The 67,055-nt window shown below is 37.0% G+C and overlaps 1 protein-coding gene across 2 annotated transcripts; it reads right to left on the reverse strand.

Annotated features, from left to right (window-relative positions):
- Window positions 1–1,843: 1,843 nt before the first annotated feature.
- Window positions 1,844–59,461, reverse strand: LOC111923285 (hepatocyte growth factor). Of its 2 annotated transcripts, none has more exons than XM_086874542.1 (18): window positions 59,165–59,461; window positions 46,959–47,124; window positions 42,207–42,319; window positions 41,469–41,583; window positions 37,227–37,354; window positions 35,378–35,498; window positions 30,614–30,732; window positions 21,851–22,025; window positions 20,285–20,412; window positions 18,782–18,884; window positions 16,867–17,006; window positions 14,819–14,857; window positions 14,253–14,349; window positions 11,492–11,566; window positions 10,759–10,905; window positions 9,978–10,084; window positions 7,954–8,099; window positions 1,844–5,925 (listed from the first exon to the last, which is right to left on the reverse strand). In XM_086874542.1, the coding sequence occupies exons 1-18, from the start codon at window positions 59,238–59,240 to the stop codon at window positions 5,755–5,757; spliced, it is 2,166 nt and encodes a 721-aa protein (XP_086730668.1). In that variant the 5' UTR covers window positions 59,241–59,461; the 3' UTR covers window positions 1,844–5,754. The 2 variants fall into 2 exon arrangements, with proteins under 2 accessions (XP_086730668.1, XP_086730667.1); XM_086874541.1 differs by having other exon boundaries at window positions 37,227–37,369.
- Between the last annotated feature and the right edge of the window lie 7,594 nt (window positions 59,462–67,055).

Below are 67,055 nucleotides of genomic sequence, written 5' to 3' on the forward strand. Positions count from 1 at the left end.
GGCCTGCTCTGTTTACATGAGGCTTTTTAAATAACACAGAGCAGAACACAAGCAGTGAGCATCAGTGTGGGTTTCCATCATTTATCATCTGCAGATTAGTGTTCCTGCAGCTACAAAAGATAAAGCCACAACAGAATGTAATATGAAGGCTACATCCCTTTAGAGATCTTTGTGGTGTAAATTTCTGTACATGCAGTTAATTCTCATGACTCCCAGAAGACACACAGGTCGCCTGAACATACTGAAAACTGAATGTAAAACTATAGCAAAGTATTGTTTTGACATATGGACTGCTTATAGATTTTTAGAACTTTGGAAGCACTCCTGCATGGTTGAAGTTATTGTAAGCTTTCCACTGATTTCAGGAATTCCTGATAAAATCCATTGATTTTACAGATTGATTAGAAAACCATATTTTGGGAAAAAAAAAAAGAAAAGAAGTGATGTTTGCCATGGAAAACCTCAGAAAATACTTCAAACACTCTGCATGTGAGTTCATTTGAAAAATTATTCACTGTGGATATAGCTGGAGCAAATATATATTTAAATCATAAAAATCACAGTGTAACCAGAAATCCTTACAACTTTGACATTTCAGCTGGATAATGACAAAGAAGAATGAACTTACTGTCCCTTATTTGAACTCACCAGAATGCTCTGATATTGCAGGAGTCTGACAATACTTGGCACTGATCTGGTGGGCTTAGTAAGGGTGTTGCTTATTTCCTTTTCTAGTAGCTGCTGGCTGGTTGTGGTATTAAGGGCAGGAGAAGCACCAAGGTTTGTTTCAAGTTATTGCTCTCCTTTGTATCATCTTTTGTACATCAGTAGTATTAAGTGATACTGACAGGGGAGCCCTTTCCAGAAGTGAAAAGTGCATTTATACAAATAAGTAAAATTCCAAGCCTCTCGTACTGAAATTGTAAGGAAATAAAAACTCCTGGAAAATATTTATGTTTAGCTTGAGAAAATCCTTTCCACTGCAAATACACTGTCACTGTAATATGCTTATGTTGGAGTCTGAGATACAGAGTGTGTGCCCTTGTTTCTAATACTTAGTTATAGGATTCAAAAAAACACTGAATTTCATATAATATGAAATTCATGAACATGTTTTCATGGTGATACATGAAAACATGCTAAAGTTAGATAGTAAAAGTGTGTGTAGATCAGAAAGTTTCTTAAATCACTGGGTGAAAAAATAGTTTAGAGAACAGGAGACAAGATGGAGGATTTAGGGTGTTGTCTCTTGTCCTCCTTTCTTCTTCATGTTCTTCTCCTAGGGGTTTTTGGGTAGCAGTAAGTGATTGGGTAAAGTGCAGTGCAGCACACAGGTGTTGGGTACATTGGGTCACTAAGAAAAATAATTTAGTTGGCATCTGTTAATTGGGCAAATGGGCATATAAAAGACCTTGAAGAAGATCTTTGTTAGCCATTTTACCCCTTTTCTATCATAGTGCACATAGCTCCTTGTACCTTGTAATGCTGATAAGAAAAGAATAAACAACTGAGACCAAACAAGAGAAAACTGCCTCCCTCTCATCAATCTTCAGTTCAAAGGGAAAAAGAACCCAATCCAAAAGTCCCTAATGAGACATTCTTAGACCATTCTCAGTGCAGGAATCATTCCAGAAAGGTCTTGGGAAGTCTCAGCAAGATCACTGTGTATTCAACTCTTTCTTTCATTTTGTTTTCAGTTCTGCAATTGGACAGAAGAGGATCTTTAAAGCACCAGTCCTCCTTACTTTGCACATTAATTCCCTCATTGGAATTGAAACTGAGAGACTTGCAGTGGGGTTCTGACCTTGTTCTTTCAATAAGAAATGTAATGCTAATTAAGTTGTTGTTTTTTATAAAATACTTTATTAAGAATAATAAGAGTAAACAAGGTTACAAAAATACCAACTTTATTAACTAATGAAGATGTTAATTACAGAAAATTTGTATTACAAGTTATAACCACAGTGTTCCCTTTTCATTAGGCATTCAGCAAATTGTACTTAATGGGAGCATTATTTTTCCCACTTAAATAAGAAAAAAATACTTTTATCATACACTAAACTCCACAGGCAGCTCCCTGAAGTTAGATCCCATGCAAGAAAACATCATACATAAATGCCCAAGGATATGTTTAAAAAGGAACACTGGAAACTTTAAGGTGAAAAGCCATGTCAGTTCCTGCCAGCAGCCCCAACATTCAAAAACAGTAATATACCAGTGCACATGAGGGAGGAAGAAAATAATTGATAAGGACACAAGGCTAAATAACTAATCCAATAGGCTTCATACAGTCTCCATGGGGGTCAGAGGGTTTACAACCAGCTTTGCACAAGGATGATGACAAACCTCCTGCTGAGGTTGCCTTGGAGCTGAGAATCTGTGTACAAGGATCCATGTGGAAAAGCACTGAACAATTCTTAGGACCTGCTCTTTTGACAATCATGTTCATTGAATTCAGGGGACATTTTGCCTGAGTAGATTTTGACCCCCAGAAATATATTTGGACCCTCGTCTGAAAAGCTCTAACTTCAAGTGAGTAGCTCTGTCAAGTACATTGGCATTATCTGCAGGAAGGGACTGCAGAATGCCTCAGAGAATTATAATCTTAAACTAGAGAAGGAGATTTCAGCAGTAGCAGCAAAATCTGGACCAGTACATTCCCAATCAGAGCTACGTTTTTATCTGAGGGTCATGAGATTCATGAGAGGAAAAAGAGATAGGGGGAAAACTTTTTTAATGGAAAAATGTTTTCTTTAATAAGAGGAAGAAGTGTTAGACAGTTCCAATGCCCAAAGAAAATAATGATTAAGTTAGACTAACTTCAGTTGCACAAGATCAGCTCTTAGGATTTAGTTCCAGAATTTTATATCCAGGTATTTCACCTTTAGGACATAAAGGATTAGTTACAGCAAGGAGAACGAGAATGAAATTCAATGGAGTTTAAGAGTGTTCTTAGATAAAAATTTAGGTTCTGTAGCCCTTATTCTAATCTGATTTAAATCACATTTATGAAGTAAAGTTCAAATCCCAGTTATTTAGAGGCTTTTCAGCAATTTAGATGGGCACTAGATCAGGTTCCCTTGTTATAACAGAGATAAAAATATTAGAACAATGAAAAATATCTATAGAGTGTCCTTTCTTAGGAGAGTCCTGTAGTTAGAACAGTTGCCTGGTACGGTACCATTGGTACCAACAAGAAATATTCACAGGAATAAATGAAGTACAGATTCATTACCACATATCATTATTCTTCTCTTCCCTTGCTCCTCAGGATCTCAGGTGCCCTCCATTCTGAGACAGGGAGAGCAAAAGTACCTGGTAAGCAAGTGCATAAGAACTTGTTAAGTTCTGGAGCATCATCTCTGCACAATTTATTTGACTGAGGCACTGCCCAGAACAAACAGGTAAAAATCCTTACACATTGTATAACAAAACCCAATATTTTTATCATATATGTGTGTGTGTGTGTGTGTGTGTGTGTGTGTGTGTGTGTGTGATATATATATATATATATATATAAATCACAGTCTTCTGCACAGCAGAAGCTTATAACTAAAATATTTTAGGATTCTATTTTTTTAGATAGACATAACAAAATGCCTGCAAATATAATACAGTGAGCACATAACAATTTTTAGAATACAAAGAATGAACATGGAATTGTATATTTTATCCACGTTCTACTTGTGGCTGAGAACAAAACTCACTTGGAGTTTCTTAAAAGTCTTTTTAAAAAATGTAATCCTTTAATAAGATATGGTCAGTATGTACTTAGTATGAATACACTCTTCATCTACATGACAATAATTAAGTGTAAATACAACAGGCTAATTCCTGCCCTCTTTAAGCCTGTTAAGTAAGGGAGGCCAAAGGGAGCATAAAGCCTTCAGAGGTGGCCAGAATAGATTGAGATAGACTGTCTGTGTAGCATCCACAACCTTGAATCTGCTGTACAGAGAAGTCACATCTTGTCCAAAGAGACTATTTACATCAGGAGGAATTTCAGAAGCTGAAAGACTTCTTCCTATGTGCTAGTAGAATCTGCTGCATGTTTGACGCAAATCTCAGCAAGCCAAACCGTTTAAGCAAGGGCTGAAACTCATCCCAGCTCACCAGATGTAAGCATGCTTGAGTCCCCTTGAAGTCAAAGTGCACTGCTGAAGAAAATTTGGTGAGTCAAGACGAGGCCTATCTCCCAAGACACCTCCCCTGAAGTGGTTGCTTTCTGACAGGGCAGAATTCAACTCTTCATCTTCTGCATCAAGTGTCCTTTTATATGTCTACATCATGGTGTCAGCCTCATGACTGTGCAGTTAGATATGATACACAGACCAAACACTACTGCAAACATTTACAATTTACACAGTCACAAGTGAAGCAACAGTGCTGTTACTTATGCAATTACATGTACAGTAGTAAAAATAACAATTGAATATATGTTGTATCAATTTTCCAGAAATTAAAGGGTAATCAGTGCCACCTATAACAATATATTTGTACAATATTTCCAGATATAAAACTAAATACCTACAGATGAATAAGAACTTTTCTGTGATTTTTTTTTGTTCCCTTTCCCTATCAGCATAAAGGAAAAAGATTGTCCTATATATAGGCAGGAAACAAGGAACTAAACTATCAGTGATGTTGTCCATATTAAATACAAGATCATATCAATCTCTGCAATTGTTTTATTATCCTGAAAGGAATTATACAAAGGACAGAATTTTGTCCAAATCTAGTTAAGGTTTTATTAAATTTCTCAAGTCTCGAAAAACTGTTAATATATTACTTACTTTTTCCAGTTTTAAATCTCTCAGCCAGGTGCTAGATTCAACTGTTCTTTTTCTTGATATAAATGCAGAATTTCATGAAATAACCAGAACCAAATGACTTTTTAATACTTCTCTGTTTAGAAAAAAATTGGCATATTTGATTTAAATTTCTTTTAATGCCTAAAGTATTCCAAGAGCTAATCAGGATTACTTTTTCAAATTGCATGATATGCTGTCTTTTGCATTGCAAATCCACAGTTATTTCTGGGTCAGACTTTGAAGAAATGATCAATAGTTTGCTAACCAAAATGGGGTTTGAGATATCTGTTAGATATATACAGTGAAGGGACCAAGTGCAGAACTGGAGTCTGTAAGCACTGTGTAAAACAACGTGGTAGTGACTTCTATGAGAATTCTGCTTACAGCAGGTTTGTCAAAGCCCATCAATAATGAAAAGATTACTTACCAAAGATAATATTTTTTAATAAAATACTGAAATCTTGGACCTCTCAGAAGGGGGAAAGAGAAATATGATCATAAATTCTGTCCTTGACAGATGCATATATCTCTCAGTAGGGATTTTGTTATATATGAAGAGAAATATATGGCTCATAGAAAGAATGATCTGTGTTAAGTGTTAAGTAGAACTATAATTTGTTTCTCCTTCTAAGATAATCTGAAGAGCAGCTTTAAGGAGGTCATTTGTTTTATTTCTACAAAACCATTTATCGTCCAGTAATGTCTTAGCAAAATTGTTTATCCATTCAAGTTTCTTCAGGAGATATGTCACCATACTTGCATATACTGTAAGTCACTCCAACATTATAAAACAACACTGATAGACAAAAACACCAAAAACACCCATAAATATTAAAAGAAGCTCAACAAACTTGACTATCAAGTACTTAAAAATTTGTTGATCTTTACATTATACATTAATTACATGCTGTCCAAAATCTTTCAATGGGAGTTGTTGACTTTTTCAGGGTTTTCTGTAGGTCATCATAATCTTGTGTATCCACCGGGAGTAATACGAGACGCGAACAAAGATGCCGGGACGATTTCGAATGGCGCATCCTCGGCCAGGAACAATGACACCAATTACTATCTTCAGCCTGTTTTGTTCACAGACCAAAGGACCACCATAATCTCGCTAGGAAAAATAAACAGCATGAGTGTCACTTCTCAAAATGCTTCAAGACACAGCTCTCACCTCTCTACTACTGAAGGATTTCTTTTGGGGCTGGCAGGCAATAGTGTTCCTGCCATAGGACATAAACCAACTTCCAGTCTCTTTTTTTCATAACCAGAACTTATGAGAAACAATGTCAGAGTTAGTCTCTGACTTTTTTGTTCCTTTCTGTGCAAATTAAACTCTATAATCCGTCTGTACATGTCATTCTAGTGACTTCAGACTACCAGATTTAATTCACTTCTTTCAGCTACCTGCAAGCCTAATATTTTTTTCTGTGAATATAAACCAGATGAGCAGAAAGTGAGTTGACATAACATCTTTGTTATGATGACAGGCTTTGCATCAAACACTGCTGACAAAGTCAGGTTAGTATCTTCCTTTCAGTCAATCTCTTGCAAGGCCCTAGGATGAGAATCTGTATGTACTAAAAGGCAGGAGGGGGATAACAACCATAATAAAAGGTAATACTTTTAAGCATTATTTTGAGACATAATTTGTTAAGCTTATATTTTTTGTTGTTATGAATGAATGAGACACCTATGAGACATTCTATGACAATTTGGAGTATGACACAACGAGATCAGAGTTAGATACAATCACATAGATCTGGGACTTGAACACAGATGCTGCATTTTCTACCCAGGCTAAAGGTAGACTGGACTAAGGAAATTTGCTGCAAAACTAGACAGCAAATGCTCATATCAGATAGTGAGTCATTGTTTCAAAAAATGAAGGCTGACAATTAGCATTTCATTCTCTCTGGATCACCAGAGAAACAACAATGCTTGACCTTTATTTGGCTTGGGATTTTTTCTGACTGACAGCAGACTAGTTCCCACATGAACAATGAACTGTGTCAACGCCATCAGAGTGGCTCATACAACACTTTCAGGAGTGGAGTTTCACCTGCCAATCTGATTTTGTTCCTCTGCCTGTTCTCTGCTGAGGAAAGTAGCTTCAAAGGAGAACTTAGGGAGCAGGAAACTGCTCAGTGATTAAGACTGATTGCTAATATTAATTCATTCCATTTCTTCTTGCAGGGGAAAACAAAGCACAGGATCCCCAGCAGACTTCCATGCAGATGTTTCATTTATAAGCCATGACAAGTCTAAGACCTCATTTACAATTAAATATTTTATTTTGAAGAAAATACTTGGCAATAAGAAATGATCCCATGGAATATTAATAACAAAAGGAAGAGGCCCCAGCTTTATGAAGATGACCTCTGTTCCTCCTGGTTTGGTACTAGCCTTGGTAGCAAAAATTTTACTACATGGTTAACATTGGTATTAGGAAATCAAAAGTTATATTCCATATAATAAATACTTAATAATGTTCCTCTCTTCCCTCCTTCTAGATATCTATTTTCCAAAAATAAAATTAAAAAAAATTAAAATTGTATCTTCCTGTAATAGATTATTTACAGCTCTTCTCCTCAAATGTCTTCTCTCCATCATCAAAACCAGTGCTAAACAAAACAAATGTACCAAACTACATGACCACTGAAATAGTTCTTCTGTCCAATATGGTGCTCATACTCAGGAGACCAAAAATGCTCCAGCCTTCTGGCTTGTAAAACCTCAGTACATTTTTGGATCTTTCCTTTATAATTTTATCAGCTCTGTTGAGTACTGACTGTTGTGCATTTTGCATTTGATTTCTACTCAATCAAAACACACAGGTATTGCTACCAGAGAGTCCACTTTTGTCCTTAGTATACAGAACACAAGTTTGTCTCAGTCTAGTGAAGTGTTTTAGTATATGAGTATATTTAGTATATGATTCCTGTAAATCTTTCAGTGGTGTGATATCACAGTGAAATTAATTTCTGCACTCTGACATAAAATAAAACACTTGTAACACTAATCATTTTCCAGTGCAAAATATTAGTACAATGAGAATAATTATATAGAAACCTCCAGTAATTAATTTTTTGGGGAAAGAAATAGCCAGGGTCCTAAATATATTAGGAAATGCAATATTTACCTCACAAGGCCCAGCACCTATGGTTTCAGCCACAGCACAGATTTCAGACTCATTCACAGTAATCTTCCCTTTGAGATATTGGTTGCATTTCTCATTTCCCAAAACAAACAGGTTTGCTACTTGGAGAAGGCCATCATAGTTAACTACTACAATTGAAAAGAAAATAAAAAATAAAAAAAAATATTGTATTTTAGGGGAAAAAGTGTTTCAAGATACAGTCTAGATAAACTTATTAATGTAATTTCAGTTATTGTATTTTCTCTCCAAAACTCATATTTTTGTCTATCCCTGCTGCTATCATGGTTTAGTATTTTTGATTTCTTATATTTTTTGCTAATGGGATTTTCCAGATGGAAAAAATTGGATTTCATGTCTGTTTATTTCTCTGAGAATATCTGGATAAGTTTTTGGTGCTAGGATAAAGAACAGGTTAACTGGGCTTCCTCTACAGCACGCCACCAGCTTGCCCAGTCACCAAAAAAATCAGAAAAAGAGCCTGAAATTGTTATCACTCCCATCAGTGGAGGGAGGATTAAACATGAGTTAATGTGTAACAGTGCCTGCCATGGCCTAGGGAAGGACGTGTGACTTGAAAAACACTAGCAGAGTGGAGTTTTTCTCATTCTGTGCTGGCTCAGCTACCCTGAATGACTTTGTGCCTGCAAGGGCAGAGCCACAGCCTTGTGCAATCTCCATTCACCAGTGTGAAGGTCAGGAAGCAGGAGCCCTGTGGAGCTTACTCTTGTTCTACATGTCGAAAGACAAGCCTCTACAAGCTGCAAAGATAAATAAAGAGTCTGGACCTGCCCATTCTCAGCACAGCCATCAAAAGAAAATGCCAAGCTTGCCCTTCACTGACTTATTATCCTGTTTTCTTGAAAAAAAAAATAAAAAATGGATGTAACACTTCTTCCTTCCCTGGCCAGGATTCTGTGAGGATTATAATAAGCAGTGCAAAAAATATAGTACAAAGTCCTTGGATGACAGATGTTATGTATTTACTGTATTACATAACTCCAGAACACTGCAAATTCCTTATCAGTTCTCTTAAGCTAAGCTTTCCTGTGATGCTGTACTGTGCTCCAGCCTGATGTCCCTGTCCCCCAGACAGCCGATGCCCCAGAGGATGGCTAATATGGACATGCTGGGAACATCAAAGGCAGTCATTTGGGAGAGGGCTGGTACAGATTAATTGCCACCCACAAAGAAATGGCAGAGTAGTGGCTACGAGGAAGACAGTCTCAAAATTCCAGCCTAGCTTCTGCTCTGCTTCCAGGACAGTGTGAGCATATTAGTGCTGCTTACTCAGGGTCTGTGGCAAAACAACATTTGAGCACAGTAAATATTGGAGTAATTATTGTCAACTGGCAGCTATTAACTTTTTATCAACACATAATTAGCCAGATATAGCATTTACTAGACTAAATAAATGTCTGTTCTCCCACATATTTGTATTTTCTTCACACAAAACTGTGTTTAATAAACATTAGAAAGGTTGCAAAGTCAAGTACTCAAAAGTTAGGAAATGCCAGACTTAGCGTTGCCTGTGCATCCCTAGTTCACTGTTATTGTGTATGTTAATAAAGTCTTTGATTACATGTTTCTGTATTAGTTTTTCCACACGGGCCTGCTTTGGATTGCAGAAAGAGACTGCTCAAGTAGATGAACAAAGATTTGTCAAAAAACCCTGTTAACATTCTGTAAATCAATTTTGCTATTTTTTTTAACATGTTGGTTGGTATTTTTCTCTTAATTCACTCCTTGAAATGTTTGAATCCTTATGCCTGTTCCTTAAACAACAACAACAACAACAAAGAGAGACTAGTGGAAAACATTTAATATTAAATTAACTTGGATAAAAGGCTCAGAGATTGACAAAATTAGAAAAGAAAACAACAACTCTATTTTTGATCAAGAAGTGTTGGACAACCATGGCATCAGGCAATACCCGCAGCCTCACCTATAATGACAAGAGGAAGTAAGTTCTCAACGTATTCATTTAGTTTTTAAAAATAGTTTCTTACATCCAGTGTATCCCCATCCATAAACACTGCAGCTGGTCTTCTCTGGAATGGTACATCCAGAAATGGGCAGTCGGATTATTTCTACAAAATTTGTCAATATAGCAGGTCTGAAAAGAGGAAAAAAGTAATAGATATAATGGATTTTACTTAACTTTCTAAAATGTATTTTTAAAATTACATTAAGTTTATTATAGACCACCGCAATTAAAATCTGTGCCAATTCTTTTCCTTTCATTTTCTGTCTTTGAAGAATATGATGGATTCTTCTACCTATTTTTTGTACTACAGCTGCCAACTGTCAAAAAATTCTTGAAATGCTGTCACCACAGCATATTTAACTTGGGTTTTATTCTTAAAAGTAAGCAGTGATGGCATTTCATTTGGATATATAGGTTTGTTAATATGGAGAAATTTTGAGAGCTTGTATATACACAAGGATTTCAGCTACAATCTGGTGCTTATTCTATAAATTAAAACCATATACTAGTCCATGTGGGTACTTTGTGGGTTTTCTTTAAATTTCCCAACAAACCTAAACATGGTTAACAGGAAGAATAATGTCAGTATGATTTCACAGGAGTATCATCTGTTTTCTGAGTAATGTCGATGGACCTGCATTTCTGTGTATACCAAGTCAAACTTCCTTTCAGTTGGAAGTTTACCCCATGGAGACAGCATCTGTAGTACTGGAGATAGCAGTGCAATGAACTTCCAAATCCCATTTAGGAAGACTCTCACCCAGCAGATGAAATTCTTGAAATTCACAATCACAGCTACTAACCTGCTAAGTTTCAGCAAGACCAAATCTGACCCTGCAGGGCCATATACCAACTGGGAGATATTCCGGACCTGTCTACGCTTCTCCTCTCCCTTTCCCTTGATGTTATGGACTCCAAGCCAGGCTTTGTAGTCTTTCAAATCCTTGTACCTAAATGAGGCAAAGTTGGTTATGATTTTTTTGACTATAATAACTAAAAAACTCTGCTTAATATGATTATGCTGGAAAATCTTAACTGACGCTCCTTAGCAGAAATGGCTTCATGCTGCCAACTGCTATTCCAAAATCAACATGCTTGGATGTAAGATTTTGGCCTGAAGCCATTACATAATTTTATCTTTAACTGTTACTAAAATCTATTTTTTTTCATATTAGTATCCAAACATTTAAATCACTGGACAGTATGAACCTTTGAACTTTTTTAGATTTACCCAAGTTTTCTATTTTATTTTGTCCAGTTAAGCAGAAGCATGAGATTATTCTCATAAAGAGGCAATTGTCTAACCGCAACACTTGGAAAATCTATTTATTCTTCTATGTAAAATAGCCAGAGCTATTTAGATTTATAGCAATAATAACAGAAAATATCAAGGTCCCACAGGCCTTTTATATCAGAAAAGCAGTGTTAAAGCCAAACAGGAGGAAAAACTGCTGCATTGAAGTTGAAGAAGAGTTGTGCTGATAAATTCCTGAAAATAGATGTATTTTAATACTGCAAAGTTAGAGACTACTGTACCGAGAAGGGAAACACTGCCTTGCTGTAAGAACCCACTCTTCTTTTATTAGAGTACCACCACAGATATGCTTATTCCTGGGGGGAAAAAGAAAAGAAAAAAGGTTAAAATAAAAACCAGAACCACTAGTATTAGCTTCTACATAGTCAAAAAGTTTAGTGTTTAGCTCCCCACAAGTTTGCTGGTGAAAAGTGGCAGACTGACAACATATGGAAACTTGTCTCTGTCCCTTTGCTCTACAGTTTCAACACTTACAGTAACATAACATTGCAGAGCTTTACTCCAATGTGCAAAAATCAGAAAGACAAGTTCAGTTACCCTGTTCATTTAGTGGTTTCAAAGTTAAATTTGTAATAAGACACCTAATTTAATTTTTTTTTTAATAAAAGGGTCAATTCTTTGTAACAGGAACTGGACTGAAACTTTCTAGCAAGTCCCCAAACTGCCACCAGATGTAAACAATATCTGGTCATTATTCATGTAAGTATTATTCAAAGCATTGACCTCAAGGTGGAGAGTTCCTATTTGATTACAAGCCCTAGGAGATTTGTCCCCACATACTTCAGTTGGAAACAATCTGCAGTGTATGACATCCTACATGTGATTATAGAAAACCTGAAGCATAATATATCAAGTAAAATTAAAGCAATTAGGCATGACAGTTCTTAAAAAAAAAAAATACTGTGGAATGTAAATTAATTAGTTTCCTTCTCTGTGCCTCCAAAATCGCATTTATTTGCTGTAGCTCTCTGGAAAGTGAGTCAGAATTGTCAGCAATTTCAGAAAAACTTAAAATCTCAAAATTTATAAATTCAAATCACACAAATGTTCAAAGCTTTGCAAAGAACTACTGGATGGATAACAGATTATCTGTGGAGTTCACAGACAGCATAATAACACAGAGCTTTGACTTTTATTATTTTTTAATCATATTTTGTTTGAGGAGCAAAATATCTGGTCCAAAAGACTGGAGTCTTCTACATGTAGGTTCTAGCTTGTTTTATTACAAAAATATCACAGGAATATAACTATGTTCTTCCATGTTATGTTTGCATCACTTATTATCTTATACAGAATTTCATTATCTGCATTAGAAGACTCATTAGTACACATAGAAAGGTAAGTTCCTCATTTAAGTGTGAGGAAAAATTAGAGCTGGTTCCATGAAACAGATGAAATCCATTTAAATACACTTAAATACACTTTGTTATAGAATCTGAATTGGATATACAAGAAAATTTCATTGATCAATTTAAGATTTAGAGGTGGGTTTTGGTTACCAAATACAAGTAGTTTCTAAGTTTCATTGGACCTTCACCATTCAGACAAAGCAGTTCCATTTTGGAGTGTACAGTTAGGCTTTCTTGCAGAAAGGTCAGAAGTTATTAAGATTTTGTTTCTGACAATGTTCTATTTGCTTCCTTGGTAACAATACAAAATAAAACTACATTTTTATGCCTACATGTAATACTTCAAGATATATTTTGCTTCTGGAGTATTCCAAGAATCGCCTATTCATAGGAGGATCTGCAATCATTTAGGTACTCATGTTTCATAGAATTTTATTGCATATCAGAAAATCCAGGTTCAACTATCCTAAAAATAGCTATTTAAATTTTAGGCACAAAGATGAAATTCACCTTACCTGCCTAAAAGTTTATCAAGTATCATGGCTACTTTTAAAACAGTACAAAGATAAATTTTCCAGGGAGTGATTTAGCCCACCTGTTTGTTACTTATCCAGGAATTTAGTGATCTTCCTCTAGAAAAGTCTCCCTAAACCATCCAATGCACTCCCAAAAAGGTTGAGATCTGTTGGATCTCAGAAAACGCAAAAGTTACCAGGGATGGGTAGAACACCCCACCCTGAACTTCTCTAGCAATGAAGAGATGTAGAGAATGTATCTTTTTATCTTACTCCCATTTTTCATTTAATACCTCTTTTACAATATAGTTTTAAAACAGATGATGAATCATAAGCTAATAGAATTGAAATTAGTCTGGTCCAGAAGACAAAAGACCTTATTTTGTTTTTTTGGTTTATTTGGGTTTTTTTTCATGACAGAATATCCAGGGCCAATGCATGAGATTCCTGTTATAAACTAATGACTCACACTTCCAGCTGATGAGTTATGAACCAGAGTAAAGAACATAGGAAACAGCCATTCTGTGTTCTGGCCTTTATGCTGCAGTGAAGATCTGTCATAATGTAATACGTGTGTTACACACAAGTTGGGCATGTTAGGGTCTTGTTTCTTGTTAGCTCCTACTTTTTTTTTTTTTATTGCCAAATCAATATTAACTGCAATTAAAATAAATTTTAATCCCCTATGCAATGACACAGGGAAAAGCTTAATTTGATGCAGGTGTAAATCCTGAATCCTACATTCACAATTAAAGGCTCTGCCATCAAAGTGAAAATATGGATCTGAAATTCATTTTTTTTCTAATGGTCTCTAAAACAGTTTAATGCTGAATGTGAAGCCAATGTTATGAAAAGGCCTGCAGTAGCTAATAGAAAGAGCAGAACACTATGATTGCTGTGCAGGTTCATGTGTATAAGTTAGTGATAATGAACATATGAAGTATTTCACTGGCAGAGTGAATACTATGGCATCACCTGATATTAGAGGAATGTTATTCTCTGCTTTTACAGAACTTAACTTCAATGTAGAAATATTCTTATTATGGTCACTATTTTCTACAGTTCTAAAATGAATATTCTAGTAATTGTATTGTCCTTCTAATTAAAGTGATAGTTACCTGTATGTCAAACTAACCACCCATCCTTCGTTAGTTTGTGTTGGGATTCCATTGACAACTCTCAAATGTTTTGTTGAGGCACAAGGAATGGCAGTATCTGAAAGCAGGTCCAGAGATCATATTTTACTAAAAACAGTGGTAGCAAACCATCACAGTTGCATATAAGAACCACAAGAAAGTCAATATTTCTCATATATTAGCTTTCCTATGCTAATGGAATGTATTTCTAGGCCATCAAAACTACTTCAGTACAGCTGAGTAGGTCTATTTAAATATCCATAGGGAATATAAAATACATAAATTTAAATAGTTTTTTGAGATTTACATACTTAAAAACCAAACATTGACACTCATTACCAATTCACACCACTGGCAAAACAAGACAGTGAGAATAGACAAAAAGTATAATAAAGCTATTCCCCATTTTTTCTTGTAAAATTAATTTTGCTCAGTCTATATGGTGGGGTTTTTTATAACCTTAAATAATCTATTTTTGTTTCCCAATTGGAAAAAAAAGTCTAGATTGAGAAGATAGTCATGCACTGTTCATACACAAACTTACTTACCATCGAAGCTGGTTGTAGTAGGAGTTGTATCACCTTCACCTAGACAGACACATAAAATAGCCATTGTACAAAATTAAAATATATTTAAAAATTGAATAAAACTCAACAGCATATGTCATATCATTAACTTTAATGGCTCCCAAATTTTTAAACTTCAATGATTTTTTCAATACACTGTAAAATCAATATTTAGTAAGGCTTAAGAAAAGGGCAAAATTTTATTCCAATAGAATGAAATAAGAAATAAACATTTTGTAACAGGAATGACAAGCATTTTTCTTCTTGTCTGAATCCTGAAGACATCAGGTTCCCTATCATGTTCAATTTACATGTTTCATTCAAACAAGCAAATGCTGAAAAATAAAGTTATCACTTGTGTATAAGCTTTAGAAGTCATGTGATTAATTCCAAAGAAGACTGAAAGTAATTCTCAACTCCTTAAAAAACTTTGAGACATTTTATGTTCCTGTCAGCAAAAAATTTTCCTATCAGCACATGTTCCCATAAATTTGGTTCAGCTCTTCCATCTAGTCCAATTTAAAAAATAGTTACAGGTTTGCTTAAACTTGTTTCTAAATGTTTACCTTCAGTGACACATACAGAGTGACCCAGCATTATGACCTAGAGCTACAGGGGAAACTGCTGAAAACTTGCACAAGGAAAATTCAAACAGTCTCATCCAACTAGATTTCCATCATTAAGAAAATATGTGTGTGTACACACACACACAAACACATATATATAGGTATATTCATATATACATACAATTATACCCACAATTAAATTCCTATGTGCATCTATACACAACAGCATAAATATGTGTGTATATGTGTATGCATTTGTGTGCATACCCGCGTGGGTTTCTAGGTATCACTGTATGTATGTGCATATATATTTATATAATATTGTAATGCTGGTCCATATGAGTTACAATTGTAAAACTGGCATATTCTCTCTCTGGTGTTTATTGCAGAAATGTACTACACACCAATTCTGGATACCCTACAAATGTTTGTTGAGAATACATCCTTAGGAATTCACAGATCCAAATAATGAGCTCAGAATACATGAATAAAAAGTATATTTCTTCTGCTGTTATTCTTAATTTATATTTACACAAATAACCTTTTTCACATTTTTGTTTACTCTTCACATAGATGCCAAAATATCACCTGAGACTTCAAATACCACTTTTTAGATATGCTGGAGCTTGGGCTGTGAGGAAATGCAGCAGATTGCCGCTAGGAATGAGTGTAACATTATCCTTAACCTCTAGAGATCACAGACACGCATTCAAAAGTCTGATTTACCATTTAAGTGTTCTCCCAGGACATACAGCAAAGTAACTTAGAAATAAGAATTGAAGAGAAAGATTTTGAACATAAATGTGAATTGCACATTTTTCAGCATAAAACTATCTTTTTCTACTTGTCATCAGTTTATTGCTGAATTCTCTAGGATTCTTAATTCTGTTTATTTAAGCTATTTAGATTTAAACATTCAGCTTCAGAGGCATGAATTTTCTAATTCTTGCCAGGAGTTAAATCACCTCATAAACATCCAAAAGCAAAATCTAATCTTTATAGCACATATACACTTCAGCATATATATAGTGAGTTATCCTAACATTACAAAGACATCACACAAAGAGTCTCTGAAGCTTTTAGACCAGAAGATAACTCTTCCTGGGTTTCTTGAGGCCACAGCCAGCATTCTGACCGCTAGACAATTCTTTGTCTCCATCCAGCCCTCATTCAATAGCTAGATCTGTTGGAAAATGTTTGACCATCTGTAATAGCCCCTTTGTGCTCCTGCTGCATAAATAAGTCTTGAAATCTCCAAGCTGGTCAAGGAAAAGAACCCCTTGTTCATATGTTGCACAAGCAGCTTCTGTCTGCTCCTTCTCAGTCACGCACAATTGATTCCTGATAGAATCACACATTTTCTGCTGCCACAAGTGCCAGCAGGAAGGTGTGCATAGGCATGTGACACCGTGCCTTCACTGGGACTGCACCGCTGACAGCGCCAGCGGCGTGCTGAGTACTCACATCGAGAAATAGGGCAGTAATCCCAGGGAACAAGAGGATCATCTGTGTAACACCAGGGACCGTGAAAATCATCATCTGGATTGCGGCAATAGTTTTTCTTCAGTTTACTAACATCTGGTTCTCTGAATATTTGTATATGCCTACAGGGATAAAAAAAATTCAAAGTGTTGAAAAGCTTTATACTATAGCCCAAATTTTCAAAGGTTAAATGTTGCTTTGCTCCACATTGTATTATTAGCTGATTGAGAAGCCTACAGGTCAGGGTTTAGGGCTGGTTAAAATCAAAGGGAAGATGAGACCCAAGTGTTTTCTGGATCTGGGTCCAACTTTCCTCTGGTTAGTATTTTAAGCACTGTGTCCACTGGGCAGCTGGGAGACTTCCAGATCTCCCACTCAAGCTAAAATCTCTAGATACCCTCAGGAGGGATCATTATACTGATTAGAAGAGTGCCTGTGATGCCCTCAGCAAATCTGCAGGCCTCTCTGGGGAGCACAGGTACCTTCTCCTGCAGGTTAACAGCACAGGGGAGCATTGAATCTACAATGCTGAATCAAAGGCAAAAGAAAGGAAAACTAAGAAGTTAGAAAGGATGAGCAGCAGGCAAAGAGAAAGATGAATGGCTCAGACAAACTTCAGTGATAGATCACTAAGTTGCAAGCCTACGCGAAGCACTTTAGAGGTGAAATTTTGAGGCCAAAATCTGAAGTGGAGGAAGATGTTTATTTTTGGCTTGTCAGATACAAGGATACAAGCTTACTTAGTTACAGCTGTACCACTCCTTCAGTTCATAACCAACTATGCATGCTGCCATTAGAACACACATAACCAGAGAAACTGTTGGAGTGAGACAGAAAACTCCCCAGAGAAGTTCCCAGGTGGAAAATGCGTGGGAATAAGAAACAAAAGGCTGATCTGTGCTCTATTAGATCAATGCAATTGCATCAAGTATCCAGTAGATTTATATTGCCTCATTCACAGCAAACTAAGACTTATCATGCTTCTCATAAAGCATGAACTTAAACCTCTGCTTCCCTTACATGGGCAGCACACTGGAACATGTGTCCTCTCTCTCACCAGCTGTGGGATAAACATGCAATCCAGGTGATGGTAGCAGACAGGGCCACTGAAGTCTTTTGCAATATAGCCTCCCCAAAGGCTGACTTCCTGACTCACACTGTCCTTCCAAAGGAAAATGGCTTATATGTTCAGCATTGTGAATCTAAAACAACTACCAAAGCTAATAGCGACACATTTGCATCAGCTTCAGAAACTAAAGGAAAATGGAGAGATTATTTTCATCACAGCCACTAGTGTGGGTGATACATAGCAAAACATTTTATGAATCTCTCCTGATAATTCATTTTACTTCAACAAATAAATTAACTTGGTCATTTCTACTACTTGAATATGAAGCCAAAGTAATGATGAACAGTGGAAATTGCTGGTCTGTTTATTGGCATTTGACATCAGTGTCACTAGATTGTAGACTAAAGAGTCAATTTCAGGCTGCAAGGAACATTAGGTGGTTTCAAGTTCAACCTCCTCCTTGAAGCAGGACGAGCTATGAGACGAGGCTGATGAGACCATTTCCTCTCATTTCTGATATCCTCTCATTGTACCAACATTTCAAGGACTAGAATGGGGTAAAATAGGCCAGTAAACTAAACACTAAGAAACATCCCAAAGCCTGCAATTAGTGGTTAGCCCAAAACAAAGTTGTGTTGTGCAATATATTTAAACATGAAGGAAAAAAAGAAGAAGATAAAAATAAAGATTAGGAAAACAAAGATATTAAAAGCTCCAGGGCATAAAGGGCTACTTTAAAATCAATGCAGATGAAAAAGAGCTGCCATCTGGAGGCAGTATTTATTCAGGACTCACTGAACCATCTCTTTCTGTTTAATATGTACACACCTACGCAAGTCTTCAATATTTTTGTCCCATGTGGAGCAAGTTAGCCCAAATCTTGTCTTGGACAGATTCCCCATATAACTCTTGCCATTGCCACGATAGCAGTCTGAAAAAAGAATGTTGAGACAAAAAAGTGGAATAATAGTGCAACATTAAGAAGAAAACTCTTCCTTTCCATCAGTAATCCAAATTATTAAAGACAAGTGCTGTTTAGCAAATGTTATACACTATTAATCAGACAATTGTATAAGTCAGATCAGAAGAAAAATGGAAAATAAATTTCAAATTTACGTACATAATCTCCTGTTTAAAAGCTTCATTCCCAACACAGCAGTATTTTAAATTTTGTCTTACTTGCATATACTTGGAAAATTTATTTCATAAATAGTTGGTTTATGATTAATTTAGAAGGGTCACACAGAATATCCTAGAAGCTGTCAAAACTAGTTTATACAAAACCATGAAAAAGTGGTCCTCTATTTCTCCCTCCACAAAAAACTGGCATTCAGTTTAGTTTTGTGTAGTTTCCAGATATTAGCAATGGTGTATAATTCTAGAGTCAAGTAATTCTTCAGAAAAATCAAAAAAATCATCATGACTTCAATTTTAATGTAATTCAAAACTTACCTGTTCACTCCATCAGAACTCATGTTTAATTCATAAGCTTTTATCACAAGCCTTTTTGAGAATTTTCAAGAGAATTGTTTAAAATGATCAGAACTATAAAGACATTTTGTATAAAGCACTTAATTTCATATTCATCAGTATTTTTACTTTTTGATAATTGATACTTTACAAGAAACACAGAATGACTATAAAAGTTTCATCCTTTCTCTGACACAAGTCTAGGAACTGAAACTTTTTCAAATTTACAGAAAAATCATCTAAAATTTAAAGATGGAGGTGTTAATGTAGCCTGATATAGGGTTATAGGTCTGAGGTGTTGGCCTCAGTTGATGCTGTGATTGACATCCATTTAGGATGCAACATTACTCCTTACAGTAATATCAAAATCTCATGGGAAAAACATTTGCGTGAAGACTCAGAATGAACCTCCCAGGCAGAGGTAGGTAAGAGCTCAGAGGATCAATCCCTTCTAGACAAGGAGGCATGTGCAAGAAAATAAAACAGGGAAAAAAATCACTTTTGGTAGTCTGAAATGCATTTATGAAAAGACTATGAACCAAGGCAGTCATCTCAGCTGTGGAAAAAGGCCTTTCAAACTAAGAAATGTAAAAACAATAGAGTCGATGCATAGATTGGCCTTGTCTAAAAATCAGATCAAATCAAATCTTTCCTGCAGCTTTCCCTGCTGGACTCACAAATTAACCTGAGAAAGGAATCTCATTTACACCACAATTAATCCCAAGCATGCCAATAAAGCCAAAGTAGAGTTACATAGGTGCAACACAGACACAACTTCTCCAGTTTTCAAGGCTGTCTATTTGATGTTTGGGAAAGTACAGCATTCACTTAAAATCACACTATCACCCTTTCCTCTGTTACCTTGTTCATTTGATACATCACACTTAGGAATCTGGGAGCAATAACCAACACGGATGTTTGGGTCAGTGGTAAAGCACCAGGGTGATTCAGATCCATCTGGATTTCGGCAGTAGTTCTCCCTCAAATCCCTATAAAAATAAATATGTTAGCTCGCAGCAGGGATAACCTAAGCTCACCAATGTGGTTGATTGTTTTTTGTTATGAATTAACAAAAATACAGGCGCATTCATGTCTCTGTGTTACTGATCAGTGTCAAGTGCAAGGAGATGAGGAGGCACTAAAAACTCAGTGTCCAGAAAAAAAATATTAATTGTAATAAGAGTATGTTTGTGGAAATTCATTTCCAGCAGACAGATGTTTTGATGGGATATAAGATTTCATTTGAAGATTAACAATATTTTTATTCAGGATCCTCCATCAAAATTTTCATTCAGCTGACATTGGATACACCTGCAATACATTACAAGTGCTTTTAAATACAAACATTTGCCAGAGTGCTTAAAACTCCCTGTACTTTGAATGGTTCTACTGACTTTGGAGAAACAGAACTAGACCATCAGTAACTCATTTAAGAAACTGAATCATGGAAAATAAAAAAAGTGTATGTTGAAATTCTACACAGCTGTTACCTTTAAAGTAAAAGTTAGTCACAAGGGAGCATCTTTAAATGTCTTTTTCAGCTTGCATGAAATATTCAAAGCTCTTAAATGTAAGTTTTATTTCCCCGTCTCCTGACAGTTGTTGCCATGTTCTGTGCATCTCCATATTTCACTGTATTTCTTACATCTGCAGCACTTACTGATAACAGACTATGGAAAGAATGGGCCTAATACTGTAATTCTTACTGATATTTACCCATCAATAAAGATATTTAGTACAAACTGGGCTGTGGCTCCAATCTGATCAACAAGGCTTCCCCTATGCTTAGTTAAAAAAGGACTGCCTAAAATTAGTAGATTATTCACACCTTGGAAGTTCATGAACCATACAGAAAGTATGTTCAGTATGACCAGTGGTCAGACAAGTAAAAGCAGTCCTATTGATGCATCTATATTTAGTAATTAGACAGAAAAAGGATTTAAAATATGAAAAATTAAAATGCTTTCAAGTATTATAAATGTTAATTATAACAAAGAAGATTACATTCAGATAATATTTACTGCTTATTAAATTAAAGTCAGCAATCAAGCTGCGAAGAAGTTTTCAGTTCCATTTAAAAAGCCAGTGCCAATGTATCAGCACTGCCAGGATTCAGGTCCCTGCCTGGAACACATCCAGACACTTCACAATCAAATTGGTGAATACATGCTTGAAGGAAAAGTACATAAAAATCCCTAGGATTTCACCCAAGTTCATCTAGAACTACTGCTTTGAGATCTGAAGGACTGATTTTCCCAGGCTCAAATGGTTTTGAGCCTCAGCAGGTAGAGTGGATGCATCGGAACATGGGGCAGGGACAAGGGCCCTGTGGTCTGCTCCAGAGGCCTGAATTATTAAACATTTTAAACGTTTTAAACCTCAGCTCTTTTCCCACTGCAGTAAAAATACCCACATGTCTCTACTCACTTGCATTTGAAGTTCTCAGGAGTGATGTTGTGCTGGTGAGGATGCTGGGAGTCCCACCTCTGGCACTGGACTCCGCTCCATACGGTGCTGACGGTGCCACGGTAGCCCTCGCCCTGTCCCCGAACACACGTTGTGGTCTCAGCTGCCGCCTCTGTGCTGTTCACGGAGCTTTCCTCTGCAGACCCAGACAAGAAGTGCTGGTTCATTCTCCCAAGTAGGGCTCAGGATGTCAGGTTTGAACTCCACTTTACTGATGGAGTCATGGATTACGTGATGTTGAAATCATGGCAATTGCAGTTCTTTGGTGAAATTGCCAATGTGGTTATAGAATAGTTTTCTCCTTTTCAGATTTACAACGCCCACCAAAAATCCGAAATCAAAATAAATGCCAGACTTTATGCAAGTTTATCCACTTGTATGCAGAGTCTGCCATATTTTCTTGCATGAGACACCTGGCCTATGCTGTACCATTGGAGGTTAGAATATTTTCCCAGTTACTTTTTCAAGTTCAGCAAATATCATTCCCTCAGCTTTAATAAACTGAGTGATCACCCACATGCGCACTGTTAAACATGGTAACACATATTTATATAGGATTAAAATACAATTGGGTTTCTCTAAAGAATTCCCAGAATATCGGGTCACTGGAAAAAAAAAAAAGATGCAGATAAAAAGTAATAAAAAAAATAGATCATATAAATTATTTTGCTAATTTCTGTTAGAAAGTTTGGGTGGTTTTCTTATGGTTAAAAGAGGGGGAAAAGGCCTGGCTTTTGAAATCAAAGATCAGTATTCTCTACAGAGAGAAAAATGTTTTAACAACTAACAAATTCATCAGACTCAAGATCTGTTACAGATGTTGATATACTCTGCACTCACCCTGGTGTGGGCTGTCTTGAACTAAAGTCAGAAAAACAGTGGTTTTTAAATGACTCATCCACATAACTTTAAAGTCTCTTTTTATTTCTTATGCAATTTTCATAATCGCAAATTAATGGCACAGATATTGCATCAGATATATACAAAGTAGTACAAAACTAAATACATTGCAGTAAAAGTAATTCTTCTGCAATATCCTCAAAAGTTCCCAATAAAATATTTTAAAAGTATCTGCATATCTGTTGGCAATTGCTATTGTTCACAAGACTAATTTTATTAATTCTCTTAAAAGTAATAGTTGCCAGCAAAAAAGTATGTTAATAAGGTTCTTTAATTAGTTTTCTTCAAATGGTCCAGTGAATAGAACAGTATTTGTGTGTTACTCATAATGTATTTCTCTCCTGGTAACTTGAGCCAGTTCCTTGAACTCAGAGAAAATATGGATCTTAAGGAAACCAAATGTCATAACAGATGGTTTTGGCTGATTTGCTGACTGATCTTTGACGTTAAAGATCATTTCCCTGTCAGATGATAACATCAAGTTGTGCAGTTGAATTTTACATTTATCCATGCATCCCTTTTGCTCTTCATCTGGTTGATGTTTTTAAATCAGTGTCTCATGGTCAAATTAATTTCCTGTCCCTCCTTCCCTAGGCAAATGTTGTCCTATTTCAACAGGATTCTGAGTTCCAAGGTCACTCCCAAGTCAAAAGGATATGGCACTGCAAGTATCACAAGGAGGTTTTTGCAGGCTGACAAATGCACTCTTTCTAGGGGACTCATCAAACAGTCCTGCAGCTAGCAAAATATATAGACTTTTGTCTATATATCACTTTTTAAATAATTAAACTACTAAAAGGTGAATTCATACAACTTAAAGTAATAAAAAGTTGCAATATTTATGTTTTCCATCATAAATAATATATGTAAACAAATGCCAATATATTCTAATATAGCATCTAAGCTGATTAGAGTGAACATAGCTATGCCAGATTCAAATACATATTAGTCTTTTTCAAAAATACATGCATTTCTTTTATACAGATGAAAGTGATTTGGGAAAAAACCTAGGAGGGCAGGGGAGAAGAGTTCCCTAAGATAAATTTGAGCATACACACTGCCTTCATAATATTTCCTAAGTAAATTAATAAATTAAAAGTATGTAACTCTAGCAAAAAGCTTAAACAATACTAATAATGTACAAAAAAATCAATCCATTATAAGCTGTTGCAAAGACCTTATTTATGCACAAAAAAGTTACTATTTCAACTGTAATGACTTGTATCGGCACCTACTGTATACTCAGTCATGCTAAAGAAAAAATCATTAGGTTAGTGTTTATATATCATTATGTGGGATTGGAGTTTTTTTCAATCACATGCCTGAAATGAAATCAGTAATGCCTCAATTGGTTTAAGCAAGGTCACAGTAAATTTGTAGAGCATTCCTTCTTGTGCATCTGCAGATGTATGAGTCTGGACAGTGACCTCTACCTGTAGATCAGATTTTACAACTTGGCCATGTCAAAATACACAATGTAAAGGCAACAGAAGAATTTAACTTTGACATTGTCATGAACACCTGCACAGCCAAACAAGCCCCTTTCTGGAAAGATTTGCATTATAATGACTAAGAGAAAATTATTTCAAATATGCAACGTGTTTATCTGTTACTACTTTGCGGCAGGTCTCATTAAGAATTCTAGTAATGAGAGGGATCACTAAAATATTCTTATTTTAACTAATAAAACAGTTCCATTGTTTCAAAAGATCCACAGAACCCTCCCCAAATTCTTCTTACTCTATCGCCTGCATCTACTACAAATATCTCATTTTGAAACATGAAAAATAAGACGCCAAAATATTTCTGAAATTTAATTCTGAAATTATGAGGGCTCGTGGCCTCAGAACCCATTCCCATTCTGGCTATTGAGTCTCACAGAAAACTCAAAACTTACCAATAAAGGCTTGAGAAATCCTTCATTCATCTGTCGATTCCACAAACAGGCGTGATAGGAACAGTCTCCCTATTCCTGTTAATGAAAGTTGGGCTGGATGTGCACAGGAACAGGCAAGAGCTTGAGGAGCAGTGCCTGCCTCACCAGACACTGCAGATTACACAGCACTTGCCAAATTAAGAAGTGCCCAGGCTGTCCAAGCCTACAACTTACATAGATATCTCCATTCAGTACTGGTCTTGTTGCTGAGGCTAATTACTCATCACCCACATACCAAATTAACTAAATCTAATAACTCTGAGCATGAACATCAGATGTGCAGAGCAGTGGTGAAAGAGCCCTAAGACCACACTCACCAAGTTCTCTTACAAGGCAAAATCAAGATCAAGATCAAAATCTATAAAATTGAATTCCCATCCTTATCCCAATAAATACTCTAAAATATAAATTAAGATCTGAAAATCCAAGGGAATGTCCCAATGAGGAAAACAATATTAATTTAGTTATATTCATTTAAAATCAACAAGCAATCCTTACTTCGCAGTACTTACTGGTATTTCATAATGGAAGTTCCCAGGATTTTTTTGCTTCAGTTCATGTTTTTTTTAGTTCTGAACTGAGATTGCAGGCACTTTTAAGGAAAGATGACACAAAATACCACCTTGCAAAAGACCACTCTTTATAATTTATGGATTAAGTATCACTTGTTACTTCTGTAGGAAAGTTCATTATGAACAGAAGAATTTGGTAATTGTTGGCAACATTTTCCTTCTTTTGAACTTTGTGGGTTTTTGTTTTCTTTTTTAAATTCTGGATGGCTAAGATTAAACATGTAATTCAGACAACCACATGAGGGGATTTCCCACTAGTAGAATTTCTACCTCAAGTTCACTCTAAAGTCCTCAATCTAAGGGCAGTAGCGCAAAGATACCCTTTTTTCCCATTAAAAAAAACCCTCCCTTTTCTTGATACTTCAAAATACATAACTTTATTAATTTGGGCCAGCTCATGCATTCATAAATGCTTAAGTAAAAAGATGAAACATTATCCTGAGCCTTATGTGTAAAGCCACAGATAGTCTTCTCAGTTCTGGTTCTCACAGCAACGCCAGCATGAGGGAATCAGCAGGGGCCTTGAGTCATTCGACAGCTGAAGTAAGCAGCTAGATACTATTTCTGACTTTAATCCCAATGACCCAGAAGAAAATCCTGCAAAAATTTTAGGTCAGTGGTGAGAATCACACTGACTTAAAAGAAGTTAGAGATTTTGCTGTAGAATTCATGTTCTTTCATGACAACACAACCTCTGTATTTGTGGAAAAAGACACAGTTGGAAAAGAGGCAAAGTCCTAAATTATATCATGAGGAGAATACCTGTTCTTGCTTATATTCATGTGATGTCTCTTCTACAGTGTCAGTCAACAGAAGGAAAATGTGCCCTGATTTGTAACAAAACAATTTTAAAAGTTGATTCTAAATGCAATCCATGCAATTCTGCAAATGTTAGTAAGAAAGCTGAGAGATGTTTTGAAGCTGCTCATGCTCAGTTACACTGCTTTCAGGCATCCCTTCCTTTAGCAATGCATTTACACTTCTGGCACAAGTTTAGTGGCAGCTCCTTCCTTTCCACATTTTCTTCAATGTACCATGACACAGTACAAGAATGGAAAAAAAAAAACCCACTGATTTTCAGTGTTTTGCTTTTCTTTTTCAGTAAAAACATATGAGAAAGTGAGGAAATCAATTACAGCCAAGCTCAAGAATCACAGTATGGAAGAACTCATTGTCACCTACAACCTTCACACATACAATTCATTTGTCCATGAGCACAGAGAGATCTTTCCAGGCTGTTCCAGTATCTACAACAAGGCTTTAAATTTAAACAATTTTTATTTTAAATCTATTAGAAAAAATAAAAATCTCCTCACAATTAGAATTCTCAAATTTCACTTTCAAATTATCATAGAAATTATGAAAATTATTTAAGAAGGATCTTTTTTGAGGAAATATGGATTAAGCTGTTGCATAAACACTGAACACTGGACCTATCCTTTGTCTCCTTTTAAAGCAAGATGGAAGGTAACACTTTATCAACTGTTAATTATCAGTCTCTTTTCACTGTCTCCTTTCTATAAACATCTTTATCTTACACAAATATTAACCTTAAACGAGTCTTACTTTTATTTGTTTGCATACAATGATTCAACAAATAACTCTTTAATCAGAACTGAGCATTCAAATGGGCAGTTAAAATATCTATTTCTAAAGAATCAATAATTCAATACTGGTGGGGTTTTGCCTTCCCACAGGCTGTGAGCACACTGCAACAGTTCATTTTAGATCTAGATTCTCAATTTTGGTGTTTCATTACTTGTTCTTTCCCAACAAACCAAGGCCTTTACTGAACTTCCTCAAGGCTTTTCAGGCTCTGGTCACCACTGACTACTGTCAGTGACTACTGGGGGAAAGGCTAAATCCATAGTAAAGGCACCTAGGTCAGCTGGACACCAGGTAGGCAGCAATGAAACACTGTCCTTAACACAGTAAGTCCAAAAAGTTCTGCAGTTCTCAAATGACTGATATGTGTAACTTCCTTTATGGGCCTCAGCACCGCTCTAAAGCTCTTCTATAGAGGAGCTGCCACCTCTTTGGGTTTTTTTTAAAGCATTATAAGTCCCCTACTCCTGTCTTCCCTGTAGTCAGTGCTCTCATTCATGCCAAAACAACAGTAATTTTCCTTTTTCATGTTTGCTGGAACTGCTTCCATTTCTTCATTTCATCTTACACTTCTTCATTGCTGTTAGTTGTCCTTTTATCCTCTCTTCTAAATAAAAATTGTCTCAAGCCAAAACCACAGACACATATGTGAGCAACTTCAAACCAGTCCTGGGGTCCCCAAAGTCTTAATCCAAATCCAGTTTTTGCAGCTTGAGCCATCTCTAATTCCTAATTGCTCCTGTCATCTCTTTCTCACAGCCCTGGCTGTAAGCCACAATGTTTTATGCTGCATTCTGTGCTTGGAAATAAAATTACAATGCCCTCTCTCTCTTCAGTCTTAAAACCATATTTATTTTCTAAACGCTTCCTTCCACCAACTTTTTTGCCGAAAATTTTGTATATGAGCTGCTGTCAGCATTTTGGCTATAGAGCACTCACGACATGTAGCAAAAGCCACAAGCAGCATGCTGCCTTGTGGTCACTCCCCGAAGAGAGGACACCTACATTTTTGTATATGGTCCAAGGACTTGGATTTGCAAGCATTTTTCCTAATTAGTATTTCTTGTAAATTAAATAAACAGTCCTCAGCATAGGAATTAAAAACCTGTGTGGGAATCCAAACCACAAAGCTATAAAGACCTATAACTCATGATGTTCTCTTTTTAGTGCTCTGAGATTGCAAACAGCCCCAGCTTCAGAAACACAGAGCAGCCACCGAAACCCAGAATAGCCAAGTGTTTTGGGCTCCCTGCTAGGAGGTGGGAAAACAGTTTTTTTATGAGTCTCAAGAAAGATAGAAAACTGAAAGCAGAGTTTTGATATTTTCTGTTAGTATTCTGGCCATCAAGATGGTGAATCAACAGTAGCATCAGCAATAAATTCCCTCACTAGGTTATAAAGGAAAGCACTGAACACTGCATAGAGGGCAATGTCATATGCCTGTGAGAAAAACCTTTTGAAAGTATCTGCTGGTTTAAGCTTTCAAGACCCCTACTTTTTGGGGTTTTTTTCTCATATGGATTTCCTTATTAATTTCAAAAGGGATACAGTATACAAAGGTATTTCAAAAGAGATACAGGGAAAATTCATATTTTACAAGTTTTACATGCAAAATTTCCACTGATTTTAATATAGTTTCTAACTGAAGGAAAGAATTTCTGGTTCCTTCAGTGAACTTTTGCCTAGAAATGAGACAAAAGGCTTTCATCACAATATGAAAATCATTACACTGTGTTTTGGAGTTTTTTTTTAATTTCATTTTGATCTTTACCTTTTCTTGAGGGCTCTACTATTACTTTGTAGACAAAGGTTGGCAATTCAGTAGTTTCCAGGAGATCTCCCACCTAACTATTTTATAAGGCTGAGGCCAGACTGTAGATGCTGGAAGCTGCATGGAGCGTAAGCTTACGTGACCAGCAAAGCCAGATGTGAATCCTCAGAACACTGACACATCAGCTCAGGAAATGCCAAAGGATAAAGGTTTATAAAAGTTGCATTTGTGAAACAGTCAGCTGTAACTTAGGAATACTTTTTTTCATAATAGTAACATATTTACCAGGGGAAAAGAACAGTTCTAGTATGTTACTCATGATTCATAAGTTATCTAATAATTGGAGAAGTGTAGGAAGCACAGTTTAGTTTAAAAAAACAAACCACAAACCAAAACAAAACCCAAACCAACACAGGCCAAAAGTCCAAAGCAACAGCTCCTTACTTAATGGAGTAACGAAACAATTGAGAGATGACTCAGTTGCACAGCTAAGCAATCTGTGTTCACAAAGGAGAAAGTCTGAGCTTTCCCCTTAATCAAAGATTATCAGTAAGCCTAGGTACAAATACAGGAATTAGTCCTGTAGTTCACAGGTAAGACTTCCACCATGGGTGTGACTTAGTGGGTGCCTGACCCAAAACAAGCAGCAATCCTGCCAAGTTTCTTCAGTCTCTGGAAAGCCTCATTAGATATTGGCCTAAGTATTGAAATAATTTTGCCTTTTTTACAGTGGAATAATTTTGATATTTTAACTACCTTATACTGGAATTACAATTACATGAAATAGAATAAATTAAATTACCCTACATAAGGAGGTACATAATATTCTTACTCAATCCTTGAATTTCAGAAATTGACATATTTATTAGACCAGACTGAATCTCCAATTAGAACTGGCCTAAGATATGAGCAGCCAAGGAGAGAAACTTCTGAATTATTGGTGATTCAGGCAGAAAGCATGGCATAATTTGTTTGATAAGAATTCTAAGTGAAGGTGGGGAATCTCTCTCTAGGTGAGAATAAAGTTTCATGCCAGAGCTATTACCTCTTTCCCACCACTCCTCCTAATATTTAGAGCATGTCTCAATGAAACTGATTCTGCCATCTGCTTTAGCCCCAGTATTACAATGAATGTCTAGAAAAATCGCTTTGTGCAAGTTTTCAAGGAACATCCAAGAGTTTTACCTTCCTCATTGTCCCCTTACTTCTCATTTAAGACATCTAATTATCAGTGAAACAGAGCTGTCAAAGCTGTCACCAAAGTTAAGATGATCTGAGCTTTGTAGACACAGCATGCTGCAGTAAGCTCTAAAATCCTAAACAAGAGCATCTCAAAGTGAGCATCCAATAACTGTACACCTTAATGCCCCTTTGATTCAGTTCCCTGTCTCTAAAGTCTGGTTAACAAACCCTTGTAGCTGATGGATGAAAAGAAATTCATTGCCTGTGGACTGCTTTGGAGTGCTGAGTAACACAGAGACGCCCACGAGGAAATTAATAACTTATCTTCAGGACAAGACTGAATGATTTGCAGGACCCAAGGCCTAGAACTGCAAAGCAGTGAAGAGTTGTCAGCAGAGGACACTGAAGAGGCATTGTGCATGTGCAACAAATGATATTTGGTACTCTCAAGTGATAATGCAGATGTTCAACATGACCAAACTAATGCTGCACATGAGATCCTCATGTCATTGATTTTCCTACATTTTAATGCAATTTAGTACATAAGACATATACATATTCCAGTTGTAAGTAACACACAACTCTTCTTTCATCTCCAGATTAAATATAAAGTGTTTATAGGAGACGGTCTTTGAAAGCTATGTTTTAAAAGCCAATGAATGGCAATGAATGAACTAGAGGTGGTCCTACACTGCTTGAAATATCTGTGTCCAGATTTTGGAAAGGAAAAGGAAGTAATAAATTTTGCTTGAACTCACCACACGTTTTAATTGCACAGTACTCCCAGGGGGTGTTAGGGTCAAGAGTGTAGCACCATGGTCTCAGCTTGCCGTCAGGATTGCGGCAGTAATTATCATCAAAGCCCTTGTCAGGATATCTGCAAACCACAATGAGAAACGTGTCAGGGAAGCCTTCCTGGCAACACTGCCCTGCCTTCTACAAGGTACTTAAAGGACAGATTTCAGCAGAGGAAAACAAGAACCGGTTCCTATTAACCTTGGGTCTGATCCTGTAGGATGGATGCAAATACGCTTTTAACGCTGTTAGAAGTTAATAACATATAAACACTTTCCAAATCTGCAGCAGAATCAGACCTCCACTGAGGGGACTCCCTGCTGGGCTAATGCACAGGGTACCGGATAGACTAACTCTGCTAATTGCTAAACTCTTGCTCTTGTGTCTGTCAACCGATGACCAGACACTTAAGCCGCTCTTTTATTTTTTAAACAGACCAATTAAACATGGATTATCTAAATACTGCCTGCCATTCTGGACTCATTAAGAAAACAGGTTGTTCAGTGCAACAGCCCTGGGTTCAAACTGGAAGTTATTTTGAGTGGCTATGCTAATAATGATAGCTCCATTTTTGTAACAGAGCTCATTTTTGGTCATGCCCTCATTTCAAGCACTGGGAGAAAGAAGGATAAAAAAAGGAAATAACTTCTGTCTCACTTTAGCTCATTAAGGATTGATAATATTGTGATATTTTGTTATATTTAAATGTTTCCACATTCCTACAGCCATCACTGATGATGAGACACATATCCAACATAGGCAGGGGTTTTTTGTATAAATACATGATACTAACATCTATAAACTTGAAGGAGATAAATACATCAGGGTTTTTTTCTTTCTCTAGTTAGTACAAATTGTCTGGGCCTTCCAGTTTTATTGAAATGTGTTTGCAAAAGAAACAAAAATGTAAGTTTGCCTCTGAGGGAAACATATAAAGTATATAAGAGAACAATAAAGTTAACTACCTGGGAACCTGAATCCATTTACAACTGCAAGCAGATGTGCTTCACACAAGCAGAGAAAAATATGATTTATAAGTGTATGTTTTTGCTACGATGCTTTTTCTTTCAAATGATCATGCTATTGCAACCTGATCTCCTGTTTCTTAGGAAAAGTCAGATTCCTTCAACTATACAAGGGACAAGGATAAGATTTAAGTAGAATTTAAAAAACCAAAAACAAACAACAAAACAAAATGACAACAAAACCACCAAGGAGAAACCTCACAAAACTGAGAATTCAGTGGTAGTGAGGAACGTGGTAATTTCAGAACTAGCAGCACTAACTTGTTTTCTGCTAGGTATAAAACAAACTGTAGGGATCAAGTTGTGTCCAAGGATTTCCCCAAAAAATAGTTAGTGGGCTAATAATACATCAGAAAACTACATGGGTTTGGCCTCCCTGTAGGTGCAGTGATGAGCCTGGATGCTGCTGGAGCATGTTCCATGTCAAATAGCATGGAAAGTGCATGTTACCACCCAAGAACAAAGGTGAGTCCAGGAATGGTAAAATATCTGTAGTCACATCTCACAAAAAGCATTTGGAACAGCTCTTGATGTAAAGAATCCATGTTCTATAATACAAATGTCTGTCTTTGCACTGAATGCTCCATCCTGCCTAATGTTATATGGCATGTTCCCACAGTATTTCAAAAATGTTATTTACTAATTAAAACTTAGGTAGATGTTTCAGAATCAAGCTCTGAGTTTCTTCATGGGATGGAGTAGTGCCTGTGAGCCGTATCTTTTCCTGTGATCCTACTGGATGTACTTGTCTTTTCCTCAATTAAAACTAGACTTCCCAGTCAAAGGTTCTTCCCCCAATACTCAGGGAGGCTTCTGCCTTCCTTCATACCCATCAAGCAACAGTTGATATAAAAAAGGCCAACTAATACCTTTAAGAAACAAATATTAGCAATAAGATATATAGCAGAGTTTCAAACTGTTCCACACAATTCAACAGTGAAGCTATGCAGGATTCCCTGAGAGCTGTCTCAGTTGTGCACACTCCTCTTCCCCAGTACATTTGGGCATAGACCTCCTTCTTAGACCTAAGAAAGAGCCTGAGGTGTCAGAGATCTTCCAGAACTCTACATATTTCTGGTTTTTCCCCCTTCAAACAGCAGTAGCTGTACTTCACTTCCAGAACTGAACTGAAGCATCAAGATACATATCTGGTGTCAAAATCAAGACTTTATCTCCGTTTCTGGAGAAAAGGGAGGAAAGTATTAGCCAAAGAGATAAATGTATTCTTTTTAAAGAGACAGATGCTGATCTCCAGCTCTCCTGGAAATAAAAAGAAACTTAGTATCTAAAGCCCTTCACCAATATTTCTTTTTCCCTTTGTTTTAGTTTTTTTTTAAAAAACATGTAGAACTGGAAACTTGATTTTTTACAAATTAAATTTTCATACAAGGGATATAAACCAGAGTACTAATAAAAGGATATCAGCAGTTATTCACCTCCTATGATACACTTCAAACCCTGCTTTCCTCCATGCAATAAATATTTTCACAGGATGTTTGAGTTTAAGCAGAAAAGGACAAAAAACTTATCCCCCTTATGTTGCTCTATGCCCAAGACATTACCCTCAGTGGTCCTCCTTCGATCCTGAGGCATAGCTGTGCCCATGAGCAGTACACAAGAGAAGTGGAATTTCAGAATATAATCCTGCATCCACTAATAGCTAAAAACAGGCCCTGCAGGAGCTGTTTGAGGATACCCTCCTTCTGCTCGCTTTTTTTTTTTTTTTTTTTTCACTGAGGTGACAGAAAAGTGAGTTGTATTTGTCCTGAGCCAAAAGCACTGTCCAACAACAGGTAGACTGGTACATTTGGAAAGATTACTATCTTTATTCCTTTTCTTCATCATTGCAATTTACAAAGCCATAAATGAAAATAGGTTCAAATCTGTCCAGATAATCCTTCCTGGTTTCCAGGTTATTTACATTGCACCTGGATGATATAGATATAGACTATAATTGTCTCTAGAGACTGCTGTACTTTAATAGGTCATTTGTTCCAGACCTTTTTCTCTCATTTTCAACTTACATGACTACCAAAGAAAACCACAACAAATCAAAACCTTCAACATTTTAAAAATGTGGTATAATCAAAGTATAATTGTTGCTACTTTTAGTGACCATTCACAGAGCTAATTAACATCAACATATCAGAAATATGCTGAACTACATTATGCTTCTGAAGGCCCACACAGGTCAGCTCAATCTGGATGGGTTGCTTTTTGATTAAAGGAAAAACAAACAAAAAAACCCCTTTGTTTCTGTCTGAAAATTCTCAAGAAGATGTTCTCAGAAGGAATTATTTCAAAGAGGAACACGATTGTTCGTAAGACTGTGGTTAGTCTGAAAAGTCATTTTGCAAACAATCAGAAATTAATGGAAAAAAAGAAATTTCCTCTTGACAGTAGAATTATTATTGTTTGTACCCAGGAGTTCTATAAATGTTTCACTCCCAAGGAACAAAATTGTTTCTGTGACTTATTGTAGAATGCACAGTAAGTGCATGGCAAAACTCAGAAACAGATTATCTTCAGACCCACTCTACTAATACAAAATATTTATTGTGGCAGAACAATGGGATAGCCTGCTATTATTCATAAAGCAGATCATCCATGCCAAGGGAAAAAACAGATTATACCTCATAAGCTCCAAAACTGCAGATCCTGAATATTTTGCTGAATAATCAGGCTTTCTAAAACCTATCAGTACCCATATTTCTTAGAATAAAAATAATGCTTTATTTGGTGAAACACTTTAACATGTAAAAAGATACTTTCAGTGGAATGTCTTCATCATTCTGGTTCTGTTGATTCTTGTATGCATCGTCTGGCAGTTTAAGTTTATTCAAAACAATATATAAATGGAGTTAATCCAAAATCCAGAATAAAACTAAATGAAACTGTAGTCTAGTTTGAGATTAATAGAGACCCCATCCTGTGTGGCCTAACCCCTGCACACCCTCTCCCTCCCTCAATAGTTTCAGAAGTGTGTATTATGGATGACTCTTTGTAGTTGGGTGAATTTGGCCCTATAGGACAAACCCTAACAGATATAAAATTTGTCTTACTATTTCTGACTCAGCTTTTGGCACTAAATAAAAAAAACAGTAATAAAAAAAAGAGTCTAATAAGGAAATCAATGTTCATATAATGCTAAACAGAATGATTAAATCCTTTCTCAGGGTGAAAAAACAAATGTAGAGGGCAAACAATTTGGTCAAACAAATTGGATACTTAAATGTAATTATAATGGAAGGTCACCAACAGCTTTCAAGCTGTTCAATATTGCAGTAGGAAGATATTGTTATTTGACAATATTGGAAGTTTATATTCACTAATTGTGTTAAAAAATCTAACAAAAGTTATTTAAGCTGACTGCAGCTGCGTATCAATACATACAGAAATATTCAGAGGTTGTTTATTTACTGTCAATGAACTAAGGAGGAGTTTTTGATCAATTAAAGCAGTAGAAACATTAGTACACTAGTCAGGCAAGTGATGTAACCAGAGCTACACCAATCCCACCCTGCATCTCCACCATGTCAGTAGCCAGCCTACACCATGGGCCAGGAGCCCAAGCATCTAAAACCGGTGAACTCTATAAAAATTTCAGCTGATCTAATGCTAGTTTTACTCAACTTGTTCCAGAATGTGTGTAATTTTGAAATTATGACCACATGGTCTTGCTTGGGGGGGAGGAGAGGTTACCTCTCTGGACGAAACTTGTGCTTGTGTGGTCTCTGAAGATCCCAGCGCTGACACTCCTTGCCTGTCTCGGTGTGATCCATTGGCCCTCTATAACTCTCTCCATTGCAGGTCATGCATTCAACTAAGAAAAAAAAATAGACAATAGTCATTTATTACACTGATGACTTATACCACAAAAGAAAAAAAAAAAAAAGGAGTAAAAAATACCCAACAACAAAACCAAAAAATCCTAAACAAAAAAAATCAACAAAAACCCAAAAACCCCTGTGTCCCTGCTCTTATATAATGACACCAACCTAAAGAGGTAGTAAAAATAAATGGTACCTTTCTGTTGGGTTGGTATATGTAATGTCCTTTAGAATATAATTGTATCTGTTAGTGTTAATCTGGAGGCCTAAATTTTTTATTACTTTATGGGACACTTAGAGTTTTGAAGCAGGTAGAGAGGAGCTACTAAAGGCATTCATGTTCCTATCAGTCTTTTAAAGTTACTTATGGCTAATAAGAGAGAGAGACACATATCTATGGAAGAAGTATTTTTTAAAGGTGATATCTAATTAAGCACCAATTATTTTTCTAAATCACTCTAAGTCACAGTATAATTACAGGACAAGTTTAAGTGCAGAATATTGGCAGAATCCTAAATTCAGTGCAGTACTGTATGTCTCTTTATATACCCAGAATTTTCAGCTGTGTATGATACTGTATCTTTTTCATGATAATAGTTTTTGACAGTTTAAGCTAAGATATATTTTCAGTCCTGGTTTGGCAAAGTCGGTAGGAGGTATGGGGAGAGGGAAAGTTACCAAAGGAATTTGAAAGCATTGTTAAACAAAATTTAAAATGAAAGGTCTAAAGATATAAAATAAATTCACCAGCATTAACTGTAGATAAACTTCTCAAATACTCCCTAATTAGAGTAATTGTAAGGAAGGATATTTAGAAAATACTATTGTATGGAATTACAGATATTATAAAACATCAGCTACCAGAGCCTTCATCCTAAAGTGAGCTCCAGGTCAAATATCCCATTTGAAGTTACATAAGTTTATCTTTAAATGATAGATTTTAACAAATTCTCAAGCACTGTGTAAATTATTCTATTCATCCTTCTTTTCCTCTCCTCCTCTCCATCTCCCTCCCTCCCTCTCCTTTTCCTTTCCTAACAACATCGCTGTTGCACGTGACCCATAAGCAGGAAAATTAAAGGCATCCTATCTTGAAGATTTAAATAGATTGATTGACTGGAACTGAATTGGCTGATTAAGAGTAAGATATAAGAGCTTAGTTTGGAGGTTAACAGAATTTAAAAGTCAACAAATGCAATGGTGCATAGAAAGTGTCTCTCAAATTCTGTGACTTCAAAGTCAAATGGGGTTGGATTTGCAAAGAGTTGTACTTATTTACAGTATTTATTCAAAAAACAAAATGCATGCTTATCTTAAGCTTTCATCTTGTAATCCAGTATCTTTATTTTCATCAAAAAGAAGACGAAAAGCTGATTTTACCATGGAATAACACTAGATGATTTTATCACATAGTAATACTGAAATTGTTAATGGATTCACTATGGACTAGACAAGCAAAAAAAAGGGTCACATTTGTGCGATCAGCACAACTTCTTTGTTCAAGCTCCTGCACAACCTGAAAAAAGCTGCTGAGCCTGAAACCTTCCAGCACACTGGAACCTCAAAAGATCTCTCCCTCTAACTTCTTTTCTTGCTATATGAGTTACTCTCACTGAGAATCACGTATTCTTTCTCTAAAGGCCATGAGCAAGTGATTAGTGGGAGCTCTGTGTGGCTGCTGTCAGCAGAGGCAGCTTTCTGCAGAAGCTGAGCTGGGTTACCTTCTGAGCAGAGGGGGATGTCACAGACTTCGTGGCGCGTCTCTGGGCTGGTGGTGAAGCACCACGGGCCTCCCTCTTCCCCTCGGGGGTTTCGACAGTAGTTTTCCCTCAGGTCTTTTCCCCGATAGCTCGAAGGCAAAAAGCTAGTTTTAAAATGACAATCATTACAGTATAAGAGCATGCAAATGTTGGGGTTAATCATACTATTTTTACAAAGTTAGAAACAATCACATTTCTGCTTCCTTCTCCCTCCACCCTGCCTAAGCAAATTCACACACCCAAATCTGTCCGTACAGAAATACACATCTTCAGTTGGGATTACTCAACTTAAATGGCCTAAATCTGGGACAATTTGTCTGGCCCATAGCGTGCTCTAGAGAGTTTTACTCCCATCCCTCAGCTGTCCAGAGCCAGCTATCTAGGGCAGAGCCAGAGGCAGTCACACACTCCCTGCCAGGCTGCGCTGTATTCTCCTTCAGGAGCTCTGGGTCCACAGGGTTTGACTGGGTCTGTGGCTGGGTGAGGCCTTTCTTTCCCGTTCATGTTGGCACAAACAACTCAGCTGGGCTCAGAGCTCACCTACTTTGTGAAACCCACAAGTAGAGAAACCTCCTTGCACCCCTGGTCAGGCAGCAGCAAGAAGAGATCATCAGCAGAATGCGAGTGCTGCACCTCGCTGAGAGGCTTTCGCTGCCTGAAACGGGGGACTGCTTTGAATTTCAGCTCAAGAGATTTCCCCAGATGCCGTTTTAGCTGGGTTCCTTCATGTTCTGTCACGAGCACCACTGTTGTCACCTTAGGGTCTGCTACTTACAGACCTACTCATGTATATGTTCAGACATTTAACAGCACCCCAGATGACTTAAAATGCCCAGGGTCAAGGTGTTTTCTTCTCAGGTATCTGTAAAAGTATGTGCTTAAATCTAGAGAAACCGTGTCACACACAGTGACATATATATATATATATCATATAACTCATGATATTTATGAGTTATATAGAGATACATAAATTTTTACACATAAAAGTAATGCTAGCTTATTTACCCCACAAATTAAGGAACAGCTAACCCCATAGTAAGGAGCCCAACCCCAGAGCTGGTTCAACAGCTCATGACCACGTTCAGGCTGCACACTGCAGACAAATCCAGGGACATTTCTCTACCTGTTACATTGCAGCCATGCTAAACATGCTAAACAGCAAAACCTCTGGAGTTAGAAAACACCTTAAAATCAAAGAACTGTCCCATGAAGTTTTTTTTTAATTGAAATACTGGGCTAACTACATAGGGGATCACATAAAACTGGTTATGTAACTTTATTTATTTATTTAATTATTGAGATCTATACAATTTATTTTTTCTTTTTTTTTTTTTTATCACTATTTAAGCTTTGGTGAAAATATCATAAATAATGCACCTTTTATTCTGAAAATACCCAACATTTTATTTTGAGTGTTTTGAGCAAAAGAAACAAGAAGAAAATTTTGACATGTAATATTTTATTCAAGTTTTATTCCCATTAATGAAATTCTTGAAGTAACTGAAGTGAAAATACCTCTCTTAATCACATTGTGGTTCTAGTCAATGCAATGTGGAAGCATTACACAAAGGTGCTTTTTTATTTTTGGTGCTTGAATAGATTAAATTTTTGTCATTCCTACTGCCTGTATAACAGATTCTGTAGTCTTATAATGTAAGTATCTTAAACTTTATTTAATTAAAGACCCCCAGGCAAACATTTTTGATGGGACATTCCAACCTGCATATATGTTAAAATGGTATGTCAGTGCATATTAGAATACTCTATTTAACTTTGCTGCTCATTAGAAAATATAGGAAAAGGCATCTCAAATTACATCAGATATGCTGTAGGAGCATTAAAAAAATAAAAATTCTAAATGAGTAGCACTAGGGTTGTGAGATGGGTCAGATATACAAATGGCCTCAACAGGTACTGAAGCAACATTCTTGAGCGAGGAAAGGATGAATTGCAGATCTACCCAGAAATGGAAGAAAGTACCACTCCTAAAACTGATTATTTAGTTCATCTACATTAGGTAAGGAAAAAAAGAAAAAAAGCCAAAAATTGAAGCCAGTAAAAGTAATGGTAAAAACAGATTCAACCACAAAAAAGCCATGGAAACTAGCCAAAAGTCTATGAAGCACTGGTCTGCTCTTCGACAATTTCTCTTTGAGCCCTTTTTACATTGGATTTTTAAATATAAAATTCTCTAAGAGTCTTGAAATCTATACTAGGTTGGAAATGATAATAGACAAAAATCTGTGCTAAGATGTAGATGAAAAAAACAGGGTTTTGCTGGGAATCTCTGTGTTTTGGTTGAATACAAATAAATAAAATTATGACTTACTAGATTGAAGCAAAAGTTTAAAGCTTCAAGTTTTTTCAATTCTTCTTAGAAATATAATTAAAAATCATTAAAATACATTTATCCCTTAAATATGAAAATGATTTTTTTTTCCAATGGCACTTTGTGATAATCAGCTGCTGAGAAAAAACTGACCTAAAAAACTGAGTCTTTTGTACTAATAAGTTCCAAACACACCACTACTGCCTGCTTCTTCCCACCTCCCTCATGTCTCTGATGATGAAATCATATTTTCTGATGTTGAAAAACAAAATTAGCATGCAGCCACCTCATTTATCCGGTGACCTTTTAAAAATTAAACTTATTGCACAAGGCAGGAGAAGAGTCACTCTCATAAAATTCATCATAGAAGAGTGGCTGTCCAGATGCATTGAATAAAACTGTGTATGCTGTGTATTAAAATGCTATTTAGTGATAATGTGTGCTATCCAGACACTTTCCTTCCTCTAATTATATAAAGTCACATGTATACTATATGTATAATTCTACACATTATACTATGTAGAATAAATGCTCATTTTTGCTTAGGGTATAATGACTTAGAATTCTTTCACTTCTGCAAGTTGAGGATATATGCTTCAAGGTGTTTAGTCTCAAGAAGTCATTGCTTTGGGATCTGGTGGTATTTATGGTGTGCTCCCAGTGAACAGGTCTGGTCCCAAACTGGAAAGCAGACACTGCTGTCCATACTGTAAGAGCCAAGTCCACTAAGTCCAAGCCTGAGGCTCAGCTTTGTAACACATCATAAGGGAACAGAACCCAACTATCTTTTGCCTTTTAATGTTGTTCCAAGATATCCTCTTGCACACTGGATTGATTTGGTCAGGACAGGACTGAGCAGTGCACAGCCCAGTTCCTCACCAGCCATCTCCAGTTTGGCTGCTCCTAAACAAATTGCTGACCCTGGGAGAACAGAGCAAAAGGCGGCAATGTGGATATTAGGCTTATGGGTGAAAGGACATTTTGGTTTTGTCTCTTAAAGTTTTATTATCTACATGGCTAAAGCCAGTACAAAAATGTTTAAAGAGTAGTTTTTAAAAAGTAGACTGGTACTTTGTAGTCCTTTTACTGGTTTCTGGGAACATTTGTTGGGGATTAATCTGTTTTTACCATTACTCCTCCTGACTTCAGGTTTTGGCTTTCTTCTCTTTTTCCTTAGGGAATCAACTAGATTTACTCTCAAAGTGTAGGTTTAGCCTCAGTTTCTCACTGTACCAGGTCCTAAGCTGAAAAGGTAAGTCCTGTGCATGGTTCCTCAGTCTTTAGTTATTGATTGTATGATCTGAAGGGAAAGATTTCAAAAGCATCTTCAGTCCTTTATATGGATTTGTCGCCTGGCCTAAGTGCTCCATAGGGTTTAACACAGTCTATAAATAACAGAGAACTGACAATAAATATGAAAAATATACTAACAATATTATACACTAAGAAAATAGGTGTCCAGTATCTCCTGCTTCCTAATGTGGTTTCCAAAATTGCTCATTCCTTGGGAGTCAATTAGAAAACAGTGATGAACTTTCAGACTCTGGGTTGAAATAATGCAGATGTTTTGTTTCTGCCAGTAGCTAAGAGATCAAAAGGATATAAACAGCTAAAAAAAACCCAAAAAAAAAAACAAAAAAAAAAACCCACAGGAAAGAAAGAGATACAGACACACAGGCTGGCATTAGGAGAGACCTCTTTGGAGAAAGCCCAAGATAAGGATTTTCTGGGATCTGGAGAATGGCATCTCTTGGAGAAATGTAAGAATATACTTAAGAGATTTTGTTGTCTAAGGTTAGTTTTCCCATAAATTTTTATGCTTTATGGGAACTGTCTGTGCACGATTCCCTTTGTCTCTGCTCCTGGACTCTTACCTGTGCTCATGGGGGATCATTGAATTCCAGGCCTGACACTGGATACCACTTTTGGTAACAGATATTGTTCCTTTATAGTCTGCTCCTTTTCCAATGATACAATTTCTGACATAATCTATTGAAATAGAAGAAAATTAGGGATTTGGTTAATGTATGAAAAATTAAAATTCATCATCTGTTTTCATATAAAAATAATATATTTATTAGCCTTTACATACTTAATTCTTCAAGGTGCTGTTTATTTTTTGACATGCAAGCCCATCCTTTTTTTTTTTTCAAAATATTGATCACTATCTGACCCAAAAAAAAAAATCCTGGAAATGTTTCCAATATATCTGATTGAAAAAAACTCTATGTCTGAGGACTTGAGTATCCTACTCATTAATGAGGTAAATAAGAGCAATGTTAAGTAATAAATAGTAACTCATACAACTGAGCTGCTCAATAGTAAATTGAAGTACAAAACTGAGACTAGTATGTATGTAGTATGTAGTATGAAACTAGTATGTAGGCGAAAATGTAGATTGGAAAACTGACCAGCAGCAAGTATGTAGACAAATTTGCATGACAGCAAACTCAGGATATGTGTAGATCAAACTGTAGGATACAGCTTTCAAAATGCATAAAAGCATCCATGTCCAGGATGTTCCTACAACCAAAAAATCACTGACTGACCTCAGGGGTTTTTTTTTTCCCCTCCCTGGCTGGAAAAACAAAATCAGTAAATAAATCAGTTACCCTTCTTTTCATACAGATCAAACGCATGGTCTTGCTTCTTTCTCACACCATTTGTCAAGCTGTTGAAGGATAACCAATGGCACCGTTTTGTAACTCTGTCATAAGCAAAGGCCCTGCAAAGAAAATCTGGATGAGAAAAAAATCTCTGTGTGGTTTATAATAATGACACATGGTCTGCCAAGGAGCATGCAATGACATCAGATTTATTTTTACTGGGAAAGTCAGAGAAACAGTCCAAATTACTATTTAAACCCACAACTGTGCTGACAAGAGCAAAGAAACAAAGAAATTAAATTGATGTGGTCATTACATTAAATGCCAGTTTGGTTGTTCACACTAATCTAAGAGTTTCCTTGTCATTAAAGATCTTTATTTTAAAACTTAGATAAATGTGACTGGGACAACATTTGTGTCCTCAGTTATTCTGCTCTCTGGGAGAAAAAAAAAGAAACATGAAGACTAAAACATCATCTTTGCTATGCTCACAATATGCCTCTGAAATAGTTAAGTATCTCACACTGATGGATTGAGAAAAATTCAAACACAAGGAATCTGTTTCTTGCCTAGAACAACAGAGAAAACAGAGTTGTTTAAAAACAAGAATATTTTTATTTGTAATAATAAAATAAACTGTGATAGTGTACCTAAAGTTTTTCCTTGCTTACTTTTGTTTTTTTCTCTCTTATTTTTAACTACTTTCTAGGAGTGAGTACAATGTGTGCTGAATGGACTAGATATGGGGGTGGGCAAGAAAGACAAACAAATCCACAGAGCAAAAATACTTTCTTTCAATACTTGATATGGAAAATGCAGACCTTTTTCTCCTATAACAGTTTTGAAAGGATAGTCTTTAACTATAGGTAAAATATTTTAAAGGATTTTAAAATCACAACTGACCACCTTGGAGGGGGCAACAGTTACTCCAATAAGGAAATTTTAAAAAAGAAATAAAAAACACCACAGGTGTTTTTTCCTTAATTTTTCACTTGAAGCAAATAATGACTGACATTATTTCCTCCAGCCTACCACAAAAATCTACATTTTTGTCACTCATCCCATACCTTCTGAGATATTTATTCTCATCTGAGAAGGCATTTTAACACTACTTGATAATACCCAAGAGTCACACAGATTTCTTACACTTCATCCATACTTTGGCTCTGCCATACTCTTCAGTACTGCATCCTTCAACAAGAAGTTCCTTGATCTTCATTTAATTCACCATACAAGCTTTCTATGTGAGATCTTGCTGGCTTCAGTTAAAAATGCTACAAGATCCTATCCAATCTCCCCAGTCTTCTCTCTTTCAAACATCTTCTTCATTATCGTTTCCATCACCAAACAGATTTTTCATCCAACTGCTCTCTCTACTCTGTTGACTCCAAATGTTTCCAACCTGCTAACCTTCATCCCTCTGCCCTTGTGCAGCCTTCTGTTCTCTTCTGGCTGATTCTCAAATTTGAGCATATCCAAATGCCTCTAACTCCATCTTCACAAAAATATCCTTGACCTTTCCTGCCTTTCCAATTACATTCTTGATTCTGCTCCTCCCTCCTAAAGTGGGAATGCAGAATGCACTGTTTACAAACTATTCTTTCAGTTTTTGCCTTTCAGTTGCCTTATGGTTTCTTTCCAGTTTGGCTTCAAACACTTCTTCATATAAAAGTTTGTAACAATCTTTTCTTGGACTCAAATTTGGAGGGGTTTTATACCTCCAAAGTCAACATATTTGAGCAAATTCTTGGACTTTCTTCTACTGATACTGCCGATCACAACAATTTTTTTTTTTTGCTTCTCTTTTTACTGAGATAGTCTTAGATAGTGTAAATTTTCTTATCAGGTACTGAAATTCTGTTGTCTGTACTGAAATCCCTTCCTGTGTAAATACAGACACTCTGAACAGATAACAAAGACAGTGACAGCTTTGCAGCTAAGGAAGGGATAGGTGCAAAAGTCGCCTGTATAGCAAATAAAATAGTAACTATATTGGCTTTTTTATCCATAGGAATTGTAGTGGGAAAAGCTGCAAGGATGTCTGTGGGAAAACAGAGGGAGCAATGGACTGCAAAGGGTGGTGAAACAAAGGAATAGAACAGTTCAGCAGCAGCAGCTTGATAAAACTGATAGGGAAGGCAGGTAAAAAGGTACAGAGATTTATGAAGTCAAAAACACAGTGTAAGTGAATCTGAGAAGTTCTTTGATGGAAGATTTTAGGAATAATGTTATGCAAAAGAAACAAGTCTAGATAAGGGTCTTGTAACTGTGTTGGAAATGAACAAGATCTGTGCAAGCATGACAGCCAGGGAATAGAGAAAATATCTGTTATGAAAAGTGGCATATAATAGCTTAAACATAAAAATGTTAGAGTTAAAACCAGCAAGGATTAATGATTGACCAATAAAATACTCAAAATTTACTTGCAAGTGATGCAGAAACTTACAACGAAGAAATAAAAAGTTGTCTTAATTTCCCCCCCACTCCAGAAAATAAGGAGTACCTGAACCTTTACAAGTCTGTAGGGCCTAAAATCTGCTACTTTCACCACTTTCTGGCAAAAAAGAAACCTAATACTGTTCCTGATTGCATACCTCACAGAGCACAGACACAGATGTTGTTGCTCCCAGTGCTATTGTCACAATTATGTTACAAAGCAATTCCATTTTTAAAAGCTTGCATACAGAAAATAAAACATCAGTGCGGTGGCCCAAGAGATGGACTGCTGCATGGCTATGGAGTATAAGAATCAAGCCATGAAAATGTCAGTAAACATAGGAAATTTCAAGTATCATATTTCAAGCATTTAAAATGTCACTTTGTGTTACTTCTTAATTTAGAATGCTCCCACAGCAGGCAGGAAGCTAATTGGTTTTCATTTAAGTTGGCAACAAATTTCACCTTGTAGTTACCATGTGCTGGTATGAAGTTAAAGACTGGGATCCTAGGAATAAAAGGGAATCATTAGGAAACACTGGATCCTTTAAAAGGGAACACATGTAAAATGAGTGTTTACAGTAGCATCAAAGAAGAGTTCATACTACAATAGGACCCATATGAGGCCAAAAGTGAAACCACAAGAGTGCTCTGAGGTTCCAGAAAAGAAAATCCCATGCGCTCTGTGCATAGTGGTAGCTCAGGCAAGACCTCATCACCTACACCTCTACTGCTAAAGCAGATTTTTAGCACTGTCCATGCTAAAAAGCTGCCAGGGAAAACAGAAATTCAGAGAGTAAGTCATCAGGATCTGTAATTCTTCTCCACACTCAATGCAAAATAATTACATGACAGATTGCCATTCTGTTATCTGTGAGCAGGGCTTTTCCAAGCTCTACTCTCAAAAGTCCCTCATGTCTCCTCTATGTTGTTGCATTGATTCATTAAAGTAGAAATTGCCCCTTATATCCATCAGACACTGTCTGAAAAAAAAAATCTGCAAAATAATTTAAAAAATTCTGAGACATTCTAAATTAATTTTATTATAAAAGAGAATAGACACATATATTAACTTGCTTTTTATTTTCAGGACACAAAATATAGCATCCAGAGCAACTACAAGTGGCTTGAGAAAGTTTTCCTAAACTGATGCTAGAATGCAGAATTGTTGTTTGCTTGGTGTTATTCAGAATTTGTTTTATACTGTGATACTTAATTTTGCAATACTCCTTGTTGCTGCTCATCAGAACTCAGGGCTGTCTTGCTGTATTGAATACAACCTGATCCTTTTGGCAGTGACATCAATGGAAGTTCTGCCAATGGGGAAAATATTAGTGCCTGGAAATATTTTCTGTCTGAAAAAAGTTAACTCTGCTTATTATTTACACATACAAATAGTCAAAGTACAGAATGATACAAATGAGATCTTGCAACAATGGAATTAAAGGCTTATGGAAGAATTTAATCACAGTTGAGACCCTTCTCTGCCAAAGAAGAAGTTTCATTATCATATTTTGCCTAGCTTCCATTTGTACCAATGGTCAAAACTGTTTACATTTCAAGTTCAGGGTCACATTTAGCCCAGCACTCACCAGTGCAGAAGTGATCCACTGTCTCCAAGATCTGCATTCATGGCCTTTCATTCATTGCTCATGGTCTAGACTAAGAGAGGCCAGGGGGACTGTATAAGCCTAATACTTCAGAAAAACGATAGTGATTTGTTCCAAAAAATAGTAGAGAATGTGTACAAGGCAGACAAGTGATCAGCTGCATGATGTGTTTCTAAGAGACAGCAGATGCTGAAGGATCCACAGCCCAGGTTTGATCCTAGTGTATCAGATTTGCAGCACTTGCCAGTGAACTTCAGCAGAGCGTGTATCTGTGCTCCATGTGTGAGGTTCTCGTTGATTTCAGCAGGACTAATGTGCAAACAATGAAGACAGAATATGGTCTGAAGTGGTGCTGAAATCCTGCAGCTGTGATGTGTGACAATAACCATTTTATAAAAGACATAAAAATCTCAGAAATCTTCACCTAATGCTACATTGCAGCCCAAGTCATCTGCATCTCAATATTTTTTTCAGCTATGTTACGAAAAGGATTACATATTGGACAAGCTAAGACAGGCAACTCAGATAAAGCCTCTAAAAGCCTCAGAAAAGACTGACACATGCTGGACAGGTAGAGCCAGATCACTGAAATCAAAAATCACAATCCTTGGGTTGTTCTTGGTACAAGCTACCACTGATGATAACTGCAGAGACCTTTGAACAAAAGAGATCTCTTAGGGGTAAAAACAGACAAAAGAGATACATAACTTACTTGCAAGTGAAGGAGAGGCCCTTGTTCCTGCTGCATCTCTTTGCACATTGCTCTGTGGTATTTAACAGCTTCGTTTTTACTTCCAGTGTTTTGTTTACTTTAATGAGCATCAGCTCTCCTGTTTTTTTGAAGTCATGAAGAGGATTTCTCTTTTTTCCTTTACCCTCTAATAAAAGAATTAAAGAAAAAAAAAAACAAAACAACAAAATAAAACATTGTTAAGAAGAATGCTGAGAGTAAAGATGGCACTGGATATGGATATGGATAACTTTTCCAAGGAATTTTAGCATCTTCAGTACCTAAAGCATAAAGAATCTCACAAAAATAGGGTATAAGCATATACTGCAGAAGAATTGATTATATTAGATGGTGATCTCCATTTTTAAAACCAAAATAGTAGGAAATATATAAAACATAGTTTCAAATAAAGACATGCTGTAAGAGGGTAAAAGGAAAATTTCTCACCCTTTGTAAATTTTTTTAGAACCTCCAGAATATGCCCAATAGTTACCTGAGAGCTTGTAAATATTCAAAAAACTCAAGTGAAAGAGTATCACTTGCTGAATGAAAAAAACCTGTTCTTAAAACAATACATTTATCACAAAATGCGAAAAGAAGTGGATTCTGGAAGTGACACAAAATAATCATTTGTCCACTCGCTGCTCCAGTGAAGTCTCAGTGTGAGTGTTGTGTCCAGTTTAAGTGTGACTGAACTAGAGTTGTTAGCTCACAGAAAAGATTACAAGGTCAAACAGAGGCCATAGCATGGAAACAGTCTGCAGTGTTGCAAAAATTCCTGCAAAAACGAACACAATGATATCGTTTCCATGTCTCTATTGAAAGGCCCTGTGGAAGAGGTATAAAATGGAGGGAGGAAGACTGGTTAGAGATGTCTGGCAAAAGTGCAAGAGGAAAGGTCTTTGATATATGAAAGAAAAGTCCAGAGTTTTGCCAGTGTTTGTTTATATTTTTGCATTGCATTTCATGAAAACCAGTCTGCCAGTGAAGGCTACTCCATTGTCTGTGAAGGCAGATGAGCACATCTGGAGAGTCCCTGTTCTGTCAGATGAATAACACAGGGAGAATAAATTGCCCTGTGGATCTATTTCTCCAGTTTCACTCAGTGATCCCAGATGATCTTTTTGGCTTAGATGGCTTATCCATGTAAGGTAGGTGAATAAATTCCTCCTTAGTTTACAAAGTAGATAACAGTATTTTCCGTAACTTATTTCCATGTAACTGTATTCACATCTGTCCTTTCATTTTTCTCTACAAACTGCAACAATAATAGAACACAAATTCTCCAGTTCATATTATTAAATTTTGCCAGAGTTTTTCCAAAAAAAAAACCTCAGTCTAGTGCTTTGAATAGATCCTCATGCATGTGCAGTGTACTTAGGCCAGTGCAGTTTTTTTTGGTGCACTCTGCAGAAGCTCAGAATAAAAATTTAAATTAATGTAAATTGCAGTAGCTGAGGCTCTGGAAGAGTTAATGACAGCTCCACATACTGAAAAAAACTATCAAAGAGGGCTTAGGGGTGTTCCCTTTGCAGAACTTCCATCCTGATCACTGATCCATTTTCACTGGATTCAGCTAAATCACACCTCTCAGTGGCCAGTTATCCCTAAGACACCCAGAAATATAACAAAGACATTTACATTAGATCTCATCAAGCTTCATCTTTAAAAAAAAGAAAAACAAAACAGCAGAATATCTCTGCTATAACATCCCTTCAATATAATAATCTTCACCCCATCCTCCTTTCTTTCTTTTTGAACTGATCAAAGTAAACTGTGCTACTCTCCAGCATTTAAAAACTCACAATTTCAATCCCAATCACAAAACATTAAGAAAAAAAAAAAAGAGTTTATTTGCTTTTAAATATAGTTGGTATTATGAAGAAGCTTTTGACTGAAAAATCAAATGCTAATAATTTTGGTGTTGTGTTAGGAACTTCTATCAGCTCTCTTAAGCATTTTAAGCCTTCAATTTGTACAGTGCACATGCACCCTAAATGAATCACTGCACAGAGAAATGTTATTATAACTTTTTCATCTTAAGGGTCCTCACCCTGCTACTGGAAAAGGTGGTGTCTACATTGAAGCTGCTTTATTTTTTGTTGTACCTGTGATAGAGCCAAAGTGCTCCAAAAAGGACTGGATTTGCCCTTTAAGACAACCAAAGGAAAACAAATCTGCTATAAAGATTTTGCGGTTTATTTCTCAATCTATTATCTTCCAAGACATACTTGTTCATTTTGAGTTGTCTCAGCCAAGATTTTTATGTCAAATGGTGGTAGGAATCTGTGAGAAATATCAAAGTATTTTCTTTCAGTTCCCGATACTAACATTTCCCATCTACTGATAAGTGTCATTATCTTAATTCCTAACGATAACAGCTTCTTAAACTCACCAGCCAGCATGCAAGAATATGATTTAAAAAATCAAGAAATTCTGTTCTGCCTGAAAAATATGGTACAGAGTTCTGCTTTTTCTTTTTGTCCTTCTTTTCCTAGCATTTGTCCAAAGAGGATTATGGGTTTGATCTTGCATTTAGTAATTCATAACAGCCTGATTTAGTTTAGCTTTCAAACAACAACATTCTACGTCTTGCTTATAATCCAAGAGGCAAAGGGCCAAGTGCATCTGTGGTGTGACTGTTAGAAACATCAGAATAATGCAAAGCACTACTTTAAGAATTCTCACAACAAAATATATAAAAATAATATTCTTTTTGTGTCAAATTAGGTGCCTTTATTAATAAAATGTTAACTCAAATAATGCCTTAGGTATTCAGAATGCTATAACAATGCAACTAATTTGTGATTGCTATTCATTTAAATTTTTTAAACTTTGATTAATCAGGATTTCTGCTCATTTTGTGGGCCATGTCCTCTGATGTTTTATGTAGTTTCATATCACATTACCAAGGAAGTCTGACATTCCACTTAAATTTGAAAATATCAGCAGCTGATTCAAACACAAAGGAATCCAGTCAAATATGAACCAACATTTTTCTCTTCAACAGAAACAATCACTAACTAAAAATATTTCTTCAGTCAACTTAAAAAAAAACTCAAAAAGGTGGGGTGATTCCCTTTTCTGTTTCTTAACATGAAGTTGAACCAAAAAGAAAAGAGCTCAGTCAGTGCCCAAGGAAATTGGAAATTGAAACTGACACATCAGCTCTAGTAGGATGCAGCATTGGACAAGAGCTCCATAATTTCATTTGGGATTTCCACAGTCTCCCTGCTGGTGTTCCCCATTTTCATAAGAGACTTTAAATATTTCCTTAATTAAAAAGGTACCTCACAGGGAAATACATTTACCTTGGAGCTACAAGAGCTCACCTTTCATTTCCCTTACTAAATCTTCAAATGAGATTTCTGTACAGTCTTCTGACAGGAATCACTGACTGAGACTGCTCAAACTATAGGGCACCTGGAGGAAAAAATTTTCAACAATACCTTTTCTTGGAGCAGTTCCAGTCCATGTCAAATAATTTCAATAATCAGAGATGATCAGAATTGACATTCTGCAGCATTTTTGTAAGAAAACTCACCAACAAATTGCAGTGCCTGTATTCTAGAACCTGCTTAACTTTAGTTTTAGTTATATTTATACATAAAGAACCAGCAACGCAGAGAACTGTGAGAAATGGAACCCACAGTATGAATATCATAGAAAGACACTTTCTTGATTAAAAAGAGAAACAGGTTTGAATCAGCAAAGGTGTTTGTATTTTGATCTCTCTTTCTCTCCAGTTATTCTGTAATCACTGGGCTGATAGAAAAATGACATCAAAATAGTTAATTTTTTTTGCTTCTGGCCTCATGTCCCACACCAGAAAAGGGCTTTGGGCTCCCAAGCTACCACATCCCTCAATTCTCAAACTACCTGATTATGTTCTGTATCTCAAATTAAAACTTACACCTTGCAGAATTAGTCTGATACTGAGCTATATGAGAGTCGAGAAATGCAGCGTAAATCTAGTTGCAGGTAATTTAAAGTTCAAACACCTGAGCAAGTCACATTTTACACCCTCAGCTCTTAGTCTGATCACAAAAACATTTGGTTTTGCATTATCTATTTAGTAGTAAAAAAACCTAATATAGAAAATACAATACCATTGTTGTGGTAATCCAAATAACATACAGGGTGTGATAGGGCCCAAAGACCACCTTTGTTCATTATAATGAGATCAAAACATTACTTGTGTTATCTACAGCAAAATTTTACTAAGAGATTACCTGAATTCACCTGCTTAATTGGTAATCCCTTTCTCCTTCCTCCACCCCTCCATCTTTTTCTAATAAAGATGTACATTTTAGGCTGCAAGGTTATGGTATTACAGAGCACAACTGGAGCACAACTGGAGCACTACAGCTGCCTCCCCTAGAAAAATCTTAATGTCCATGGACTTGTTACAGACTACAAATCTTTTATTAAATACCAGTTATGATGCACTCAGCATGTCAGCTTCCAGGGTTTTCAAATTCCACTCTATTCTATGCAAATGTTAGTACCTTCTTAAAGAAGCACACCTTGAAGTCTCCTGATAATGAAAGAAAGCTTATTCCTTTTGTTTCTTTTTAATTTTGCATCCCACTTTATTATACAGAACAAAACCATCAAAGCTTAACACCAAGTTTTTCAAATGGGAAGATAAATACATTTAAATTAAATGTTTATTTTTAAATTTAAGTTCTTAATGAATACTTGGTGCTTTGCGATTGAGTTTTATTTCCCTCTTCTGCTTGTTTAGTCTTGAAGAACTTGAGCATTTTACTATTTATTTGCTTTGTTGAGCTAAACTTCCAACTGTGTGAGGACTTTTTATGACTTCCAGTTTTTAAAAAAATATGAACACTCACTTAAAAGTATCACTGTTCTTTGTTTGTCAGATGTAAGAGATAAACTAAATCTATAGGGAAAATAAATCAGGAAAATGAAGATACCTGAATTCCTTAGACTAGAAGATGTTGTCAGAGAACTGCAGGAATCAACTGCAGTCCTTCCAAATGGGGAATGAAACACAAAATAACATGGCATGTGGAGAAATATTTAAAAGAGGGAAATTGTCCACATGCTGTGCAGGAAGCACAGAGAAACTGATGATTCAAAATATATTCCAGTGAAGAAAAATGGTCATATAAAGTGACACAATATTTCGGAAATATAAAACAGGCATAGGCACTTTCTTTAGTATCAACTGGCATGTTAGATCTCTGTTTAATATTTTGCACCATGTTTGTAGTGAAATAAAGTCACTTGACCTTAAGCAGTTCATAGATGGACTAATTAGAGATTGACTTATTTGTGTTATAACTGATAATCAGGTCAGAATGCTAATATGAGATTAGCTATTAATTTAATTTTGCAAACAATCATCACTGCAAGCTAAAGTAAACTGGATTTTCCCAATGAGCTAGGAAAAAAACAATGATGAGGGGAATATCATGTGATTTAAAATTTGGATGCAGAGGGTGGGAAATCAGAAATCTACCATCCTATGAAAGGCCTTTAATAAAAAAATAAAAAAATCCCCAACATTAAACACACCTGAAGTAAACATAGGAAAGCACAGCTCAACGCAATAAATATGTCAAACATATTATTAGGGGACACCATACTTGACAAAAAATGCATGGTAGCTTATAAGAATATGAATAAGTTATATATAACTTATATTCATAAGTTTCTGAATGGGAAAAATGTGCAAAGCAAAAATCTGCAAAGGAATGTATTATTACAACGTCAGATATATCAAAGCAGAATGCTTATCTAAGCATAAACATTGACAATTTAATACAAAAAAGCATGTTTATATGCATAAAATAGCATTGGCAAAACTTGTGTAAAAAGAAAAAATCAGTGAGTGGGGTTTGAAAAAAAAGCAAGAGTTCTCATCATATATGGGTTGACACCAGTATGCAAATAGAGTGAGGTGTTTAACTTGTCTATAAAATATGATAGAAGGGATCGTTTTGATTATATTCAATAAAGTATTTCCAAGACAATGCTTTTTAAAGGATATAAAATATTGAGGGTAAAGGTATTCTGGTGTGTGCCTCAGTATTATACATAAATATACTGGCTTCATCAAGAAAAAAAGAAAAACCAAACAAACCCAATCTTCACCAGATGGTAAAAGTAGATGTTACTAAATGCTTTTGGATGCAACATGCTTAATTTAACAGTGTGGTCACTTTAAAAAAAAAAAAGATGTTAAAGGTGAATGCTGATACTAAGGTGATTAATAGGGTCATCACAGAATTGTTATCTGTGTGAACAACTAGAAAGCACTTTTTCAATACATACATTCAAGGTAATTTTGTCTCTTAAGTCATAACAGAGTCACTTTACACAAAGAATTAATGCTCAACACTTTTAATTTACTTTCATTTACTTTGACTTTTCCTTCTGCCTGTTTCAGTATCAGAAATATCCAGATTCCTGGCTAGAATGCAAAAAGTGAACACCTTTTCCAAATGACTTCTCATTTGGGGGGAGAAGGAAAAAAAAAATGAAGAAAGGCAGGCCAACATAATGAGAAACTGGAACAATTTGAGCTGTGCCCAAGAAAACAACTTTGTAGACTGGATAGGCTTAAAAATGCCAGATTAAGTTTAATGCGGTTATTTATGTAAGACAATAATTTGGCGTAAAAGAAGTTTACCAACCATACCCATAAAATCTGCAGTCAGCTGTGTAGATGGAAAGTCACCAAAATAAAACCAGCTGTCCAGGAGGCATCTCTAGCTTGTCAAAACTAAACAGTTTCTCAGAAGTACCTGGAAGATGATGTGAATATTTTAACTTCTGAAATTTATCTTCTTGGCACAAGAGCCTCATGGGAAAAAACACAATTTTTAGAAAGCAGTTTGAAATATATATAACTATCCATACAATATCTATATATAATAGATAATGATTTCCGTATTTCTACTTTGGCTCTCAGTCTAGTTGTTGAGGAGATTCAGGAAATTCAAAAAGATATTTCTTTCTGGCTTTACATTACCACTCACATCACACAGCCCCACCCCCTTATTAACAACTGCAAAGACTGCCATGTAACTGGGAACCCAACTCTATGCTAAGTCCTGCCTTTGGAACCCACTCCCATAGTCAGCATGAAAGCTCTAGGAGCTAAGGACAGTGCTAACAACTGATATTTATATTCTAAAATTGGATGGAAGCTGCAAATGGACAGCTCTTTTCCTTCCAAGAAAAGGTTATCTGCTCAGCAGGATGCTGGGACCCACTGGCAGAAACAAATGTGCTGCAGTTTGTACTCTGACATACTGTATCTAACCTCTGGCTAAATTACTGAGAGGATTTTCCCTTGTAAGATTTGTCTTCTTATGCATTGTGCATATTGTGCACAAGCATTAAATCCTCACCATTTTCCATTGCATTCCACAATCTTTACAAGCACTTGGTGGCTCTTTCAAGACACCCAGCATCTTGTGCCCTTCCTTTGTGATGGTGTCCCAGCCAACTGGAATTCTGGGCATGCAGCAAGGGGTATGGAGAAAAGCACAAATAGGCAGGGCAGGGATTGGGCAAGACAAAGCATAACAGATGTCTGAGGGCAGCAAAACAGCCCCTGTGAGGAGTGATGAGAGCCTTGCTGCATGTTGTATACATAAAAACAGTGCTGCTGGCCAAGGCAGCGAGTCATAGGAAAAGCTGGAGCTGAGGGGGACAGAGGCAGCAGCCAGTCCCCAGCTGGGCCAGCAGCACCGAGGACTGCCAGGCACGGCTGGGCTCATCAGACAGCACATGGGTGGAGGCCCACAAGGCACTGAAAACTACAGCTAGACTTTGCCAGCACATTTGATTAATCTGGAGCGTGTTCCCAGCTCTGCTTCGCCACAGTGCTGCTTTGCATGTAGGTACTAACCACATTCAGGAACAGCTCTACAGCCCTCTGAGGGCACTGCCACAAAAACCTACAGGAAAAGATAGGGTAGCAGTGAGGATGTCCTCACCTCTTCTTGACAGCTTTTTTTAGCTGCCATGTTTTCCCCACAGCAAAGTTTTGCTTCCATTATGGCAGCTGTCCTACTACCCTTGCTTCCCAAGTAAGCATGGAGATCAATCCTTTCTCACCTCCATAGTCATTCCATTCTCTCCTCTGCTTTCCAGTCTCTGCCATTCCACCCCACCTCAACACTGATGGGGAGAAAGTGAAATTCCAACACTCAACCAGTACAAGTAACTGTAAAACATTCAGGGCAATGCTTTTCACTCCACATCATGCTTTTAACTCAAAAAGAGGCCCAGTTATCCTGGTTTCAAACCTCCTTGGAAAAGTTTGAAATGCTTAAGTGGCAAACTAATGTTCAGCATAAAGATCTAAAGGGAGATATTGTGCTCTCTCAGGGAGACTGCACATTTCCCTTCCAACCCTGGCCTCAGTTGAAGTATTACAATAATGACAGATGAGCTCCTCCAATAAGAGGCTTTCCTTTCCTTGACTTCAGTGGTCAATTTTCCAGTTTTACGCAACATTTTAATCTCATGTCTTTCAACTCTATCTTCTCCTGCTATGTTGCTTATGAAAATGGCATTAATAGGAACAGAAAATCTGTTAAGCAGGGTAAGTGCTGTATTACATGTGAGAGCAAAACAAGCAGCCCCTGGCACTGAGCACCAAAAGGATTCCATTAAACAGAAGGAATACACTCTTCCAACTGGCACAGTATCATTTCACTTTGTTGACAGTATATAGCATAATGATTATCTACAGCTGGGATGGGAAAGTATAAATCACATTAATTTTTAAAAATATACTGAGCTATGCAGACCACAGGAATACACAACTTTCAAAAATCGATTATGGCTATGGAATTGGATTTTATTTTTCTTTAAGTGATAATTATATATATAGGAACTAAGAGCAACTCCCACATCTTCATTAGCAACTTCTTCAGATCATCCAAACTACAGAATGTGCTTTAAATAAATTTAAATAAACACACTTGGCTGGCAGTCTTCTCACAGAAAAATGTATCTTTAATTTAAATAAATCTTTAGCATTCACTCTTTTGCAACATGCCAATCTACTTGTTGCTTCGATTAAAGAGTCATTTTTAGTTTCACTAGATGAACATTATTAAAGAGATACTTCCCAAGAATACTGAATCATACGTATTTTTTAACAAGAATGAAAATTCCTTAATAAAGTTATTAGCTACAGATTAAATTCTTTGTGCAAGTGACAGAGACTTAGAGGATATTGATAATGACTAGGCAAGCAGTCTATAGGAACCATGCACATTTATCTTTCATCAATCATAGTCTTATCTTTTATATATTAAAGAGAAACTCAGAAAGTGATAGCGTAGACAGCTTGCTGACATTTTAATTTCTTGTGTTTTCTTCACCCTCCTTTTTCTTTGCCCCTTAATATAACCCAACTGTATTAGTCAGCAACTTCTGTTACACAGGACATTGTCTTTGCACAGAAGTTAGGACATGGGATTACAAACCCAGAATATTCATTCACAGAAGAAGCTATGTTCATCATTATGTACATTTGAAATTCGATTTAACAGAACAGCACTAGAAGTATGGATGTGCATTAGCAAAAGATGTTTTAATTCATGTTTTAATTCTGTTTTCACTATTTATCTTGTTTTTCATATCTGAAAACAATAATATGTATGCAAATCTTAATCTTTTTTAAAAACATCCCAGTAAAAAGGATCCATTGTCCCAAAGACAACACGTATGTTTACAAAGCAATCATTTTCAGAAATGATCCATAAATTTGCAAATTGTAATTTGTACTTCAGAAAGAAGTAGCACAACTTTCTCTTGCCTGCAGTGTAAATATACAGACACTTGTGTTGAAGATCATGTGTTTTTAAAAGCAAGGTAAGCAAAATGGCAGCTTGTGATAAGTCATCTTTCTTGCCAATAAGGAAAAAAACAAGATTAATTAATATTAGGGAAGGTGGAAGAGGAAAATTAAGAAAGTCAGGGTTGTCAAGAAACTGTCACCATGAGAACTGGTCTGAAAACAAGTCCCACTCTGAAAAACCCTGAAGTTTTGGAAATATAATTTTTCTCCTCATCAAGGTGAACTATTCACTCCTAACTGGAGGTCCCCTTGGTTAAGGCACAACCCTATTCATCAGCCCAGTAGTGATACAGGCAGTACAGAAGGTGTCTCTCCGTGTCCCTCTCAAAATATCAAATAGGTCCAACATTCATTGAAGCTGGTAAACTACAGACCAACACTAAGAGCCTACAGTCAGGGACAGCAAGGACTTTCTCTCACTCAAGTAAAGCACCTGACTTACCAGGACAGCAAAACATGACCTTTCTTATGAGCTTGGCTATAGACTAGCTGTGTACCTTTGGTCCATGCAATGAAGTGTGTGTGTGTGTGTGTGAGTGTGAGTGTGTTTGCAGTGTTTATTTTGCTTTTTTATTTCTACCTAGCCCATCAGTTGATGAGTTTCTGTCACAGGTGAAGGTTTCTCAATAGCAGCTTACCACAAGCTATTGGCAAAGTCCCCTGCTGCATATTTCTCTGTGATTTGATTTGAGGGAAACAAACCAAAGAAATTTTTTCTTTAAGAGGAATTATTTTTGTGAAAAGTTTCAATGTATCAGCATTTTCCAGTAAAAGAAACCCAAACTATTTTCTCAGAAAATTCCTAACCAGGTCTAGTCATCACTTTTCAGAGAAGCTGCATGTCCAAAAAATGGAAATTCCAATGTTCATGGAAAAGGATTTCCGAAGAGTATAATATCACAGTGTCTGTATCTCTGTGTCACCTGCTAAAGAATGCCTGTGAAAACAATATCCCCAGTGAGCAGACTGAGCTCAGAAGCTGTAATGAGATTGATCAGCATCCTACAGAACCACATTCTTGCTTGCAGGGGGAAAACAACAGGTTTTACTGCACGTGATGCTGCCAGTTTGTTTTTGACTTGCCCACTCAGATCACAAAATATTCCACTTTGAAATCCCATTTCAGAATATTTATTTTTTTTTTTTTTTTTTAACTAGAAAGCATCTAGTTATATCTTGGAAGCCATCAGCGTTCCTTGCCCAATGCCCTCAGATATTGCCCCAGAACTCAGCTGCCACAGTTCCCTGCCCTTGCTTTGCCCGCTCCTGGCAGATTCTTTCCCTGAATTGTATCTGTCCTTTGTTTCTGTCTGTGCAAAGGTCTGACCCTAACAATGTTGCCGGAAGGAAGGAAAGGTTTGTAGAAACCTTTACAAACTTTTTTCCTTAAACGTCTTCCCAGAGGGCCAATAGAAAGCACAGAGTTGGCTCTTCAGATAACCGGTCCAGGGGGGACACTTCAGGAAAGAAATTCAGCTAAAGAGCATCCAGCACTTGATTACTTATTGTTTGTTCCTTGCCCCCCCTCCATCTCCCGGATTTCAGCAGGAACATCTAATGAAATTACAAGTATTTCAGTCTGGAAATAGCATGTTCATGCTGTTGAACTTCAGCAAGGGCATTCCCGTACAGCAACGCACTATCCCGTGCTTTGGGTATTCCTCGTCAACTTCTGTTATTTAACGTTTATTCTACCACTGGAAATTAAGGATACACGGTCTCGTCCTGATAACGGCCGGGAGCACCTCTGGGCAAAGATGAGCTTTCGTTCGCCTCTCTCCCGGTTTCCAGGTCTGCCCGTGCTGAGCGAGCCCCGCGCACGGTGCGTGCGGAGGGGAGCGGCGGCCGCTCCGCAGCCGCGGCCGGGACCCGCCTCCCGCAGCGCTGCGCGCCCGGCTCCGCGCCGCTGCCTCCGCGCCCGGCCGCGCAGGGTGAGGCTGTCTGTGCCAGCCCACCTGCGGGCTCCCACCTGCGGGCTCAGGGCTCCGGGCTGCGGGCTCCGGGCTCCCACCTGCGGGCTCCGGGCTCCGGGCTGCGGGCTCCCACCTGCGGGCTCCGACCTGCGGGCTCCGACCTGCGGGCTCCGGGCTCCGGGCTCCCACCTGCGGGCTCCGGGCTCAGGGCTCAGGGCTCAGGGCTCAGGGCTCAGGGCTCAGGGCTCCGGGCTCCGGGCTCCCACCTGCGGGCTCAGGGCTCCGACCTGCGGGTTCCGACCTGCGGGCTGCCCCGGCTCGCCGCCCCTGCAGCCTCCGTGCCGCGGCGGAGCGGGGGAGAGGGGACGTGCTGCGGCTGCGAGGCGGACGGGGGTCGCTAGCGAAGTGATAGAAGGACTGACCTGCCGCGGGGATGGCGGTGGGCAGCAGCAGCAGCTGGTGGAGCAGCAAGGCTGGCAGGAGCTGGGTGGCCCGCATGGTGCTGGCGGCCCCCGCGGCGGCTGGCGGGCAGGAGAAGGGGTGATGGCTCCTCGGAGGGACCCCGTGCACCGCCGGTCACTCGAGGAGGCAGAGTGAGCCGAGCTTTTTATTGCGATGATCTAAGTTTGTTGTGTGATTAACTAGAAAGATCTGGGTCCCAACTCCCTCTTACGGTAAGAAACTGTTTAACAACATCCCCTCTCTGCCTCTTCTTCTCCTCCCCTCCTCGGGAGCTGCCTCCCTTCCCTCCCACCCCTCAACCAGCCCAGGGAGAGGGCTTCCATCGCCTCATCCCTCCCTCCCTCCTTCCTTCCCCACCCCGCCTCTCTCTCCATCCCTAAGAGGCTCGAGAGGAGCAGCCGGGCCGGGCCGGGTCCTTCAGCTCTTGGCCCGGGGCTGGTGGCTCCTGCTGCATGGTTCCCTCACACACCCCAATTCCATCTCACCTGCAGCCAGAACAGACCTCTCCTTCCCTGCAGACGTGTCCCTTCACAACGTCCCACGTTCTGCACCTGCCCCTTGGCCCCATCCCCAGGCAGCACCTCCATCCACAGCCATTTCACTGGGACTCTCCCACCCCATGGAGAATTTCACTGTAAGGAAACACCTTTCCTCTGACCTGCCCACGGCTGCCACCAGCCTGGCCTTTCCATCACCCTCTTTGGCCATCTGACAAATGCCACTTCCCCAAAATTGTGGCAGCTCTGGGGAATTTAAAGGTCAAGTATCAGCTGCTGGCGTGGCTCCATGGAGACAAGCTTCAGTCCAAAGCGATGCCTGACCTTCCTTCTGTCGCAGGCAAAGTCATTGTAATTCTTCTCTTGCACTTCATTTTAACCTCATGGAAGCAATGACATTGGGTTTTGTTTAAAGTCATGAGATCGGCCTTCATGACACGCAAGTGTTCGAAAATAAACACTTGAGGAAAAGTTTTGCTGTAATTTAAACTGTTCCTTTCTCCCATGCATCCACCTACCATCTAGGGCAGGAGTGTGTGACAGCAGCGGAAACTGTTTCCCTCCATTTTCCACAAATAAACCAGAGACCTACATGTGGCCCCGTGCCATGAGCCAGAAAAATGTGTCTCCTTCCCAGCCTGGACCCCTTAGCCCGTATCAGTGATTAGCACCTTTGAGTGAAACAGCTGTTCCTAAAAGAATAAGTTGTTTCCTGATCCACAGATAACTTTTAATCAAGTATTTCCAATATATGTGAGTGGGATTTTTATCCAGTTTGTGCCCAGTAGCAAAAGTTAGAATTTCCATTTGGGAGTTACTGTCTTACAAAATGAAAGTAAGGTGACAAAAGCAAGTTGAGAGACAGTCTGTTAAGAAAATATTTTGAACATTTGGTATTACAGGAAAAACACAATTGTGTGAAAAAAATACTTTCTGTTGCAGAATGAGCATTATTTCTGGGGGTTTTAGTTGATTTTATTTTTTTCCTGTTTTTTCTCCCAAGAGTAAAAGTTAATTTCCAGGAATTTCTTGGAGATGTACAACCTGAGAAACAGAGAACATGTATTCCACAGGCCAACAACCTTGTGTAGAATCCTTGTCCACTGCAACTCATAAAACATGGATTTCTCAGGTTTTGTTTTCTTTTTTTCTCCCTGCCAAAGATAGACATAACGATAAACAAAAAGCAATAAAAATAACCATATCACTATTCTGAGCCCAAAATAGCCACATTCTGTTAACCAGATGTATTTGACTTGTTGTCCATGCATGTGCTGAGTGACCTTTTTTGCAGAGGACAGAATCATGGACCATTAAAGTAGAATTTTTTACCACTGACTTCCCTGAGAGGAACATTGGGCCTGCATTCAGATTCCTTCTAAATTTTAGGAAGATTGCTGTTGTATCTCTTGAGGACTAAGGTGCTCCTTAATGGAGGAAATATTCTACTATATGGATTCCTATTATTAATTCTATTAATTATAATGTGGATTATTAATGATGTGTCTCAGTTCTGTAGGAGAGCTCAAGTTCTGGTCATAAGCTTCTTCAGCTGCATATATTGTGCTGGGCAGGTGTAATTCCATAATCCTGCTTCTCCATTTGTCCAATTTTGGGCTCTCCTTGAGGATACCTCTGCCATAAATATCTCCCCTCAGAGGAAGTCAGGGCACATGGACTGGAGGGCCAGAGGCAGAAGGTACATGAGAATGAGAAAGATCCTACAGATTCTATATTCAGATGTTCTATTTGTCAGCAGTCAGGACAAAGATTTGCATCTGGATCTATGAGAGGAAAATGCTTTTTGATGGCACATCATATAATGCAAAATGCAGCATGTTTCTTTTTCTGGTTCTTCTTGCCTCATATATTTTGCAATGGAAGCATGATGTTGTATCAATTCAATCAAATTTTACCTTGAAATGAATTTTCAATATGAAGGAAAGCTGCAAAAATTGCATTTTCATGCTTAAATTTTCAGAAAGTATTTCATATTCAGTTTCAGTCTGCACATAGAGTAACTAAAAATTGAAATACAATATTCAAAAGTAGTAGGTTTAATGCAATAATATTATGTTTTCTGACCTTTTTGGGGCATGTTTTTGGATCTATTAATCTCTTTCTCTATTTCTGTTTTTGGGGCTTATCTGAGACTGGGGATTTTTGGGTTGTTGGGTTTTTCTAATTTTTTGGCAGCTCTGCAAACTTGCTCTGATAACCTGGCTTTCAAATCAGTGTAGCTCTGTATTAGGAAAGTAGCATAACATTTCTGCAGATTGCTGGAGTTATCTGAAAATAAAAGAGTTACTGCACACTTTACCAAAGATATATTTGCTCTGGATTGCCTACACGAGTGAAAAATTTTGAAAAACTTTATTTTGGTTGGAAAAGTAAGCAGACATGACGAAACACATAGAAACTGTTATTTTTATATTCTTTTTTCTGACCATAAACACAGTTGAATCTGTTTTTCAGATGTAACCTGCTATTCAGAAATGCTAGGTATTCACAGTTTGGGCAGGAATTCTTACATGTATACAAAATAATAAATCACAGATTCAAAGAAAACTTTTCTAAATATACCAGCATCTCTCATATGAAGCAACACTTCTGCTCAAAATTATCTTTTTTACTTCTTGATTTATCTGGTATAGGTATCAGTGTGGTATAGTCCTACTGGGGAGTAAGCCAAATAAGTAAGTGCTTGCAGTAATTATTGTTAAACACAGAGCTGATGAATGAAAAAGTCTCAGGCTGCTGGAGTAGTTTAAACAAAGAAATTGTGTTTCACATTTCAAGAAATATTAAACTTTACTGTCTTTCTTTTATAACCTGTTCTTGCGATTAGGGACAGAAAAGGCTGTGGTATGGACCACAAGATTTGACACTGCTGGGAAAGGCAGAGTTTAAGCAGAGTAACAGCACCAAGCTGTAGGAACACGCGGTACTTTCCAAGATAATACCCATGCCTTCTTCCTGCAGGAAAAGAAAGGGAAATAAGGCGTGAAGACTGGAAGGAGGAGCAGGAAGAAATGGATAACAAGATCCACACACAAGAATTAATGTCCAGTTGAAAGCAAAGGCTCAGAAACTTCACGGTCTACTATTCTAGATTCAGTCCAAAGGACTTTGCATGTCATCATACTAAATGTTGCAGATCTGACCTGCTGGTCCCAGAGGGCAGATTCACCACACCAGTCAAGCGTGGAGAGCCCCGTGTGGTGGAGAGGGAACGTGTGGCACCTCACATGAGGCTTTGTGTTGATTCCCCACCAGGGAAACCCCAGAATGAAGATGAGCTTCAGAGTGGCTTGGTTGGGCTTGATTACACCCATTATAATTCATATGTGTTCATAATATTCAAATACAGATAATTTACAATTCTTCCTGCACCCAGTCCCAGGTGTTCAGGTCCAGCTGCTAAATCCGAGCCAGGTAATCCAGCATTCATCCCTGCAGTCAGTTAACAGCATAAATCCTTTATGGTTTTCCTGCCTGGGACATATGGTAATTACTTTTCTCATATTTCCTATATGATAAGTAAGAAGAGTTAAGATGGATAACAGAACAATTTTTAAGTTCTGGTGTGAATGTCGTTTAAGTAATTTATGGAATGGTACCCAAGGGCAGCAGATGATAATGCAGCCCATCAGAAATTACTAATTCTAATATTTGGGAGAGAAAGAGAGAAAGAGAGAAAGAAAGAGAGAAAGAAAGAGAGAAAGAGAGAGAGAGAGAAAGAGAGAAAGAAAGAGAGAGAGAAAGAGGAGAGAGAGAGAGAGAGAGAAAGAGAGAAAGAGAGAAAGAGAGAAAGAGAGAAAGAGAGAGAGAGAGAAAGAGAGAGAGAAAGAGAGAAAGAGAGAGAGAAAGAGAGAAAGAGAGAAAGAAAGAGAGAAAGAGAGAAAGAGAGAAAGAAAGAAAGAAAGAAAGAAAGAAAGAAAGAAAGAAAGAAAGAAAGAAAGAAAGAAAGAAAGAAAGAAAGAAAGAAAGAAAGAAAGAAAGAAAGAAAGAAAGAAAGAAAGAAAGAAAGAAAGAAAGAAAGAAAGAAAGAAAGAAAGAAAGAAAGAAAGAAAGAAAGAAAGAAAGAAAGAAAGAAAGAAAGAAAGAAAGAAAGAAAGAAAGAAAGAAAGAAAGAGAAAGAATACACCACATTGTTATTAGTAGGAATATCAATTAAAATTTTATCTGATCAAAATTTAGATATTTCCACACATTTTTTTTTTATCTATATGGAGATGTGCATGCAAAATTATTATTTTCATTAGAATTTCCAGTAATATCCATTTGAAGTTTTGTGGGACTTGCTGCACTATGGTGATGAGCATTTTGAAACACCAAAAACTCCACACTCAACTCAAAAGATTTTGTTCCTTGTATATAATCAGACTTTAGGTATACTGATGAAGAATGCTAAAGTTTTAATTTATATTTGTTTCTTATCTCTGCTATTAGTGTCTACAGCCCCAAGAAGGTCTGCAAATAGAAGAATCACAGCAGTATTGGTAAATAGATTCTAATGTACTTTGTATTACTCCAGCCCTAATTTCTACTGCAAACCCTTTACAATAGTTTTGTTTTGGTTTTTTTTTTTGGTACAAGGATATAAGAAAAAATGAACCTCTCTGTGACCTTGGTCTACTAAAATTAAGTTGTGGTACTGGCCTTTGGAAAAAAAAACAGAAGCTGAGTATGTTTGATATGAAGCAACAGCCCTAGAAACCCTTTATTTACATGCCATAGTTAAAGTTATTTCTCTGAAGTTGTGTTTTAGTTCGGAAATTCATCATTGCTTTGCATGTTTAAGTAAAGTACAAAACTTGACCATGGTCAAGGAAATCTACATTTGTATTTGTACTTTTTTCTTTATTGTTGAAAATCTTGAGAATATCCACCTAAAATATTTAACCACTAAGAAAAACTCCAAGTCATGTTTTCTTTCATATTGTCTTTAGAATTATCTGTCTTTTAAATCATTTTAATAATTTTAGTGCCTGAGGTAAGGTGTTTATAGATGTCATTTGGACAGTATATTAAAGTTTTCTTTTATATGTACAAATAATTCACCCCTCCTCCTTTATATTTTAAGTCAGTGAAAACCAAGAATGTGCTTAAGCAAAACCACTGAACATCCCTGGCTGAATATTTGTTTTCATTTACCTGGTTAAACCATAAAACCTAGGATAGTTTTTTCTAAGATCTTTTTACGTTATCACCGTCTGTGGTGGTTTCACAGATCCCAAAATGGAGAATAATTTTTGCATTTCCTAGAGAATTTTTTTATTTTCAGTAATTGTTTTTATTTCAAAAACAAAATAAAATTTTGATGGATTTCAAATCTTCTCTTTTTTGTTTTTTTACTTTGAAATTAAAAAAAAAAAAAAATTATATATATATATATATATATATATATATATATATATAGCATACATTTTATCCCTAGAGGAGGTAAAATGGTGGCTGAAAGCAAAGGATCTTTATATTCTAATATGATACTTCTGTAAAAAAAAGTCATTGCCAGATAAGCCAAGAAAACATCACCAAAACTGATGCTGAGAAATAAGATACAATAAAAAAGATAATATACAGTAGTTTAATAAAAATGAGATATTGCTATAAAAATACTATTAATATATCTCAGACTGGTATAAATTTTTTAGAAGTGTTTTCAATAAGTTTAGAGTACCAAAGAATAAAATTAAACTGGTCTTTGACTGTGGATAATATGCTATGGAACAACTTCAACGATTCAAAAATCCAGAGACAAAAGCCTTAGCTCTTTGAATTCCAGAGACTGAAGACTTCCAGAACTTGCTGTCAAAAGTAAATTCTCTAGGATTTCATATCAAAGAGGAGAATTTCTACCTAGGGTGCTGTTAAAGATTTTAGAAAGAAACCTTCACAGGGATTCATCAGTTTCCTAGCAGTCTCTCAGACATGAGGCTATATTAATAACAGCTCAGAAAGAAACACAAACAAAAAAGAAGTCATGATTCATGGCCATAAAATACTGGTCTTTCCTGGTTTAGGGTTTGTAAGCCCAGAGACAGAGAGCTTTCCAAGATATCAGAAAAGATGTTATCAAAGGAGAAATCTCAGCTTGACTTCTTTTAAAGAATAAGCTTTGGGTACTTTATTTGAATCAAAGTCTCCTTGTTTGGGATATGAGCTTTGTAATGCAGCTACTGGAAAATAGTCAAGTAGGGAAAAAGGACATGTGGCTGCAGAATCAGGACAGGAACTCTCAAAGGAAGACTAGGGCAAACTGTTAAATTTCTCTGCTGTGTCATTTTTTTATATCTTAAAGAAAAAACCCTTTAGTCAGCCCACCTTTGTCCCCTAAGGTCTTGCCAGAGCTATTGCAATTCTGGTAGTGAAATGATGCTGGTAACGGTGTGATTGCTCCACTTCTGCTGTGCCACTAAAGCATATTCACTTTTCCAGGCTATTCTTAATATTCTATACCTCAATACTATGCACAGAATTTTTTACTAAGTACCAAATCCCCACGTTTCATGGAGTTAAACAGTTGACCAAGCTTATTTGTTATAGGTGAAATTTGAACATGGATGATTAGGCTTCACTGCACGTTAAACAATGACAGAGTATATTCTTGCCTTAGCATATTCTTCTGCTGAGGTTTTTGCTACCAATTTTTGCAGCAAAAATAAGACTGAAACATACTTTGGATGTCCATGGGCTGAAGCTACAATTCTAAATTTGTCTGCAGCTTTGCTGAACTTTGTTGAGGTTTTGAACCTGTTCTTTATATGAAAAATAAATGTACCAAATGAAAAAGGTTTTGAATTTGGAATACTACTACTAAGCAAGCTGGTATGATGGCTTATTTAATTTTTTTTTGTCATATTATTAAATAAGATTTTTTTTATTCATAAAATCAGATTGATGTATAGAAACATAAAGCAAAAAAAGAATACATTTGCAATAGTGGCATAGAAAACACTATGGAAAAGTTTTTTGGTTTTTTTTCTCTGCTGAATAGCAGTTGTACTGTGCCCTAAACTAAAATATATAATTTCTGACTTTGTATTTTTCCTGGAAGTTTTTTGAAGTCTTTCATACAGTGATATACTGATTAATACTCACTGCATCTCTTAACTTCCCCAGATCAGTAACACTGGGTTTCAATTTAAGAATCTGCATATTAGGTTGAGGGAAAAGTCCAAATAGACAAGAAATTTTATCTGACAGTAATCAGTAAAGGTTGTCTAGGGAAATGAATAAAACCAGAACAAGTTTTCAGTGATATTTCCTTAGGATGCTTTCCAACTTGCCAACATTTGATGGTCAACCAACTTTTGGTGCTAGGAAATTAATTATCTTCCCAATGATTTAT

The sequence above is a fragment of the Cyanistes caeruleus genome, unplaced genomic scaffold (assembly GCF_971803275.1).
Source record: "Cyanistes caeruleus unplaced genomic scaffold, bCyaCae1.hap1.1 HAP1_SCAFFOLD_249, whole genome shotgun sequence".
Taxonomy (NCBI): Eukaryota; Metazoa; Chordata; class Aves; order Passeriformes; family Paridae; genus Cyanistes; species Cyanistes caeruleus.

Bases quoted from the DNA above. Each gene is read 5' to 3' on its own strand.
- LOC111923285 (XM_086874541.1), bottom strand. From the start codon at position 59,240: ATGCGGGCCACCCAGCTCCTGCCAGCCTTGCTGCTCCACCAGCTGCTG. The intron at 17,007-18,781 runs GTGTGTACATAT...TTATCCCTGTAG, and splicing joins AATATTGAAGACTTGCGTAG to GCATATACAAATATTCAGAG. The intron at 5,926-7,953 runs GTAAATATTGCA...TATTTTTCCTAG, and splicing joins TAGGTGCTGGGCCTTGTGAG to CGAGATTATGGTGGTCCTTT.